Genomic DNA, 72,089 nt, shown 5'->3' on the forward strand with positions numbered 1-72,089 from the left:
TCAAATATTATTTAATTAAGCCCCCATGCAATGTACGTGATAAAGTGCACAATGGAAAACGAAGTGGACGCCCGTCTTTGGTTACTGATGAACTGGTTCACACAAATGAAGAGAAAATTAAGCACAACCGTTAGTTTACACTTAGTGCTCTTTCAATGGAAGTTCCGCAAATCTCACGATCACTAGTTCATGAACTTGTTACTGAAAAACCACGTGGTTGAATACACAGGCAGAAACCTTCTGCCACGCTATGACAAGTGCCTACAAAATTTCGGAAGTTATGTAGAAAAGCAGTTTAACAGTTGTAGATTTTTGTACAACAAATATTTTTTTATGTATCTGTACAGTTTGTTTTATATAACCAAACGGGACTTACTTTGTGGACAACCCTCGTATTTGCAGAACACTTAGAGGCTGTAACAGGTCTACTAAAGAGAAAGCTTACACTAAACTTGTTCCACACTGTTCTGAAGTATTGCTGTACAGTGTAGGATCCTCATCAGATAGGACTGGTGGAGGATATCGAGAAATTTCAATGAAGGGCAGCTCGTTTTTTACAAGGTGTTTCAAAAAGACCATATGTGTGGACATGTAACTTTAAGTCATGGGGCACATGTTGATTATTGATGAATCTCTCCAGTTTAGAATACAAATGTTAAATATACCTTACATCAGGGACACGAACTGTGTCACATCGACAGTCGAAGTCCTGCCATGATCAGATTAGCATGACCATTACCACTGATATTGCGGCAGAATGGGCCGGTTCTTCTATGCTCTGAGGTAGTGTTGGTGCATAAAAGCGGTCTTTAATGAAATCACACTGGAAGAAGTCACACGGTATCAAATCTGGTGACCATGGAGGCCAGCTGAGAAGTGCTAAGCTGCCGGGTGTTTGACGCCCAGTTCAACGGTGTGGTAGAGTTTCTTTCAGATATTCACACACGTGGCGACTCCAGTGGGGAGGCGCTCCGTCTTGTTAAAAATGAACTTGTCCTCGTCCAGCCTCGGAAACAACCAAATATAGCAAGATACTGTGTTAATCGTGTTCCTCATAAAAAAGATGAGCCGTATGCAGACGAGTGGGATATACTACAAAATACGCTGACTTTGGGTGAATCTCAGACATATTCACTGTGAGTGTGTGAGTCCTATCGGCCACAAATTCGGACGTTTTGTTTGTTTACTTTCCCACCACGGTGGAAAGTCGCTTCATCAATCAACAAAGTGCGTAGTGCGGAAATATCATCATTCTAATTCCATTCCGAAAAGTGTCTATTTATGGGAACAGTTTGAGAGCTGCCTAGCGCATGGCAGGAAGACCGTCAACACAGCCAGCAACGAGACGGAATATTAGCTTTTTTTTTCTTTATTGTTATTTTGAAACCTGTTTACAGGCAGGCCTGCAGCAGCATACTACGCCGCTATTTGGCCTCAGAGAAACACAAAGATACAAATTCAGACAATTAGAGAAAAAAAAGATGGTGGACATATAAACGGAGACAAACACTTTTTAAAATACAAGGTGCCGTTCATGGGCGTAGAGTCCAAGATAAAATTGTTCAAACACTTGGACACATACAGAGACGAAAATTGTCACACGTGAATGTAGGTGCACAAAACGAATAACACTGAACCACTTAAGCACAAAACGACGGCACACACAGAACACAAGGCATTGATCTCCGGCGCGCGTATGTTCACTAACCGTGTACGAGTCCGGGGACCTGCCAAGAGAGGAGGAGGGGGGTGGGAGAGGGAGAGGGGAGAGCAGATGCCATGGGCAGGGGAGATAGGGGGAAGGGAGGAAGGGGGAGGGGAATCCCAGGGGAAGAGGGGTGGAGGGAGGGGACGGGGGAAAGGGAAAGAGAAGGGAGGGAGGGTGCCTAAAGGAAAGGACACAGGAACGGGGGGGGAGGATCAAAGATGATAGGAGGGGTAGATGGAAGGGAGGAGGACATCATCAGGGAGGGGGAGCTGGCGGAAGCCACCTTGGGAGAGGGTAAGGAGGGTGGAGAGATGGAGACCGGGTGGGATGTGGGAATACAGACCTCTTGATAAGTATGGAGGTGTGATTACACATGTCAATCACATCGCGATTACGGGCAGCATGGGGTTCACGCCTGAGCCTCAGGACGTGCGCTAGCAGCGCATGTCGGGTGTTTCAAGCGTCAATTTCGCGTCTTAATATCTCGGGATGTAATGGGAATATTGCGATGCAATCAACGCCATTGTGTATGTGCTTTGTCATGCTATGGATTTCTGAAGAAAAAATATAGGAGGTCTATTTAAAAAAACATAAGTTTGTGTTAAAAAACACATATGCTTTCGTTTTAGAATGTTTCCAAATATGTACATTCATGGGCCCCAGCCCTACATTGATACCGGTGAAAGTCGTTTTCCAATAGCTGTTATTGTTCCAGAGATATTTTGGGTGGACAAGATGGCTGGGACACCCTGTATATAAACTTAGATGGGAAGTATTTGATTTTATTTTTTAAATATAATCTACACCAGTTGAAAATGTTAAAATCTTTACGTGCATTACTTCAAGATCCAATAAAATCGGTAATTTTTTTTATATAGAACGCTGTGGATTGCTGTGTTGTAAAGGTTAAATTACGTGTTTGTATTGGTAGCACTGTCAAAAACAGTATCCCATCGTTTGGTTCGAATGGCTCTGAGCAATATGCGACTTAACTTCTGAGGTCATCAGTCGCCTAGAACTTACAACTAATTAAACCTAACTAACCTAAGGACATCACACACATCCATGCCCGAGGCAGGATTCGAACCTGCGACCGCAGCGGTATCCCATCGTTTCATAGTCTGTCGAAGTGTTAACGTTTTTCCGAGGAAAAGTGACGAATAGATTGGTAAATCTCTCAAAAAGCAAAGTGTGACGCCAAAACGAAGTATTTTTGAGAAACGTGGGTTTCATGGTAATAGATTTTCCAATAAAGGGAAACATTGTGTTCAACATGTGGCTTGTGAAGTAACAGACAATGAAATGCAGGCAAACTCATCTAGAGAAACACCCGTTAGTGCTTCGAAGTTTAAAATAACAAGTTGTGATACACAGTTTTCTCAAAACGAAAGTGATGTAAATGGCAGTTTAGGTTATATTCTGATAGATTTACACATCCTAACAAGGGTGTTAGATGAATGTCTGTATTGTAGAATATGTGTAGGGTCAGTTGATTTTCACGAAGACAATGAGATATCAAATGGACTAGCCAGGGAACGTATCGTTAATTGTGCCAGTTGTAAACACACTCATTCATTTTGGAATTCTGAAAAGAGTAAAAATAATTATTTTGAAGTAAATGTTAGATAGTTTTATGGATTGAGAGTTATTGGGAAAGGACACACTCCAGCAGAAACAATGTGTGCCAGAATGAATATGCCACACCCACCTTGTAAATTCGAAAAGTAAGCAGGATTTATTGGAACTGTTGTGGAATCTGTTGCATGTGAGTCAATGAAGGGTGTTGCAAACGAAGCTGTTGAAATAAATGATGGTATGACTGACATACCAGTAGCTTTTGATGGTACTTGGCAGAAGTTCTAAGAATTCTGTTGCTACAGTGACCAGTGTGGATACTGGAAAGGTAATAGATTTCTAGATTTTAACGAAACATTGTTATAAGTGTAAATCAGAGAATGAAGAAGGGCATATCTGAGACAGAAATTATGAACAAGTGGTGTTATGGAGGCCTCTGCAGCTACTGAAATTTTTAGTCGATCTGTGAACGAAAGGGGAGTGTGTTATACAAAGTTCTTAGGTGATGGAGACTCAAAAACAAATAACAGTTTAGTAGCCGCTCAGCCTTATGGTGAGAAGATTATCACAAAACTGGAATGTGTTGGGCATATCCAGAAGAGGATGGGCACCAGCTTGAGGAAGTTGAAACAAAGTTTGAGAGACAAGAAACTTTCTGATCGTAGAACCATAAGAGACAGGCTGACACGCAAAATGATTGACAAACTGCAGCAGTATTATGGGATGGCCATTAGAAATAATACTGACGATTTGTTGAAAATGAAGCAGGCAGTATGGGCTACCTTCTTCCACAGACTGTCAACTGATGAAAAACCAGTACACCACCTTTGCGCTCTTGGACTCGATTCATAGTGCAATTACCGCAATGCCCAGCACTCAAACAGTTCATACAGCCATAAACATTCCACCCCAGCAGCAGTCATGGATATCATAAAACCTATTTACAGAGATCTGGAAAATTACTGGGATTACTGGAGAAGTGTCTGCATGGTCAGACTCAAAATCCCAATGAATCGTTCAATAATCTTATATGGACTCGCTTACCAAAAAATGTTTTTCTTGGAATGAAGACACTAAAGTGGGGGGTCGGTGATGCTGTTATTGCTTTTAATGATGGCAACATCGATAGGGTGAAAGTGTTACAGCTTATGGGAATTAATCCTGGAACCTGAATCAGAGAACTTGAAAGGATGGACAAGGTTCGCAATGATAAAGCAGAGTATGCAGCACAGTTGGCCACTAAGGAGTCTGGAAAGAGTAAAAGAAGAAAAAACTTGGAAAAAGATCAAGAGGATGATATACAGTATGGTGCAGGGTGCTTCTGAGTGACTAAAAATGAAAAAAAATAAGCATATGTTAAGTGAGTTACAGTCTTTAGAAACTTTAGAAGCCGTTCCCGAAAATTTACATTTTCTGTTGCATTTTTCCCTAAATCTCAGAAACCACTTCGAGTAGAGTATTCAAATTTTCAGGGAGTAATAACATACATATCCTGAGTCTACTGAACTAAAAGATCAACATAATGTTATGTATAATTAAAATTATTTAGGATAACGTACAAAAAAGTACACAAAATTTTAACTGTGTAATTAAAAAATTGTATTTCCGAAATCAGTGGCTAAAATGCAATTACTGTTGTTCAGTTGACTCAGGACATACAGTTTAATGTCCCGTAAAAGTTTCATGTCAATGGTTACAGTGGTTTCTGAAATACTGGGAAGCAAAGTGACTACATTTAATATTGTCGGGATAGAGCTTTCCAATTCCTCTTAAAGATGGTTCGATGAACCCTCCTCCAGGCACTTAATTGTGAATTGCAGAGTAGTCATGTAGATGCAGAGGAGACGATGAGCACATAATCGTTGGGTCCAACTGTGGTGTGGTGAGCCTGCCTCCATATAGTTCCATTACTTCTGGAAAGGAAGAAGTGTGACTGGTACGTGTTACACAACCACATGTAACAGACATATACATCGAACAATAATAATATTTTCTGATATTCACCCAGGCCAATAAGTGAGTTTAGCCAACCGTCATATCCATCATTTGGGATATTATATGTATATCCTCATCGTTTTCCTGTCAATAATAAAGCATTCCCATCTGTGTGTTGTCAAAGTGCATCTAAAAATAAGAAAAAGCAATACATAAGCACTCTATGCAAGTTTAAATTATTGTTATTATTATTATTATTGGTAGAAGAAGTGGTAATAGTAGTAATACGTATCTGTTCCTCAATGCCCAGAGTCATCCCCCAGACTAGAAAATGTTGTCATAGCCTATGACAGCTCGATGTTGGAACGGTCTATAGAAAAAAACAGGAACAGATTAAGTATTGCATTGAAGAGCGGCAAAAAATAAGGATACTTACATTTGCCCACCGACAAATCAAGCATCATTAAAGCCATAGCTTGACTGTCAAGGTGCAGGGACGTCAGGCTATTTTCCTCCCACATATATACATGAGATCATTCAGAACGGCTAGGAAAAAAAATCTTATAAGCCTTGTCCACGGTATTTTTTGAAAAAAGTTATACACAACGTGTAGATATGTGTACTTAGATACCTGCAAGTCATTCAGGAGGATAGTCAAAGAGCAATGTCAGTACGTCGTTATCACCTCATAAACGAGTACGCTTACCCGCACCACCACCACCACCACCACCATGAAGAGAAGCTGCTCGGACCGACTTATCGGAATTCATGTTTCAGCTTGCTCGTTCTGATGATGTAATCACCAACTTGTTCATATCGCAAATGTGTGTCTGCAAAACTTTTCCAGTTCCATATTTCATCATATCGACAACTCCTGACAGGATGAGTGCTCTAAGCAGTATGACTGCACGTGCTTTCACCACTTTTTCACGGTACGGAAGCAGTCAGCCAGTCACAGGACCGCACATGCATAATTTAGGGAAGTCAAATTACGCCACAGCGTTTACTCCACGGAGAGATTGCGTGTGAATGTCCACAGTGCATGCAGTACCACATGGAAGTGGGACTGCATGTACATTCGATATTTTTTCTTCCATGATACTGAGCAGGCAGCCATCGGCGTTCGTACTAAGTACACCGCATACACCCGCACATGCTGGTCTTGGGCATGGAGGCTGAGGTGTGTACCTCAGTTCATATTTTAAATGACTGGCATTGTACTATAAACAGAAAGGCCTGCAACGGCGTATGGCAGGAGGCTGCTGTGGACATTGTTGTAGGTTTAAAGTATATTTACGAATCTTCGACGTCTCCCGTTAGACAATATTCTATGTTATTAAGATATAGGAAAAGTACAAGTGAAGGTCATTATTGCCCAACTTACTGTGGTTGGATACTTTCTCCTTTACCGATTCAACAAAGACTTTGTAACATGTTTATTTGAGGCGGTACTCTTGCGACACTATATGTGGAAATAATCTTTACAATGCCTTCCTTGGTGACATTTGACTGCAGCTCATATTACTCTGAGGCTCACAAAGACAGTGGTATAGGTATGAGTATTCAAATACAGAGATATGTAAACAGGCAGAATACGGCGCTGTGGTCGGCAACGCCGATATAAGACAATAGGTGTCTGACGCAGTTGTTAGATCGATTATTGCTGCTACAATGGCAGGTAATCAAGATTTAAGTGGATCTGAACGTGATTTTACTGTCGGCGCACAAAAAATGGGATACAGCATCTCTGAGGTAGCAATAAAGAGGGGACTTCCCCGTACGACTATTTCACGAGTGTACCATCAGGAATCCGGTAAAATATCAGATCTCCGACGTCGCTGCGGCTGGAAAAAGATTCTGCAAGAACGGGACCAACGACGACTGAATAGAATCTTTCAAAGTGACAGAAGTGCGACCCTTCCTCAAATTGCTTCAGACTTCAATGTCGGCCCATCAACAAGTGTCATTGTGCGGACCATTCAACGAAACATCATCGATAGGGGCTTTCGGAGCCGAAGGCTCCCTCGTGCACCCTTTAGGACTGCACGACACAAAGCTTTACGCCTCCCCTAAGACCATCGACATTGACATGTTAGTCGGCCGCGGTGGCCGAGCGATTCTAGGCGCTCAGTCCGGAACCGCGCGACTGCTACGGTCGCAGGTTCGAATCCTGCCCCGGGCATGGATGTGTGTGATGTCCCTACGTTAGTTAGGTTTATGTAGTTTTAAGTTCTAGGGGACTGATGACCACAGATGTTAAGTCCCATAGTGCTCAGATCCATTTGAACCATTTTGACATGTTACTGTTGATGATTGGAAACATGTTGCCTCGTCGGACGAGTCTCGTTTCAAATTGTATCGAGCGGATGGAAGTGTACAGGTATGGAGACAACCTCACGAATCCATGGACTCTGCATGTTAGCAGGGGACTGTTCAAGCCGGTGGATGCTTTGTAATGGTGTGGGAAGTGTGCAGTTGGAGTGATAAGGGACCCCTGGTACGTCTAGATACGACTCTGACAGGTGACACGTACGTAAGCATCCTGTCTGATCACTTGCATCCATTCGTGTTCATTGTGCATTCCGACGGACTTCGGCATTCCGGCAGAACAATGCGACACCGTGTACGTCTAGAATTGCTACAGAGTGAGTCCAGGAACACTCTTCTCAGTTTAAACACTTCCGCTGACCACCAAACTCCGCAGATATGAGCATTATTGAGTGCATCTGGGATGCCCTGCAACGTGATGTTTAGAAGAGATCTCTACCCCCTCGTACTGTTGCCGATTTATAGACAGTCATGCAGGATTCATGGTGTCAGTTCCCTCCAGCACTACTTCAGACATTAGTTGAGTCCATGCCACGTCGTATTGCGACAGTTCTGTGTGCTCGCGGAGGCCCTACACCATATTAGGCAGGTGTTCCAGTTTATTTGACACTTCAACGTATTTTTGTATATGGAATCGCTTAAGATTGTAATGCTGGATTGCTTAATGCATTTTGAAGGTATGTTGAGAAGCTGTCTGTGGTTGTTCGCTGTCGTGCAGCAGTCAAAGGGACGTTCCCTAAAACTTTCTGATCAGTTATCAGGGCAGAGTTAAAGACAAGAAAGGTAGTAATGAGAAGAAAACTCCATGCCACATTAAAACACTAAGACTTACACGAGACGACGTAAGTTCCAAATGCCAGGCACTTTTATTTTTCATCAGTCAGCTTACTGGCATCAAATCTTTGCTACTCAGCTGATTGATACAATACGTTAGTTTGAAGTGGTTCGTTGCCGGCTGTCATAGATATGGATTCGACAAGCCTAGCACCTTACATTCTTGCAGCAATAACCACAGCATGAAATTATCTTATTTTCTGAAAGCGATGTAAATGTTACAGGTGAGCGTCAACCCTGCCATTGTCTAAAGGCCTCTGCTTGTTCCTCGAAGTTTCTTGCCCTCTGGCTACTTGATTACGTGCATCTTGTGCTGTCTGGCAGTAGCGCGTGGCACTTAAGTTTTGAAATGTTTTTCTGGTGTACTTGTGGAACCATGCATTGCGAGCCGTTGTGTGTCTTTATTGCTCTTGGTGTGTTGTTCTGTTGTTTAACGTCCGTCAGTAGAAATCTAATTGACAGATGCCATTTCCTGTTTGAGGGGCGTCACCAAACTGCCACTTGCACGACTTCCGCACAGGACGTACACTAACGGGATAAAGAATCACAGCACCAAACATAATTAATGTAGAGTAATGAAATTTCGGAATACATTAGTGTACGTAACATACTTAAGTGATTAACATTACAAGATCATAGGCTAATGTAAGCGCGAGATAAGCCATTGCAAATGGGAAATGCTGGCTCGTTAATAACTGGTGTAACCGCCAGAATATTGAATGCAAGCATGCAAACGTGCATGCATTATGTTGTACAGGTGCCGGGGAGCTACATGCATACTGCGCTTGGTCGTTCAGTACAGAGACTGTTAATGCAGTTTGTGGATGACGCTGGAGTTATTGTCCAATGATGTCCCATACGTGCTACATTGGAGACTGATCTGGTGATTGAGCAGGTCAAGGCAGCATGTCGACACTCTGTAGAGCTTGTTGTGTTACAAGAGCGGTCTGTGGACGAGCGTGTTCCTGTTGGAAAATACCCTCTGGAATGCTGCTTATGAGTGGCAGAACAAGTCGAGACACTAGACTGACGCAGAACTTTGGAGTTAGGGTGCGTGGGATAACGACGAGGGTGCTTCCGCCGTCATACGAAAACGCCCCCAGACCACAATTCCAGGTGTAGTTCCAGTGTGTCTAGCACACAGACAGATTGGTTGCAGGCCTCGACTGGCTTCCCCCTAAACAACACACGGTGGTCTTCCATCTCTTCCAGCGACCATACTTTTCCGAGGCTACCGCTGCCAGCAGTCACTCTACAGTGGCTACATTCCTGCCAAGTCTTTCAGCAATATCGCGGAAGGAACATGCAGCTTCTCGTAGCCCTATTAAAAGATCTCGTCCAAACCCTCTGAGGTGCTGATAATGGTGTCTTTGTTGTTTAAAAGGCATTCTTGACTAATATCAACTCACCATGTCCAATATCAAAGGTAACTAACTCTCAGGTCCGTTAGAGCGTGTATTTAAAGCAAACCTGATTTGCATCCTCACAGTGGCACTACTAACGCCACTCGTACGCGACTGCTGCGAAATTTGAATAGAGATCAGCCTTCTGATGTAGAAACACTCCTTCCAAATATATGTTATGTCTCACAACTCCATCCTTGTGATTTTTTTTCCGTCAGTGTATTTATGTTGTAATGCCTGTTGGGCGTACCCTACTGCGTGGCTGTCAGTTCCTATTTTAGGTGCCCCGTCACCTTGGTGCTAGTGCGGTTTACGGTCGGACGTGTTTAGTTTGTAATGTCCGTTTAGTAGTACCTACTGCGCAGGTGTTATTTCCCAGTAGGCGTGTCGCCAAGTTGATACTCGCGCGCTTGCGCATAGGAAGTAGCTTTGCTCTTCCTGCTTTGTGTTTGTATTCACTTAATCTGCTTAATGCTTCTATAGAGCAACTGTTACGACGTGCGTCGGGTGCGTCGATCGCTGGTGCTTATTTACCAAAATGTCACTAGCAAAGTCTGCTTAATTTGTGTTTCGCCATGTTTTACAGGCTCTTTTAAGTCAAGTGATATGACAATGTACATGAATGGCAAGCATATTAATGAAGTTTATTATGTTGCGGACAATATTTAGAATCATTATCATGGGTGGACTGTACATGTATGATATCATCTCCTGCCTGTTCTCAGTTAGTCCTGTTCATCTCCACAAAACATTTTTACGGAATGAGTTTTTGTAGCTGGCCAGCTGAATAAAATGATATGCCCCATCATAATTTGGTGAGTGGTTGTTTTACTTTATCCGTTTCGATTAAGATGGTACTTGTTCTGTTTATTGGCCAAGTATGTGTCTTCTGGATTTTTTGTATGGTTTTAGACGTTCCCATTTATAATATTTTAAACTTGCTCCTCGTTAAACATGTAGCTTTAAAATTTTACTTTTCGATTGACTACAATATCTTAGGGGCGAATACCATGTAATTATTTTATTAAATTATTACGAAATTTTTCGTCTTCCCTTGTGTGATTCTGTTATCTGGATTTCGCAAATTTTATTATCCATGAGCGGCTTTATAATTCTGCAGCACTGGATTTTATCATTAAAATTTTGCGTTGCAGTTGATCTCTATTGCTGTAAAGATTTTGTATTTTTATTTCGTCCTGGTTAATTGTGGTAACTTTAACTGATTCTTCTAATGGCGATTAAACTGTAAATTATGCAAATGTGTAACCTTAGGAACTGTAGGTAATACGTAGATCCAAGTTACCTATGTTGGAAGCTACGCATTTTAATCTCGTACTTTATTTCTGGTGCCTTGTACTCTACAACTCAAGTTAAAACTACAAAACAGAAAAAAATATTAATAACTTTTGTCATTTGGCACAAATAGTTCTTAAACGTTGGGTGCCTCACCTGACTAGTTTAAGCTATGCATTTGAAGGTTAATAAGCTGGTCGAACTGTAATATCATATTCTGGATTGCCACTCAGGTTAACACGCAATGATTAAAAGTACGCTAACATTTTTTTTTCTCAATAATTTACTTTCAATAATTATTATTAGCGCTACCGACCTGTTGTTGGAGGTCTTACTCGTTACCTGTATTGTATTTGTATTTCTTACAACTTACTGGATCGTGTTGCAGTAAAGTTTGTGTGGTGTCACCGCCAGACACCATACGTTAGTGTACGTCGGACCCGCGTGTCGCCACTATCAGTGTTTGCAGACCGAGCGCCGCCACATGGCAGGTCTAGTCTAAGACTCCCTAGCACTCGCCCCAGTTGTACAGCCGACTTTGCTAGCGATGGTTCACTGACTACATACGCTCTCAATTGCCGAGACGACAGTTTAGCATAGCCTTCAGCTACGTCATTTACTACGTCCTAGCAAGGCGCCTTATTCAGTTACTATTCTGAACAGATAATATTATGAATCATGTACCGTCAAGAGCGACCTTCATCATTAATGGATTAAAGTTAAGTATCAACTAATTTCGTCCGCTTTCTGAATTCTAATTCCTTGTCATGTTCCAGATCTCACGTCAGTATAGTCCTTCCCTCCTCACGCCAGCCTGCGTGAGCTAAAACGCGTGCATTTCGGCCTCCTCTGGTAACACAGTGTTGGCTCTTCAGCCAACACAACAGTTTGTCTTGTTAAAACTGTTTATAATCTCTGGTCCCAATAACTTAACACTTCCCGAACCAGCTCCTGCCTTTTCAGTTTCGTTTTTTCTGTGGTAATGTTACGAAGCACCTACTTCATGCAGTTTATCCCTATGACTAGAATAGTTATCGATTTGTGTTAGTCTTAAAGGACACTTTCGTCGGCAAGACGTTGTTGGAGCTCTTATTGCTCTAACAATGCCTGAGAAAACGGGAAAGGAGGATTCACAGTAATTCTCGATATCCAGCCTGTAAGACATCTTTATAGTGGTGGTGCAGCATAGGATTTTACAATTGGACTTGAAATACAGTCAATAGATCACGTTCTAGACATGTGAATAGCGTATTTATAGACTTGAAATAGTATTGGGGAGAGTGGGTTACTTGTAAAAATTAGCTGGTGGAATGTTCGTGTTTCGACACAGCGATGTGGGCTACCACCTGCAGGATGATGTTGGAAGGTGGGGTGCAGGATACTTTGCCTGAGTGGTTTACTGTGTTCGAATGTTACATGTGGATAACACGCTAGAGACTTATTCTGCATTGCATAGTATAACACCTAATTGGTGCACTACGCAATACTAGTATCGTAGCGGTTGGCGGGACGTCTTTGGACCACCTCTTCTGACAGATATTTTGGGTCTTCCAAAGGCTACAGATGAGTTAGAGATAACGACAGTTTACAAATCGTGTCAAGTTATAGCATGATCATGTGAAAAGATGGTTCTGTAATGGGTATAAAGGTTCTGTAGTGGGTATAAGTTCTTCTTTCTAAGAAGTGTTTTAGTGCAGAGCCCGCCTCCTTTTCTGAATACAGAAAATGTTCGACTGCTGCCCTGGCCAGCACATTCTCCATATCTCTCACCAATTGAAAACGTCTGGTCAATGGTGGCCGAGCAACTGGCTCGTCACAATACGCCAGTCACTACTCTTGATGAACTGTGGTATCGTGTTGAAGCTGCATGGTCAGCTGTACCTGTAAACGCCATCCAAGCTCTGTTTGACTCAATGCCCAGGCGTATCAAGGCCGTTATTACGGCCAGAGGTGGTTTTTCTGGGTTCTTATTTCTCAGGATCTGTGCACCCAAACTGCGTGAAAGTGTAATCATATGTCAGTTCTAGTATAATATATTTGTTCAATGAATACCCGTTTATCATCTGCATTTCTTCTTGGTGTAGCAATTTTAATGGCCAGCAGTGTAGTTTAAAAGCACACTTAACAGCTAAAAAAGAAAGAAAATGGGCTGCTGCAGACGAAAAGGCAGAAAAATCGAACCATTTGGCAGTAACAGGAGAGAAACCGGACTAGGGAGTGACGTCGAACAAACGGAGCAGGTCATAAATGCGAGATACCTGACGCTCATTCTGTATACACCTAGGCCCCGCGTGCTAAGGATTTCTTATTTTACAAGACATATTATAGACCTGATTGAATGTTCAAATCGCAAAGACAGCACGTAGACGCTAACAAATATAAAGTACGGAGGCTACAAAAGCTTTTAAGATTGCGCTTGTAATGTCTCACTATCTACTATTCAGGCTTAAATAAGAATGGAAGACTAATTTCAACAGTATTTTTTTTAATCGCTTATCTTCGTCTTTTGCAACCTGAACAGGTAATTCACTCGTTTTGCAATCAAGGTTAAAGCCACAGAATTATCTTCCACAAGCTTTTGGACTCACGTGTTCAAGGAGACAAATATTACGGATGTTTTTCGTAGCTTAATGGTTAGAAGACTGGAGTGATAGATAATCTGAAGGTGCGGATTTCAAAGATGCATTTTTTCCACAGTGTAGCTAAAAACTACATATTTATTAGTATTCGAGAATATACTTGCTTTGTGTTTGTTAAATTACTGATTGGAGAAAGAATGATGGGATTTGGATGTAGATTTAAATTAAAAATTAAGAGTTAATCGGAATGTTATTAAGAGAACTCAGTCACATTCTCAGTTCGAATATAATAAATTTCCTCGAGGCAGAACACCTTGTGTCCACAAGTCAGCATGGTTTTGGAAAGCACTACTCGTTCGAAGCTCAGCTGTCGCATTTTTTACGTGATATCCTGAGAGTCATGGGTGAGGGGCAACAGGCAGATTCCATATTCCTAGATTTCCGAAAATCATCTGACAGTGCCCCTTTACAGAGTGATAACAATGGTATGAGCATGTGGAATAGATTCCCAGATATGTGAGTGACTCGAAGACTTCCTAGTTAATAGAACCCAATACACTGTTCTCCACAACGAGTGTTTGTCAGAGACAAGGGTGTTCTCAGGAATGCCCTAGGAACGAGTGACAGGACTGTTATTGTTCTCTGTATACATAAATGACATTATAGATAGATTGAGCAGCAGTCAGCAACTATTTGTTGATGGATGCTGTGGTGTCCAGGACGGTAGAAAAATTTAAGTTAATTCAGGTGAATACGAAAAAAAAATCCTGTAATGTTTGGGTACAGTATCAGTACGGTGCTGCTTGACATAGCTACATATAACACAGAAAAGCAATGTGAACAGAAGCGTTTAAGGAGTCTGGTAGGAAGGAAAATGGTCGACGTCGGTTTGATGGATGTTTTTTAGGACAGTTTGGCTCTCCCTTAAAGGATTCCGTGTATAAGACACTTGTGTGACCCTCCGCCACGCACCATATGATGGCTTGCGGCGTATGTGTGTGTAGATATAGGATAACACACTACTATTTACGATTGCTTCTTGTTCATTAGTTCTGTCGTGTGCACGCAACAGCTGTTTCAAATACTAAATATTACAGTGCTTACGTCAATAGCAGTTACGAAAGTTTTTTTCTGTTCTTGAAGGAGTATCTGCTCTAGTAATATGACACATTTTGCCTCGTTAACGTAATTGGTTTTCTGTTGGTGTGTATCAAATAATCAAGAAGAGAAGGAAGTGATGTGAAAAGCGTAATGTATTTGTATCGACTGCAAATGAAACTGGAACTCCGAAACGAATGTTTGTTTGCTTACTGTTAATACTGCTTTTTGTTCGTTACATTTTCAGCTTTCAGCTGGCATGCACAACATTTTTAATGGACGCGTTTGCAAAAAACTTACCTACGTATTCTTTGCTGGCCCATAAACGTGTGCAACGAGGAAAGAAGCAAGGGATGTTATCGTATCTTGCGCTTATCAACAAAGTGAAAGACTGTTGAAATGTCAAAGTAACAGAAATACATGGTGGTATACCACTATGAAGAATAGAGTTGTTTTATTAGACTCTCAGCGCATTTGTTTCATTGTAGTTTATAGATTTTATCACTTTGAAATCTTACCTATTATGCGTCAGTGTGTGACTAATAGTAGCAATTTACAGGGTGTAAAACGATCTAATTTTATAAACATGTTCCACCATTGTGCAACACGGTCAATGTCATTCAAAGAACGGTCTCAAACGCTTAGGCCCCGTAAAAGGATATTTTTCTTTAACATGCATGTAAGTCACTTTTTACTAATGACAGCCTAACCTATATAACATGGAGGTGTACCTTTCCAACAGTAGTCTATTTGTTTCTTTCCCTAGAGTACTTCTGCCAGTAGCTCTGTCAGTTTTTCAGGAATAAGCAAACATATAACTATTGGAATTGATGTCTACTTTGATCATCTGCTTCATTTTAATTTTGAATTTCATTTTGAGGATTTTAAAGTATGTCTTTACCATGCTTTGTGATATACCAATAGTTAATTTCATTTTCCATGTATCATTTACACGATAAATCTTAATGATGTGGAACGAATCATTTAATATTAACATCAGTTTTTTATAACTATGCCTCCACACTGATCATTTATTAGTTTTTTGTTTTCAATTAAAGACAGATATTAGTCAGTAATTCCTACCACCACCATTTACACATCACAATAATAGATAACCTTTCGCGGAACGGGAGTAGTTATCAAAGAGACACGTTTTCAGTTTATTTTCGGATTTTACTTTGGTGTCTGTCAGGCATTTTATATCACTGGGTAAGTGATAAAAACTCTTGATCGAAGCATTGTAAACCCCTGTTTATGCTTCAGACAACCTTAATGTGGCCTAATGAATATCATTTTTTTCTTATGGTATTGTAATTATGTAAATAATTTTCCCTGTTGAATGCAGTGCAGGCAGTGGTGGCCGAGCGGTTCTAGGCTCTTCAGTCTGGAACCGCGCTACTACTACGGTCGTAGGTTCGAATTCTGCCTCGGGCATGGATATGTGTGATGTCCTTAGGTTAATTAGGTTTAAGTAGTTCTAAGTTCTAGGGGGTGCTCAGAGCCGTTTTTGAATTTGAATGCAGTGGATTGTTTACTACAAACTTCATGAGGGAATAACACCTAAAAAAAGTATTCACTTAAATTTTCCGCCAAAGCCTTCTTCAGAAAGGAAGCAGAGTGCACACACACACACACACACACACACACACACACACACACACATGACCGCTGTCTCCAGTTCTATCCAGGATATGTTTTAATGTGGAAAGAAATTTGAACAATGAATAATTATCGACGGGAGGAATTTAGGGCATGCTATGGAGCACCAACAACCAGCGTGATCACTTACCATATGTTGTGGGTGGACGAGACTATTTAATTTTTACGTATAATTCTTGTATGTTGGTAAGAAAATAACCCGCATTTTCTAGCACTTTGTTTGCAGTGGAAAGGAACGTGCTGTGTGGCTGTTTCTTGGCCAAATGCAGCAATTGCACATGTGTGCCTGTATGCTGCAAACACGATCTGATTACGCCCTTGCCTTGTAGCGTGAGACGCTGACAATTCAGTAACGGCAGGCTGTGCTAAAGGTACAATAAGGTGACTATTACTCTGATCGATAAAGCCACAAATGACGCGATTGTTCTAGTTTCAGAGTTTGTTTTGTAGGTTCCCTTAACAAAATAAAGTTTTTGCTTTGGGGGCACACTGGGTTTGATATCGCCCAATATTTTTGTACATCTTTAGTTCTTTATTTCGGGTACAAATTTACAAAGCAAATATCCTGAACAATGTGTTTTATTTTTTTATTTCATTGCTTCCCAACTGTCGGAGGGTGTCTTACGTTCCGCAGTAGATCGGTTTCCGACGGGGGGGGGGGGGGGGGGGTGTATTATATCTGTAGTGGGTGTTGTGTGCTAATAAGTGGTTATTGATTTATGAACTTTGTGGAGCGCACATATTCTATAATAGAGATTCCTTCCATGGTCAGTCTTTACAGACAACACCCTTCCAGGTGAAGCTACGCAGATACTGAAAAAGCTTACATAAATACATTAAAAAAATTTCGCGCAAATCCCTCCCATACATCTAATACTTGGGCTTATAACTTTTTAATATTTTACTGCTGAGTCACATTTGACTACTAGTCATGTATGTATTCGAAACGGTAAACACAACACTGTCTAAATACAAGATGAACTTGAAGTTCCTTGGTGCCTGAGTGCTCTATATCTGGTTTTTCTTCTAAGTGCTTCGTCATTTCTGTGTAGTGATATTTCAGACGTATGTACTGTAAAATTCTCATTGGGTTAGAGTTCTACGTTCCTATCAATAAACAGATAAAGCTCACATGGACAGCACGATGGAGAAAATCGGCGTCATTGTTGTTTGGGGGAAGCAACAATACAACGGCATGAAACGAGTAAGAGAATCCATGGAAAATGTAACTCGCAGTTGCAGGGCCATGTTCTATCCTCGCTCGTCTCAAAACGAGTCGAGTATCATCCGCTGCTTTGTCTCCAATGGTAAGGACAGTTTCCCTACAGCGCGAAGGAAAAAAATGTCATATCTTGAGACCCTGCGCGTCGTCTAGAGAATAGCAGTTCATTTTACTGTTTGTATTAATTCATAAAAAATATTCTTTTCGCCTTCACCTTTCAAGAGAAACTCGTTGATGTTCTGATTTTATAGGCACATATCTAAATCAAAGAAATGCTTTATCTGTAGGTTGATAGAGATAGGAACTTCTAGTGTGGAATTAAGAGATTCTACATATCATCTCATTGATAAAAGGAAAATAGTGTACGGGTCCTTGCTTCTGAATTTTCCAAACATTCTTGTAAATTACGTCTCTGACTAACGTCAGTCCCTGCTTACTTGTATGAAGCGCAAAAGCTGTGGTCCTTACATCCTACAAATATTCGCAATGGTGCTCTAGCAACAAACATACCGTACGTGGTTTTGTTTCAGACAGCAGTACGTAGAGACGGCACGTAAGTAAGTACACTAGGGTAAAAGTGAGGATACGTATTCGACACCTCTAAAGGGCATACAAAGACAACACAAAGCAAGTGAACAAGAGACATTAAAATGCATACATTTTTATGGTTTGGTAAAAAAAAAACTGTTCAACTTAACAATGATATCCGTCTTAATGGACACTACACGACAGAAGAAATAGTATAAATTGGCATCTTGTAACATCTCAGTGTAACGAATGAAATGACATTACTTTTCCGTCACGACACAGGGTTATTTGTGGGATCCGGTTCTCAAGGGATGCGAGTGGATGGTGTGCAGACAGTCTTCCTGAGCTTTCCAACGTTGCTTTAGCTTCAATTTCATCCTCATCTTCAGCACGCAGCCATTCGACGACGTTCCACCCTCAGGTCGATTCCGCCAATTGGTGTCAACAAGATGTTGTTTGGAGCCATGCGTAGCTTCGACTGCTTGTCTCCGACGGGCAGAAAGTCAAATTTCGACAGCAGATGTACCAGCGCCACCTTCACCTGCATCAACCCAAAACGCATCCCTGCAACAAAATAAAAGTACCATCAGTTCGTTGCACATATAATTGATAATGTTACTTTTCTTCAGTCTTGAATTGTCGGTATGAGTGAAAAACTGAATTTCATTCGTTCCGCGTAAGACTGCAATGAAATTCAAAATACTTCGTTATAATGAACTAGTGCTGAGTCAAACCAATCATAGAGAGAAATTAAGTGTACAAAAACGGAGAAATCCAGTAGTAAAACTGGTGTAATGAATACAGTCCACACAACAAATCACCCCATTCTTTTCTAGGTTCAGTTCAGTATTGCAAACTGAAATAAAATTTGACACAATCACCTTGTGGGTAAGAACTACCTACCTATCAAAGTTGTGGGGGTTGGAATCGGAGTTAAAAAGCTTTCTACGCGACACGTGAATTCCCAGACTTTATTTCAGAACGAGAGCACTTGGCGACTTGCAACAGACATCACACGGCGACTTGCAACAGACATCACACGGCGACTTGCAACAGACATCACACGATTTCAGACCTTCATGAAATTTTTTCTCGCTGACATCTCCTACAAAATGATGAAAGGAAAAACGTTTACGCTTACTGTAGTGTCGGCGGAAGAGCCAACACCGTGTTACTGCAGGAGGCTGAAATGCACGCGTTTTAGCTCACGCAGGCTGGCATGAGGAGGGAAGAACTATACTGACGTGAGGTCTGGAACATAACAAGGAATTAGAATTCAGAAATCGGACGGAATTAGTTTCATACTTAACTTTAATACATTAATGATGAACGTCGCTCTTGGCGGTACATGATTCACAATATTATCAGTTCAGAATACATTCTTGAAGAATATGGCGCCTTGCTAGGTCGTAGTAAATGACGTAGCTGAAGGCTATGCTAAACTGTCGTCTCGGCAAATGAGATCGTATGTAGACAGTGAACCATCGCTAGCAAAGTCGGCTGTACCACTGGGCGGGTGCTAGGGAGTCTCTCTAGACTAGACCTGCCGTGTGGTGGCGCTCGGTCTGCAATCTCTGATAGTGGCGATACGCGGGTCCGACGTATACTAACGGACCGCGGCCGATTTAAAGGCTACCACCTAGCAACTGTTGTGTCTGGCGGTGACCCCACACCACACTGCTTTTCAGTTGTTCACGCATTAAAAGTACCGCTTAAAGCATAACGTCATAATTTATTACTTCTTTACTACCAACTGTACTCGCGACACATTTTACAGACAGTACCCACATATGCCGCTGAATGTAGCTACAATATTATATCATTGTACGACACGTGGTTCAGGAAATGTACAAATATACCACTGGATACAAGTGCAAAATTATTCAGTGTACGATACATAGTTCGGAACTTATGGCGCCATAAATAATGAGATGCGTGACAAGTCGCTGCATCTTGCATGATGTTTAAATTTATTACTTCTTTGCCACTAACGCTATTCGAAATAAATATCGCAGACAGTATTGACATATGCTGCTGAACTACCTACGTTATTATTTCATTGTACAACACATAGTTCGGGAGATATGACGTGATAAACATTGAGATGCATGAGAATCTACCTCATCGTGCATGGCGTTTAAATTTATTTCTTCATTACTACTAACTCCATTCGCAAAACATGGTGGAGACAGTACCCACATATGCCGCTGAGTGTACCTACAAAATTATAAATGTAACTTCATCCTATGTCTGGAGTGCTGGTCGATTTCCAATAATAAAATACCAACAGTCATTATTTTGGTTTTATTTGTTACGCAACCAGTTTCGGCGTTGCATTATGCCATCTTCAGGCTTGCATATAACGAGTAGGCCTAAACCTCGTATTAGAAACCAATGCAGCACTGTCAACTGGTATCGTAAAGATTTTTTCCCACCTGCATGTGCGCTCCTTGGAGATGCTGACAGCTTTCAAAGGAGTGCACATGTCCGTGGGGGGGGGGGGGGGGAACTTCACAATACTAGTTGACAGTGCTGCATCGGTTTCTAACACGAGGGTTACTCGATATTGCAGGCCTGAAGATGGCATAATGTAATGCCGAAATTGGTTGCCTAACAAATAAAACCAAAATAACGACTGTATACCCTCTGCTTTATATTGTTTAGGTTCGCAACAACACACTGATCACAGTTTTACTTTTATTTTTATCCCGCTCTTTTAAACATTTATAGCTTTCATATTTAGTTTGCAGCCTTGTGTTTTCTGGGTTTTTAGTTCTAATGATGACTAATTAGAAGCACAACCTGTGAAAAGTCGTGAGTCAACCAAATGCAAACAAGGCATTTACGAATATCATAGAGTATTTCAAATAGATCGCATGCTCCATCTTGACAATTTTAAATTTCATTACAGTAGTACTGAGAGCTTGAAATAATTTATTTCACAACCAAGAACCGTCATATATAAGTTGCTGTCGTGGATGAATTGCAGAGGGTTGTTTGACCCTCCAAAACGAAATGCACACAATGCTACACAGATAAGAAATGCATCGAAAGTGAATGGAGAGATAGTAGGTATTGTAGATCCACCTAACAGAAATTTTGTGTTTGATCTCCGTCAGCTCTAGTATATTTATTACCAGCTGACTTAGCAATGATCTGATTTTGCCTTACTATATAAGCACAATTTTTTTAAAAAAACTTAAGTCTATGAAACGGGATGTATGTGACAGTCCAGTAAATAAGTTCACAATTTAAACGTCACAACGACAAGTTTAAGAAAAGGGGTCAGTAAATAAAAAATTTTAGAACATCTCTACCAAATAAAAGAGAGCAGGTTAACAAAACTAATAGTCCTGTAGTCCTGAAGAAAGAGGACAACGATAATCTGCCCCATAAAAATTAGAAAAGAATAGAAAAAAACATTAAGTTATCATCAGAAACTACAGATAGGATCACTTTTAAGTACTGAAGGCTCACGAGAAAAAAAATAAATAAAAACATAGGCATGAGAAATTAAATGGCAACATGCTGAAAAAAGGAAACAAAGAAAATATTGAGTCTTCTTCCTTACCGAATCATCTTTATATTCTTACATGCCGGGATTCAAGCATGTCATATAATCATGTTCACATCAACACGCTGCACTGTGGTCTCAGACTGAGCGTGGGCCATATACGAGAAGTGTAATGCAAGTTCCTGAAAGAGCTACGTGTCACATGTTCGTATAAATGCCTAAACGTCAAAAAATACATAGTAGCGCCAGGAAAAAAACTTTGAAAAGCAAAATATAAAAATTAGTGTTATATCAAATGAAGAAGTGCCATTAACAACGCTGTTCATTCCAGTTTTCCGGAATAAATGTGGAGCCGTATTTCAAGATATACCGATTTGGCAGATTTTTAGTTATCAAGACACATTCATTACATTACAGGTCCACAGTTCGTGTGATTCCATTTCAGCTACTGTATCACTATTGATTCCACCCATTTTATTTCAGTGAGTTTCATTTACTTAATCAGGCGCTTCGATTTTAGTTCATACAAGTGATTTAGATGTAAAGTTTCGTGCACAAAACAGCACGAACTGTGAGAGCTTTTGGTAGATGACTTGTAGCGGGTTTATTTTTTTACACAGTATAAAACTGAAAATTACGTGGATGAAGTACAGGGAGCGTAAGATTGACTAGTCGAGTTAAATCTGGCGATGCTGAGGGAATTATATTAGGAAATAAGAGGCTAAAATAACAGCTGAGTTTGGCTATTTAGTCAGAAAAATAACTGAAGACTGGGAATATTAAGCAAAAACTTCTCTGAACAAGATAATTCTTTCAACATTGAAAACATATCTAAATCCTAGAAACGCATTTCTGAAGGTATTTGGCTCGAGCTCAGCCTTGTACGGGAGTGAAACATGGACAGTAAACAGTCTATGCGAGAAGGGAATAATAGAATGCTGAAGATCAGACTGGTGGATCGAATAACAAATGAGGAAGTACTGAACGATGTTGAGAAAAAAAGAAATTGTGATATAGCTTGACTAATGAAAGGGATCGGATTATACACAAATGTAAGGTATCAAGTCTTTCTCGAAGTGTGGGGGTAACAACTGTAGAGAGAGGCCATGACTGAAATGGGTATAAGTAGCTCTGGTTATTCAGAGATGACGAGTCTCGAACAGGATAGACTAAGGTGAGAGTTGCACCGATCGAATCTGTGGCCTCACGACCACAGCGACAACCATAGTAGTGATCGAACATTGAGCACGATTTATTATTTTGGTGTTTCACATTAACTAAATATATTTACCTAAGGTACTCACGTTTCGTGATATATTGGCCAAATCGTAATTGACACCAGATGTGAGTTGGTTAGGAACTGCATTAAACATGGATATCCTTCAACGTGTCACATATGTTAATAATCAATGTTGTTGTGATACTTTTTCATCGTGTGCACTAGGCGTGAAAATATTTTCATATGAGTTATGTAAAAAAACCGAACAGCTGAAAATGAGACTTGCACTGTGTGGGTTCTGTACAAATTTGACAGTGTATATAGATAGTTCATCTTGCATTATAGGTTTTGATGAGTGAGTTTCCAAGTATCTAAATATGTGGCATAAAATGGTCACATCTTTTCATTCCATTGACTTACAAATATTAGCACCACTAAAGGACTGTAGACTGTAATAACTGACATTAACTTCAGATTCTCTGTCCTCCGCTCCTGAGGAAAAGGGCAACAGTGCGATCCTATAAGGGTTCTGTTGTTACCGACTGAGGAACGGAAAACTAAAACAACGAACAGTAAAGGTGAAAGGAGGAGTGACTCACCAATGCAGATGCGTGGCCCTTCGCCAAAGGGTAGATAGCAGTAGGGATGCCTGGATGCTTTCTGCTCCTCAGAGAAGTGCTCCGGGTCGAATTTCTCGGGGGTTCGGAAGAACTTCCTGTCATAATGGAGTCCCATGACTGGAATGAGCACCTTGGTTCCTTTCTCCAAGACACAGTCGTATCCTGGAAGCTTGTAGTCCTGCACCACCTCGCGATTCAAAACTGGAACGGGTGGATACATACGAAGGGTTTCTGAAAGAAAAAAGGGAACGATGTAAACGGAGGTGTTTTAATAAATATTCCACACTGGTCCTCGATGTGGTGTTTTATCTCCCTTAGCGATTGCAGTCAAAGGATGTACAAGCGTGGTATTTACAATAGAGAAAGAGAAGATGTGTTAATCTTTATGTCCTAAACCGTTTGGTCAATTAACTGTTTTCTGAAGGACTTTGCCAACTGCTAAGTATTTTACGAAACGCACTAAGGCAGGTATCAATATGTGCTGTTTTGTCACTGTCGGTTTGTTAATAACCATCATCCCACATAAAAATACATCTATCATTTATGTACCATGTCATGTTTTTTTATGGCCTGCTTTCTGATGTACCTGTTATTTTCATCATTAAGTGTAGCAAAGTGTGTATTAGGAGTGGACAGCATGAGCAGTACATATTCCGAATTATTCTCGGAGGAGTGAAAGACACCGAACATCATTGTGCAGGTTTTCATGCCCACTTCACATGCTGATTAGGAGTAAAAAAAGAGAGTAGCATACAGAACAATTAACAAAATGCCTGAAGGCGATGGAATTTTAATTCTTCTGGGTGCCTGTATTGCTGTTAGATTGAAGGGAGTGGAAGGTAGGGTTGCTACAAAATAGGATACTCATTAACAGCAGTCAGCGTATATTCAAGTGAAAACGCTTAAACTTGGGAGACGAAGTATAAGTTCTTCTTTCTATATCAACCGTATCCATTTGTGGAACCATGCAATTATAAAACTAAATTGTTAGTCAAAACACTAACTTAAACTTGACTAAGCCAGTCATACACAGTAACAATTCACTGCTCCTGGACCGTTGACAATAACTTCGAATTAAAATTCATCATAAATCTTATAGGAATTGTAACAAATAACTGGCAAAAATGATCCATAATTATTGCTTTTTGTGGTCTGAGGCATGGTGTATGGGTGATGCCACAAATCCATTAATAAATTTGAAAATACGGTTTAAGATGTAGTTACAGCATTCTGTGGCTGATAACAGTGAGTGCAGAGGGTTCTTTGTGCGAAACAGTTAAGAATATAAAGTGCTAAATAAACGAACAACACAGGAAGGCGTTAAATACTCTCGCTCTTTCTGATGAATAAATGAAGAAATAAATGCGGCATTAAATAGTCTCTCTCTCTTCCTCCCTCTCCCTCTCTCCATCCTTCTTCTCTCTCTCTCTCTCTCTCTCTTGTGTGTGTGTGTGTGTGTGTGTGTGTGTGTGTGACTGTGTGTGCGTGCGTGTGCGCACGCGCGCACGTGTACGTAGGACATAGGATGTAGGTTGTACCTGGTTGCAGAGTAGAAGTGCGCTACCCTGTTAGAGCACTTTTCAGTGTTCCGCGTCTAGACAGCCGTGCAAGAGAAGGTAAATGTATTCAATTACTCTGTCTTTAAATGATAGCATTCACTTGTTCAAATGGCTCTGAGCACTACGGGACTTCACATCTGAGGTCATCAGTCCCCTAGACTTAAACTACTTAAACCTAACTAACTTAATGTTGCGGCCACATCACACGCATCCATGCTCGAGGCAGGATTCGAACCTGACACCGTAGCAGCCGCGTGCTTCCGGACTGTAGCGCCTAGAACCTCTCGACCACAGCGGCCGGCTTCACTTGTAATGTGGTGACTCTTTTTCTAAAATTACAAAAATTTATTCGCAAAAATCTTTTCCCAAACATGTACCTAGGAACAAATATATCGAACTGTTCCAACTGGGCCGGCCGGTGTGGCTGAGCGGTTCTAGGCGCTACAGTCTGGAACCGTACGATCGCAGGTTTGAATCCTGCCTCGGGCATGGATGTGTGTCATATCCTTAGGTTAGTTAGGTTTAAGTAATTCTAAGTTCTAGGGGACTGATGACCTCAGAAGTTAAGTCCCATAGTGCTCAGAGCCATTTGAACCATTTTATTCCAACTGGGAAAATCTTGTCAGTATTGTATTTAACACTATATTTGTTACATTGTTACCCTATTACACACCAATAATCATTAAGGGAAAGCAGACTAAAGGGAAACATTATAAAAAACCAGTTTAAAGTCAGAAACATTTTGAAATACAAACTATTGAAAACAGGTAAAATTTCAATTTTCAAGACAGGTCCAGTTGTTAAGACGGTAAAGAAACTCTGTCCACTCGCAGATATCACATGTTCCATGGTAGAAGACCTTGTCTCCGTTGTTAGGTACAACATGGTGCACGGCCGAAGGAATATGGCTTAATAACCCACATACGTAGAAGTTTGCTCATCACGAAATTGTATAACTGCAGAACTAATAAAATCTTACAAATAGCGTTAGTATATTATAAGGCACTTACTTGTGTAGATCTAAAAATGCTGACAAATGCTGCACAAAACGTAACCTCAAATCTCACAAGAACGAAACAAGCAGAAAATGCCAGAAACTGTTAATGGCTGTCTTTGGTGGCCTTGCCTTCGTGTGATGCTAAAATGAGTCATTAGATTGAAACATCGGCCAAGAAACATGTGTTCCTAGGTATATTATCCTAACGGTACAGCACTCTAAACAGCAAATAACAGAATTAGGTAATGCTATGCAGCGATGAAGTGGGAGTCTTCTTGCACACATAGACAAGTTTTAAGGTAGGGACGGGATGCTGGAGAAGAAACGATTCGTGGACTGTTAATTCGATTCGTGCTTTTGCTTGATGTAATGGTTTTATTGCACTTGCAAAGTGCGTGAATTCAGCTTGCAGTGCCCATACGATGGCGTTCAAATGTGTGTGAATTCCTAAGGGACCAAAATGCTTAGGTCACCGTTCCCTAGACTTACACACTACTTAAACTAACTTATGCTAAGAACAACACATACATCCAAGTCCGAGGGAGGGCTCGAACCTCGGGCGAGAGGGACCGCGCAGTCCGTGACATGACGCGTACGATGGCGTTCAATGAGTAATACAACAGATATATTTTCTCTGCCATAATGTTGTGTTTGTTGTGGGGCATCGTGGAATATTCCCGCTTCAACTCCTATAGTTCCATGACGTTCAGATACGTGACGTTGCTGTACGTAGGTGCGTTTCGAGCGGAGAGCTATCGTTGAGTTTCTTTTTGCTGAAAACCAGAGTATCGCAGATATTCATATGCGCTTCAAAATGTCTTCGGAGACATGGCAGTGAACAAAAGCACGGGGAGTTGTTGGGTGAGGCGTCTGTCATCATCGTAACAAGATCGCGCAAACATGTCCGATCTCTCACGTGACTGCCGGCTGCACACAGCCGTGACTCCTGCAATGTTGGAACGTGTGGACACACTTGTTCGAGGTTATTCACGGGTCTTAATAAAACAACTAGCTACACAACTGGATATGTCTGTCGGCAGTCCTGACACACTCGTTCAGCAGTTGGGTACTCATGGGTGTGCGTCGGCAGGGTTCCTCGCCGCCTAAGAGAAGACCATAAAGATTAACGAAGGACCTTCTGTGGAACTGCTGGCACGTTACATAGGTGATCGTGACTTTTTTTTAACATCGTCACAGGCGATGAAACATGGGCTCATCTCTTCGACCCGGAAACAAATTGGCAATGCGTGGAGTGGCGCCAAGTTAAAGCCACACCCTCAGCCGGTAAATTAATGGCGACGGTCTTCTGGGACTATGAAGTGGTTATTCTGTTTGATGTCCTCCCTCATGGTCAACGTTCAACTCTGAACTGTATTGTGCCACCCTCAGGAAACTGTAGAATTGACATCAGCGTTTTCTTCGCCACAAAAATGCAAACGAACTTCTCCTTCTCCATGACAACCACAGGCCGAACACAAGTCTGCGCATCAAAGAGGAGAACAAATCTTCACTGGATTGTTTTCCTTCATCCGCCCTACAGCCAGCACCTCGCATCTTCTGATTTCCATTTGTCTGGCCCAATGAAGGATGCACTCCGCAGGAAGTACTGCTTGGACGCTGGGGAGGTTATTGACGCAGCAAGACTTTCGTTCCGACGTCAACCAGTAAGAGTGGTAGCATCCGGGCATACAGGCCATCGCAGTATGGCGGTGCAAGGCCATCGCATTAAACAGAGATTACGTTGAAAAATAGGATTGTATTGTAGTGTATGTTAACCGGAGGCCTAGAAACGACGGAGACGCTCCGTCCCCGCCGCAGTCGCAGTGGTCCACAACCCCACGACGAGTACCGCAGTCCACTTCACCCCTCCGGCGCCCCACTCCGAACCCAGGGTTACTGTGCGTTTCGGCCCCTGGTGGAACTCCCCCCCCCCCCCCCCCCCGGGAACGTCTCACACCAGACGAGTGTAACCCCTATGTTTGAGTGGTAGAATAATGGTGGTGTACGCCTACGTGGAGAACTTGTTTGCGCCTCAACCGCCGGCATAGTGTAGCTGAGGCGAAATAAGGGGAACCAGGCCACATTCGCCGTGGCGGATGGAAAACCGCCTAAAATCCATCAATAGACTGGCCGGCTCGCCGGACCTCGACCCAAGTCCGCCAGGCGGATTCGTGCCGGGGACCAGCCGCTCCTTCCCTCCCGGAAAGCCGTGCATTAGACCGCACGGCTAACCGGAGGGCTAAAAATAGGATTATTAGCCAAAAGAGTGAGCAATAATAAAGTGTATCGGAAGCCTGAATAAAATCCAACTGCTTTCTGAAAAAAATTCGTTGCATTACTTATTCAACGCCTCTCGTACATTAGTGATTGGCCCATATTGTAAAGATATGAGCATAAATCTTCATAGCAATACTGTTGTGTATGGACGTCAGTGAGTGATCATTTTGTAGAAGTGAACTGTGTCATAATACGTGAAAAAGTAGTATATGGAGCAAGTTACGTAATTACGTCGTTTGTTTCGACTGATGTTCACAACGATAGACATAATGTTTTAATTATCATCCCAAAGATTTGAAATTTCTTTGCGGCTACATGTCTCAGTCCAGGTACACACTGAAATCCCCAGCTTACAGCAGAAGACCACTAGTGGAGCCGAAAGAAAATAACGCAGCCACTGTCAAACAGAGATGGGCTGCATCACTCTGGTTTGGTCCCAATAGCCGATTCCTATGACATTGCGGCGTGGCGATTTCATTGTGTACCTGCAGATATATACCTGCATACAAAAACAAACAAAAAATTCCGTAGTTTAATTTTTTCGATGTGATAATTGTAACTTTTTTATACCACTTGTAATAATTAAGATCTCCTTCACTAATGGCCATTAATGTGTTCAGAATCCTACTTTAATTATAATAACGTATGATCAAAGTAATGAAAAACACAACGTACCGTTCACCACCTTTTCCAAGTACGGCATCTGGGTCATTATAATGTCGTACGTCACATCGCCGTTGTTCTTTTTCAGTACGTCGTCAATTTCTTCTTGCACATTCTTCTGGATATCCGGATGTCTGGCGAGCTCATACAGGCAGAAGCTTACGGTGGTGGAGGATGTTTCGAACCCTGCGAGGAAGAACACCCACGCCTGTGCTGCCACCTCCTTGGTCGTCAGCCTCTTACTTGTCTCTGTCAGGTACAAAATATGTTCGTAAACAGACTGTTACTTGTGCCATAAAACAAATCAGCTTAAAGATACGAACCACCATCTCACATTGAATCGTTAGAAGCCACTTCCTGAAAATTGGTTTCAGAATGTTCTAACGTCACAACGAACTGTAATACCAACAGTAATGATTGCAGAAAACATAGCTCTAACCCATATTATCTCTAAATTCGTAATATGGAGAAAATAATTCGTAGTCTTAAATATGATACATAATAATTTATACACGATGTTTGAAGCAATTAGTCCCATCCTCTTATGAGGCAGTGTTGGTGAAACTAAAAATAGGCGGTATAAAGGTATGTCCGTAAAGAAATATGGCTATGTTAAGATATGGGCTATTTTACTTGTTTCAAGGACGACGCTCATTGCTTATTTCTTACGGCTGACAGTCTTTGTACTTCTCCCACTAATGCTAATGTCAGTTACAACCAGTTTCTGACAATGACCGAGTCCTGAAGCGGAATGCTGAAGACGTGTAATTCGTAGCTTGCACTGTATTTACATATATGTTGAGTTCCACATGGAATTATTTAATAAATTGACATAACGACTTATGGTCAGGGTGAAATACTCGATCGATCACGGAATCAAATAATCTGTTTCGATTTAGTGTAATTGTTTCAGTATGTAGAATGAGTGACTGGAATCACGAGGCCACACATTTCACCAGAGTAATTAACAAGTGTTGTTTGCAAATTTACTCATGCTATTGGAGAACGTTACCCTTGTAGAAGACCGTATGGAAGCCACCCAATTTTTCTTGATCTCGTAGGACAGTATGTTAAAGAAATATTTATTTTGCGGAGTTTCAGTAACAAGGCCTCCCCACTCACCTGACTTTAATCACTGATATTAATAATTTCATTTCATCTTCACCGAAGCGCAAGTCTCTGAAGGGACGTCAAACAGAAAGATTTGCGCCATTCGAATAACACCGGATGTAGTCAGCCGGCCATACGATCTGGTGTAACGCGCGCCAATCAGCAATGAACACAGCTTAGAAGAGCTTGTGTGCTATGCATGGGACAAAATCTGATGGCAATCAGATGTATTCTCACAAATACGCGAATCTTTGTGTAAGTGAGCTGAAAGGTGGCTAAGAATAACTGGTAAACATGTCAAGGGTCAGTTTAAGATAGGGTGATTGTACAAAGTACTGAACTTGCTGGGTTCACTGCTTCCATTCTCACCGTAATTAGTAACAAAAACACAAAAGTGTGTGCCTCATGCTCTCGTTACTGTCATATTCACTAACATAATTTTACTTAAGGCGTTTGATGCAAAGGCCACGGAAATGTCGTCGATTACCTGGGCTTAGTCCGCACCTTGGGACACAAAAAGGAATTGAAATGATTGCTATATGAGCCACGTCATTATTTCACGACTTCTGATCTCTATATGCATTCAGTGTTTGGATCACTTTTTAAAAATATCGTTGTATAGTGCAGTAGACACCAACTACCTACCTAAATCTTCAAGGTATGCAGTCACATGTTGTCTTTTAACATGGATACAACTGGATGAGTGCTAGTAATGGCAGAAATATCTATTACCGTTCATTCAGAACAAGACTAAGAGATTCTTGAGTTTCTCCCGGAGTATTTGATAATCAAAATATCCACGGGTGTGCTGCCAGTCTATAGTGTCCAACGGGCACAATATTTCGGCGATCATACATGTCGCCATCATCAGGTAAACTGACGGACTGATCTCCTGTGAACGTGCCGGCACGGAGATTCATACGCTATGGCTGCTCAGAGGGAACTGGGTTCGGTCGCAGCGGCGGCCGATTTAAATACCCTCCGCCCGCGGCGCGCTCCCTCCGCCGTCCGCGCTCACGCGGTGGAACAGATTGCGACGGCGTCTGAGATGACGTCGGTGTGATGGCTCTGTCCGCCGTGGTCGTCACAACTATACGTTTGCTCGATTTACTCTTGATTAACCCAATCGCTGGTTCCCAAGCCTTGCTAAGATTATAGCCACAGTCACGGTTTATGAGGTCGTCATTGGTGCGAATTTCGATGGCCTCTCTAACAACGCTGTCCCAGTATCTCGACGTCTGTACCAAAATCCTCGTGCGGTCACACTCCATGGCGTGATTTTCCGACAAGCAATGTTCAGCGACCGCCGACTTGCTCGGATACATCAGTCACGTGTGCCTCTGGTGTTCACAGCATCGATCCTCAACGGTATGCATCGTCTGACCAATATACGACTTGCCACATTGACACGGAATCTGGTACACGCCGGCCTTCCTCAAACCGAAGTCATCTTCGGCGCTCCCCACCAGTGCACGAGTTTTATTTGGAGGACAAAACACAGTTCCGACCCGGTGTTTCTTCAGAATGCGGGCGATTTTCCCCGAGATTGCGCCTGTGTATGGAATAAATGCAGTGCCTACCTCCTCCCTCGTCACTTCATCCACCTCAACAGGTTGCGCTGCAGTGGTTGGGCGGAGAGCACGTTGAATCTGCCACTCTGAGTACCCATTTTTTCGAAATACAGTTCTCAGATGTTCCAATTCCTGGGGTAGACTCTCTGCGTCAGAGATAGTGCGCGCCCTATGTACTAGAGTTTTAAGTACCCCATTCCTCTGTGAAGGGTGGTGGCAGCTGTCTGCGTGCAAATACAGAACAGTGTGCGTTGTCTTCCGATACACCCCATGACCTAGGGTGCCGTCAGCCCTTCTCTTGACCAAGACGTCAAGGAAAGGTAATTTACCCTCCGTTTCAGTCTCCATAGTGAATTTGATGTTGGGGTGTATGGAGTTTAGATGTGTAAGGAAGTCAAGGAGTTTATCCATACCATGTGGCCAGATGACGAACGTGTCGTCCACGTAACGGAAAAAGCAAGTAGGTTTCCATACGGATGACGACAGGGCTTCCTCCTCGAAGTTCTCCATGTACAAGGACGCAGATTTACCGGAGGGTGACGCTAAGAAATTGTTACCCCAAGGTCCGGTACCGCCTAGACTATATGGACTCCCAAAGGTTCACAAAGATGGGGTACCATTACGCCCCATTGTCAGCAACATCAGGGCACTGTAACGGAACTGAAATGATGGTGGACTACCAGTAATTTGGAGCCCGCGCGTCGGAAACGGGAGTGCACTCTGATGCCATCTATTGGCGAAACTGGGAATTAGCGCTGCCTCTCAGACAATGCACTAAGCTCTCGGAGTCAAATGTATTCTTTTTCTTGGTAATTATAAGTTATTACTGTATGATTTAATGTTATAAAGCGCTAGTAGTAAATTATTATGACTGGTATGAACTCCAGGGTAATAAATATAAATATTCTTAAATACTAAATGATTTTTCACAGAAATTGAGAGAGTATTTGCTTTGTAGAATCACCTAGAATGATCAGAAATAGTAATATTCAGAATTAAGTTTAAATTCAACTCAAGCCGTTTCACTTTGAAACGAGCCAAAAAATTGATTTATTCTTTTGCTCCTTCAGAGCTGGCGACCGTAGTTATAAGTATTTTCAGGAGGATTCGATGGTAAGTCTGCCGCTCTCGTCGTGCTGATAGGATTATCCACTGCTGCTAGCAGTGGTGATTGGATACATAAGCTCACTACCAAGTTTATAGGACTTTGTTCCTTTTATCATAAGTATGTGGATGATTAGGTGTTCAATAGCCCACATCTGAACAACCTACTTAAGAAGAACAGTGTGTATATATGGACTGAGGAATGTGAAACAGCATTCAACTGGCTAAAAGACAATTTGGCTAAAAACATAAAGTTATGGCACCCTGACCTGTGTGAACCATTCCACATGGCAACAGATAGTTCAGATTATGGATTGGGAGTATCCATATTTCAGGAGGTAATGATAGATGGGGAAAAAACTCATAGACAAATAGCATTTGCGAGTAGAACCATGTCTAAGTATAAAAGAAACTATACGGTTTCAGAGAAGGAGGCTTTAGCTATAGTATGGGGTTTTAGGAAATTTCAACTTTTCTTATGGGGACATAAGACTGTGGTCCATACAGACCACAAAGCTTTAATATTTTTGAAGGACTGCAGATTGTTACATAACAGGTTGACCAGATGGGCGCTGTTTTTACAACAATTTGATATAGAGATCAAGTATGTTAAAGGGAAAGAACATGCAGTACCGGATGCTTTGTCGAGATTACCGGAAGGATGTGAGACACTAGAAAGTGTAAAGAATAGGGAAGATGTTTTTGAGGTGAATTACTTCAAAAAAGCGGAAGGAAGAGAAAAAATTAGGAAAATATGTCGGAATATGCGAAGATATCAAAGTGATGATGATGCACTAAAGTCAGTAAAGGTCAAGTTTGACAATCCGGACGCAACTAACATAAGGGCTTCATATAAAATACATAAAGGTGTACTGTATCTTCAAAGATTAAGTAATCCAGGGAAGTGGAGAGTATGTTGGCCGGAACAACACACTGAAGTGCTGATAGATTATGTTCACTTGGCATATGGCCATTGTGGTGCACGGAAGTGTACCGATAAGTTAGATGAATGCATTACCTTTAACAACATGGCACGAAGGGTAGCACAGAGGATAAGATCTTGTGATCTATGCCAAAAGGCGAAAGTAACAAATGCAACTAATCAAGGGCCCATGCAATCAATAAAACCTGATGAAGTATTAGAAATAGTAGCAGTAGATATCTTTGGACCATTACCGAAAACCGTGGGGGGTTTTGTGTACATATTTGTAGCAGTTGAACTTTTCTCAAAGTATATAAAGCTATATCCCTTGAGAAAAGCTACTGCCAGAGCTGTGTATGATAAAATGGTGTGTGATTATTTTGTGAAAGTAGGGAAGCCAAAGAGAATACTATCAGATAATGGTGTTCAGTTTTGCTCAAAAATGTGGAAGGATGGGATAACTGAGAAACAGGTAGAAGTGGTACATATCTCAGCTTATCACCCATCAAGCAATCCGGCAGAAAGATATATGCGTAAGATAGGTCAGTTATTTAGGACGTACTGCCATAGCAACCACAAGAAGTGGGGCATGTATGTGAGTGAATTCGAAGAAATCATGAATTCATTAACAAACGAGAGCACTGGATTTACTCCAGAAGAAATCCTAAAAAAGACGAGAAGTAAAAGTCTAGCAGAAGACCTACTAGAATATCCAGATAGAGTTGAATTAGATTATGATAGTAAAAAGAACTTAGTAAAAGACAAGATGAGAAAACAAGCAGATGCGAGAATTCGTAGTCATGACAAAAAAGTAAGGAATCCTAAATTCAAAATAGGTGATCTCGTTCTTGTAAAAACACATGAAAAGTCAAGTGAAATTAACAACGAGATCAGCAAATTTAAATATATATATATTGGACCATTTAAAATAGTGTCCATACCCAATGTGAATGCTTATTATTTAGAGTACCCATTAACAGGCAAACGCCTGGGAGTAAGAAACATAGTGGATCTCAAAAGGTATGAACTACGAATTCTACCAGATTGAAAATAAATATATAAATAAATATTAAAGTAAACCAATATGTAAATAGTTTTGTTTCTTTTGTTCTATGTGAAAGGCAAATGTTCACTAAAATATGTTGCAGTATTCTAATGAAACTTCTAGTTTAAGTAGAGACTAAACAGACTGGGAAAGACTGAGCTTCTAAGAAAGCCTTAATAGATGTGTAAATAAGTGTTGTGGAAGAGGTAGAAAAGTGAGGAGGTAAAGTGAAAAGGACGGGCTCTAAAGTAATAGGCGCATAACGTGTGTTTTACTTGCCTGAGATAAAAGAAGTGTATTTAAAATTTTTGTAAAAGAGATGTTTAAAGTGTACTGTGTTTAGAAGTAAGAAAATTGGAAAGAATATATGTAAATCATTTATGTAATATTTAGCAGGAAAGATAGAAAGAATTGGTGTTTAATTTTAAATAAGAAATATAAGTACCGAGGTGTATCAGTAAGAAAGGGAAAACCCTTGGTAAAAAGCTTAACAAAAATTTCAGATTCATTATAGGAGAGACTTCTTATTGAATTATCACTGTTAGATACTTCAATAAGAAGTGGGGCATGTGTAACGGAACTGAAATGATGGTGGACTGACAGTAATTTGGAGCTTGCGCGTCGGAAACGGGCGCGCTGGTGTGAGACTGCCAGGGAGTGCACCCTGATGCCATCTATTGGCGAAACTGGGAATTAGCGCTGCCTCTCAGACAATGCACTAAGCTCTCGGAGTCAAATGTATTCTTTTTCTTGGTAATTATAAGTTACTACTGTATGATTTAATGTTATAATGCGCTAGTAGTAAATTATTATGACTGGTATGAACTCCGGGGTAATAAATATAAATATTCTTAAATACTAAATGATTTCGGTGAAAAGGTGGTAGGGGAACGCCCCCACTCTTGGTGATACGAGCGTAGCTAGAGGTAGCTGGAGACACAGGGACTGAACAAGGGAATGGCCTGGGGAGCGTTGACGCGATCGGACGTGCATAACTGTGCTCACGCAAAAGTGATTGTGCAACAGCGAAGAGGAGAACATCGTCGCCGTTTGTGGAGTAGAACGCGACGAATGGTTGTCGAAGCCGTCTCTATGCCACTGGGGCTGATTGTAAGAGTTCCTGCACCCAGATTTTATGGCGGACGTGCAGTAACTTATACGAGTGCTACAGCTCGTAGTTCCAGCCGCCATTGAGGGCATGAGGCGTGAAGAGCTGCGTTAGCCACATGCATCTCACCACCAGCACCGATACGTCTACCCAAGGCAAGACTGCTTGCAATTGTTAAGTCGAACTTTGTATACATGTAAAAGGAGAATACCAGTTTTCTTTTATGCAAGTGCAGAGGACAGAATATAGTAATGAGTAAAAATACGACGCATGTTGTTCATTGTAAAGTGTAGTAACCTGAAACATAGTGTAGCGAAATCAGACTGAGGCCACCATCGCCTCTTTCGTTTACAATTCTTTTGGGTGAAGAATACTTTAGCGTATAAGAATGTTGAAAAGAGCAATGGTCACAGCAGAATGAGTCGCCTATTTATAGTTACTTAAATTTTTCTGAGTAACCTTTCAAGTAAAGTCACTTAACTAATTCTATATCAATTGTCCAAAGAGTAATATCCAAAATCATTAAATAAGTTGAAGGATAGAATTTTGTTAACCTAAGTTGCATAAGTTGTCTTGGTGGTAATTACCAAGCCAACTCACAGAAATTGAGAGAGTATTTGCTTTGTAGAATCATCTAGAATGATCAGAAATAGTAATATTCAGAATTAAGTTTAAATTCAACTCAAGCCGTTTCACTTTGAAACGAGCCAAAAAATTGATTTATTCTTTTGCTCCTTCAGAGCTGGCGACCGTAGTTATAAGTATTTTCAGGAGGATTCGATGGTAAGTCTGCCGCTCTCGTCGTGCTGATAGGATTATCCACTGCTGCTAGCAGTGGTGATTGGATACATAAGCTCACTACCAAGTTAAGTGGGTCAGGTAGGCAGTGTTACCGTGTGAACTGTAGGGCACTGTAGGCCGTGGATCGAACCCGTTCAATCATCACAGCTCTTTGGGAAATAGTCCGGTTAGGAGTGTACTAATCATTAGGTAAATACTGGCGAGTAACGGTCAAAAATGTATACGCAAGTGAATTTAGCAAGGTCCATGTAGCACCTAGTTAATGTGGTGCAATGGCGAGGGTAGGAGTGGAGTAAAAGTGAGCTGAGTTTGTGGCAGCTGTGCTGTCTCCAAAGATTAATAACGTGAATTCACCACTACCTCTTACCATTAGGGCTGAGCTATTTACGGTTAAAATACGTAGCAGTAAGCGCTAAGGCATGACAGCTACAAGTCCGTATTGGCTTTATACATACGGAAGTAGGAAGCGGGTCATTCCGTCAGTGGAGGGGTTAAAACAACCGAGTCAGTTGAGAACATACCCCATTTACTGATGGAAAGATTCGGCGGTTCGGTCGCATGTGGCGACCGTGACAGGACTTACCAAGTTTGTAGAATAATGGCTGCAATAAAAGTGTTTTATATAAACTTGTAGTTTCAAGAAAATTTTAAATTTAAAATTCTGTTGTAGACAAATATACCATAATTGGTAAGTTCAAGACGACAACCTGCAAAGCAGCAAAAGAAAGTCCAATAGTAGGAGTTAAACAAGTAATACTTGGTTTAATAAACATTTCTATTAGGCACGAAATACAGCAGCTTAAGATGGAGTCGAATAGTAACAAGCAAGACGAAAACATTACAAGGTCAGACCCAGAGTTAGGGACCATAGATACTGTTGTAGGGTTGGAAAATCCTATAGATGAATCCTCACCCACAAAACAGGAGGAACGGAAAATCGCCCGCATTCTGAAGATACACCGGGTCGGAACTGTATTTTGTCCTCCAAATAAAACTCGTGCACTGGTGGGGAGCGCCAAAGATGACCTCGGTTTGAGGAAGGCCGGCGTGTACCTGATTCCGTGTCAATGTGGCAAGTCGTATATTGGTCAGACGATGCATACCGTCGAGGATCGATGCCGTGAACACCAGAGGCACACTCGACTGATGTATCCGAGCAAGTCGGCGGTCGCTGAACATTGTTTGTCGGAAAATCACACCATGGAGTATGACCGCACGAGGATTCTGGTACAGACGTCGAGATACTGGGACAGCGTTGTTAGAGAGGCCATCGAAATTCGCACCAATGACGACCTCATAAACCGTGACTGTGGCTATAATCTTAGCAAGGCTTGCTAACCAGCGATTGGGTTAATCAAGAGTAAATCGAGCAAACGTATAGTTGTGACGACCACGGCGGACAGAGCCATCACACCGACGTCATCTCAGACGCCGTCGCAATCTGTTCCACCGCGCGACCGTGGCGCGGGGCGCGGACGGCGGAGGGAGCGCGCCGCGGGCGGAGGGTATTTAAATCGGCCGCCGCTGCGACCGAACCCAGTTCCCTCTGAGCAGCCATAGCGTATGCATCTCCGCGCCGGCACGTTCACAGGAGCTCAGTCCGTCAGTTCACCTGATGATGGCGACATGTACGATCGCCGAAATATTGTGCCCGTTGGACACCATAGACTGGCAGCACACCCGTGGATATTTTGAAGACGAAGGGCGTTCGTAGCACTAATTTCCTTATCATAGTGCCAATATCCTGCGTTGTATCTCAAAACCTCCCCACAATATGGCATGGAATGAGAGCAAGAGACACTGTAGATGGCGAAACCAAAACAACTAAAGTTGTGTATTGATAAATATTTTTCCAAGCACAACATCTTTAGGGAATTAAGATGCCAGTTATTGATCACTGGAATGAATTGCGGTATGATGAGAGACTGCTCACACAGTTGCTATCAATGAAGAAAGATTCTGTTAGGAGATTAAGAAAGGGGATTTTTTTGTCCTACTACATATTCCTAGTGACACCTCTAGAGACGATGGAGCTGATAACATGAAAGCAATTTAATGGTATTAATATCATTCTTAAAGAATGAATTGCCGTTGTGAGAGTACATTCTAGATAAAAATATTCACCAAAATTGTTATTACGACTGCGAGAGTGATACATGAATAATTTGTTTGACAAGTCTAAAGTAGTAGGGCTGACCATTGAGGACTTAGAATAAAAATGCAGCAACCAATGATGTCTTAGTAATCTACAACATTAAATCTCATGTCATTAAATGAGATCTTTGTTGTCTATAATATGAATGAAAGCAGAGCAACAGTACGGTTTATTGACACAAAAATGTTTTAAGCTGACACTTATAAATGTAAGATTTCTGAAGGTACCAGGATAAGGAGTAATGTGGTTTCAGAGGAGCCAGATTATGTACAAAGGTGGCACCTAAAGGCTGAATCAGAAGGCTTACTTCATGGATAAACAGGCCTTACAAGCCACGTGAAGGCAACCTGCCTAGGGATGAGACCCTAAAATAAACACCTCTGATCCTCCAGGTTTCGGGTCCTGCTTTGGGGTGGTACCTAACACTGGTAAGTTTCATAGAAAACAGACAGACAGATCCAATAGACGCAACCAAGGCTAGGAAAAAGGCAAACGATTTGGCAGAGCCGATATATTGACGACTGCTGCATAGAATGTGAGAAGTCTCAACGTGAAGGAGCTTGAGTTATAAAGAAAGTAAAAACAAAGAAACGTAAATATGACAATGATTAATGGAACTAAGAAAAAATGTAAACGGCACCGAAGGTGGCTTGAGTACATACTGATGTGTAGTGGCATAGAACACCAAAACAGGGTAAGTGGTGGAATTGAACTATTACAAGACAAAAAATGGTAAAAGACCCTCACATCCTCAAGATACGTAAATGAGAAAATAATTATTGCTCCACATTAAGACTGAAAGAGGTTATCTCACCCTGCTGGACTATATGCATCATGTGAATGAAGGGTAGACTATACAGAGTAGTTCTGTCTTACACTGCAGGAGGAAATAGAAGAAAAGAAGAAGATTATATAACTCTGACAAGAGATTTAAACGCAAGAGTGGGGAATATGGAAACAGAAAATGTGGTAGGAAAACATGGAGAAGCACACCTTAACAAAAATGGAGTAAAATTTAGAGCATTCAGTAGCTACAACAAACTAAAAATTACAAACAAATTTTTCCAAAAAAGAAAGACACGAATATATTTGGAGTTCCATATAACTGAGATCACTAATAAACTATGTATTAGTCAGTGAAAAAATGAAGGGAATGGTACAGGATGCATGAGTCTACAGGGGAAGTGACAATTTAAAGATCATTTTCTACTCGTTAGTAAAATGATTCTGTGGCCAAAGTGGAAGAGAAGCAGTATAAAGGAGACAGGATTTTAGAATAAGAGATCTTTATCAAAGACGGCTGACTAAGTACATGTTAGAAATACCAACAATAGAAGACATAGGCGTAGCATGGAACAACATCAGACAATAATTTATAAGAACGATATGGAATACAGAAAGAGACATTTAGAGAAAAACAAAATGCTTTTTGAATTTAATATAAAATGACTCAGAAGAATCAAGAGAAAAATAAAAATAACAATGACAGAAACCAAAAGCGGTAATAAGGATTGATAGAATAGTTTTGTCACCCAAACAGAAAATGCTGTGCTTGGGTGTACAGACTTTTGTTATAAATTGTTGTTGAGTAACCTGAATAAGATGGTGAGAGATACTGTGAAGACAATTATAGCAGAAAGTCAGGGTTCGGTGGAAAATCATAAAAACCTTTAGTGCAATGATAATCAGTTGATGGAAGAAGAGCAGATGATGGAAACAAACAGCTTGATCCAATTCCAGAAATACTACTGCAGTATCGATTTATGCACTTGACAAATATGTGCTGGCTTGGAAACAGGATACTAGAGCAGTGGAGGGGAACAAATCTAGTATAAGTCTTCAAGACAGGACTTACATCCAGCACAAAAGTAATGGAGGAAAATAACTGTCGTGAACACAGGATACAAAATATATGCTAAGATACTTAATGCTCATTTGCAACCCATAGCAAAGGCCAAGTTATCGGAAGTTCAGTGTGGGTTGAGGACAGAAAGATCTTGCTTAAATAATGTACACACAACAAAGACAATAATGCAGAAGTGTAGAGAATATAAGCTTCTGATATACACATCACAATCATCGATTTTAGAGACAGGAATATACTATGGAAAATTTTCCAAAAACATGGGCACTGTAAACATTTTACATCAGCAATGAAGAGCCTGTATTTGAACATACAGATAGTGCTGCAGTAAGGAAGAGAGCATCAGACATTAATTATAAATTGAACAGTAAGATTTAACTATGCCCTTTCTCTGATCTTTGTAACACTATTATCAATTTCACTTTACTTATATAATATCTTTGTCCGCTCGGGTTTAATTTAATCTCTGTAGCACCATATTCTTTGATGAAACATCTATGAAACTGTATTGTTAATAATTTTTGTGACTATAGATAATGCATATATGTAATTTCGGAAGCAATGCTCTGCAAAAGTTCTGAAATATTAAAATTATTCTTGTAGAACTGGTTCGTGCATAAGGAAAGTTTCTTTGTAATCATGTAAAACCTGGACATAAGTCCCTCCACAAAGAAACTGGCTTGGCAGGAACGGAAAAGGTGGATTCCGCAAGGCTCCTTCCTGGAGCAAGTGAGTTGGTGGTTAGCCTGCAAACTGTTTACAACTTTTGTGCTGAATGAGGCAAGAGGAGCGATAAGAGTAATGAATATTACTCCGGATGTGGAACACTTTTGGCTCATTTTTCACGGCATGCATTGATTAGCTCTGAACTATGAATATCCGGCACTAAGAAGAGAAATTCCAGAGCATTTTATACAAAAGGAGGTGTGACGACTTGTCTGCCTTTTTTAGTTGACACAGAAGATCGCCATAGCTATCACCTTCGTCTCAAAATGAACGCTGTAAAATTGAATTGATCAGTTATTTAGTTTCTTACTAAAATAGTAACAGTGTTTTGTTCGAACTTCATGTTGAGACCTATATTTTAACCTTAAGTCATTTACCGAGACAGGGTCTTTTACCAAGTGCCGCAAATGTTTCCAACTATACTACTTAACTTAACTGAAAAGTAATTGCCTTAATGAATAACTTTTGATAACTTTTGTTGAACAGGAGATTTCTTTAACATTCAGTGATTCTTTTTTCGGAAGTACACTAGGTGATTTTTATGGAACAATAGTTAAAGTTATACCGAAATGTAATTACAAAGGAAGATCAAAAGTATTTTCTTTAGATGTCATTCTTAGTACAGTATTAAAGTTATTTGCATAAAACTCTGATTCTTGAAGGTAGTTACTGACTAATAAATTGGAAATTCTAGCACATGGAAATCAATGTGCAGCTTTGTAACAGTGTTTACATTTTCACGTATCTGTAGTTAAAAGTGTTTCCTCATGTTGAAGTTAGTTGTGCCCCACCATCAATAATCAATTGCATGTAATGGTCATTAACTTACAAGCATTAAAGTATAAACGGTAAGTATTATTGAGACCCAGTTCTTGCCAAACGATTTCATGTTACTTCTGCCTAGTTCATATCAAATCACTGTTAAAATGCTTGCTAAGTTGTGCTACTGTCTGACATCCCATTTCAATATCAACTAAAGTCAATCCCTATAGTTAATTTTCTTCATGAACAGTGTAAGTACTTGGCACAAGTTTGGCTAATTAGGGTGACGAGCATTTTCTTTTAAATAATTTGAGTTTACTTCATAACTAATAGAACTGTGGTGTGAAAGCCGTTTGTTCTGCTACTGCTAGTCTTTCATGAAACAAAATTGGTCTAATACCTTTAGATTTCACAAAATCACTGTCAAACCAAATTCCTTTCGAAGGAGTAACATTATCCTTGTATTGCCAATTTAATATTAGTGTTATATGGTGTTTAATATACATTTATATGGCACCATTCATATGCGGCAATTTCAATTCCATCACAATGTGTTGACCCAGGAGAAACCAAACTTGTTAATATGCTGCTATCCGATGATGATCTGCTGCTTATAGACAAAAGAGAAGATGGATTTCAAAGAACGTTACATAAGTTGCACCTGTGCTCAACTCAATATAATCTGAATACTTCCACAAGCAAAATAAATACGATGGCGTTCATAGTAAGAAACCCCTTAAAAGCCCAAATAAAGTATAAATAACCAGCTAATTGAACAAGACCCTAGCTGCTGTGGCTAAAATATATCATTTGACGACAATACGAACATAAATATTAAATTAAATAAGTTCTAAATGATATGCAGCACTATAAGGAGAACATTACAGAACAAAATCTGTAAAGATGTCCAGCTCAAATTCTGTAATGTAATGGCTGTCCCTAGGCTGCTTAATGGAATGAGTCATGGATAATAGAGAGAAAGACAGAGAGAGAGAGAGAGAGAGAGAGAGAGAGAGAGAGAGTTAAAAGCAGCGGAAATAAAATTTCTAAGATCTGTGAAAAGATGTTCTAAAGAAGACCGATTTATAAATAAAGAGACCAGAGAAGTGTCGGAAATATGCAACCTAAATGATAAAATACAGCTTCATAAAAAGTGGAAAGATTATCTGGACCATAATGAGTGAAAGAAGACTGCCAAAAATTGCAAGTAGGTATAAGCCAGTCGGAGAAAGGAGCGTGGGAAGCCCAAGGAAAGATAATAAATTATGTGAAACCAGGATAGGTTACGAAGGCCTGATCCTTGTTGAGAAGAAGAAGAGAAGAAGAAAACGCTGAGAAAGGAGACTTACGTTCAGTACTCTTCTGCCCAGTGATTGAGAAGCTGTCATCAACATATCCAATATTCTTCAACTGAACCATCAACTGCATGAAGTCCTTCCTAATGACGCCAGTCTTCTCTCGATGTTTGACTGTGTCATCAACGACGCGTGTAAAGTACTCTGTGATGTCCTTTGGTGTGAAGGGTATTGGCAGCAGGTTGCGCAGTTTGGGATTAGAGAATCCCAGAGCCTGAGTCAGGTAAGAACGGACAGATGGCTTGAAGAAGCGCCGTCCCCACTGGCGGAACTCCGCCTCGGGGTTGTGCTGGCTGTCAACGTCGATGCCGAAGGCGCAGGAAGCAATGACGTCGGTGGAGTAGCGGGCAATCAGCTCGCGGACTTCCACAACACTGCCCGCAGGTGTGACGTCAGCCAGAACCCGCGCGCATTCGAGCACTATGCCGAACATGGCGCGCATTTTTCCCGATGTGAACGTGGGCGTCAGCTTCTGGCGCAGACCCTTCCACTTGGTTCCTCCGAGGAAGAAGAGGTGCGCCGTCAAGTGATCTGTCTCCTCGTCTACGTAGATGCCCCGGTCGGGAAAGTAGTTGAAATCCTTTACTATGATCGTTTTGATCAGCTCTGGATCCCTCACAACAAGAAGAGGGTTGTTTAATGAGTAAATACCCACGACGTCCTTTCCTTCTGTTTCAAAATAAACGTCTTTCATATCTTCACCCGGACATTTCCTCATTAGTGTCGTGTTCCAGCCATTTCCTAATGGAAAAGACGGCTCCAAGTATGGCAGACCCTTCTTCTTCCAGTAGGTGTAATTGATTTTGAAGGTAATGTACAGTACTGCAAAAACTGTTGACAGTACAGCCAACATTTCAGTCACCCATGAATCGAAGAAGATAGCCATTTTGGTTCCTATGGAGAAGAAAAAATGGATTAGAACATTAATATGATTGGATTATATGCATTACAATGTTCACTATTTACATGACTTTCTGTGCTGCTCAAGCAACTGACCGCCACAACTATGTAAAATAGTAAAGCTGACTGTTAACTGTATTTCAGTGACTGTATTAGTTTATTGGTTTACATTCAGAATCTATATAAATAAAAATGTAAATGTTTGTTATTCCAGAATAGTGTATCCACAAAAGTTCTAGACCGATTGCAAAGAAATTTTGACACAACGTTGCTTTCAAATACAGAAGTGTTTCTGGGTACCTATTTCTTTAATATATGACATACAATAATGGTGTACCTTTGTGAGACTTTTTGTAAAAATGCATTCCTGTTATTAAATTTACATACGTTTACATACATTTAAAAATAGATAAAAAAAGCACATGCATATTCCAATGGAACTTTGTGTCAAAATTTCAAAGCAATCGGTTAAAAATAGTGGTAGATTTGTGATTAGGAACATCTACATTTTATATACAAATACAAATGCAGATGTTCGTTTCTTCAAAATCGCAAATCTTAGAAAACACTTTATGGATTGCTTTGCAATTTAGACACAACGTTGCGTTCGAATACTTAAGTGTTTTTATGGACCTGCTTGAACGCCATCTGGTACATAGGTAATATATATGTAACAAAAGAGGAAACGTTATAAAAATGTACATGTTGGATTGTTCAAAGTCATTAATCTCGGACATTTGTTGGCCTACTGCTCTCTGCCACATTGCTTTCTGTTTCAGAGCTGTAGATTATTTGTGATTACACTACAGATGTTATGGAACAAACATCAAAAACAAATTTGAAACTGGTACCTTACAATTTCTCCTCTCTTTAGCACCAGACTTTTTTGTGAAAAGAAAACTACTATAAATGTATAAATGCCATACTATGAAATTATTTCCGTACTCACGTGAGAATGTCTCAAGTAATGGCTTGTAAATGAACAACTATGTTCTAAACTAATCATCATTAACTCAAACGTAAACGAAACTAAGAAAGAAAACTATGGAAATAGCTCTTAGCAAGAAATGATTACCGTAATTTAAGTAAACAGAATTTTCTTACAGTGTGAAGAACGTATAAATCTCCTAGCTGGGTAGAACAGGTCACCACCATTCTAAGGGGTGACATCAAGCAGATGTTCATGCAGAATTTGTGGTCGATAGTAAAAATATGAACTGATGAAACATGAATTAATGATGGATGAAAGGAATATCTAAAAAATTTCGTTGAGTAAAAGACAACTGCCTAAGTTGGAGAAAGCAGTGTTACTGACAAAATGATGGCAGGTGCAACCACGTCGGATTTCCTCACATTTTCCTCCAAATATTTTGCGACAGTGAAAACTGAAAATATTGCAGTGGATCTCAAACTCTTCTTGCACAGTCTGATGGGCATAATTTTTCTAAAAGTAGTATCGAAAATCCATCATTCAATGAGCGTTGGAACAGCTTAGTTTTCTACATTCATATACGCGCATATATATATACATGTATAAATATTATCTTATGAAATTATTTCGTTAATCACAGTATAAACTCTCGGGTAATGACTTGGAAATGAACACATCCGTTCGAACTAGTCACAGTTAACTTACACGTTAATGTGTCTAAGCAAGTTAGGGAAATGGTAAGACTAAATAAATGTTGCTAATTCTTCTGCCAACGCAGTGTTGGAATTCCATATTAGTAGCGTTCTCTTGTTAAAGAGAGCCACATGTACCAGCACTACTCTGTTACAGAGAGATTTTCTTTTCGGCCATCTTACATAATAAATTTCCTATTCAGGATATTTCTTTTAACTTTACCGTTTTGCATTTACTTATTATTATATTTGTCGAGTCAACATTCTTTTTCTGATACATTTTTACCTCCTTTATGCTATTCTTTGTCACGTAGGCAGCCCATTGTGTTAAAACGTTCTGAATCATCCTTTTTTATTACTTCAAGGTTTATGTAATTTGTAAACTTAAGCACTGCCATTTTTTTACGTAGCACTGTTATTCCTGGTCTGAAATATTACTTTTACTGTCTCAATTATTTCTTCAAATAAGAATATTCCTCCTTTATTACCTTCCTTTTTATATTCTTTATTTAGCGTAGCGTTTTCCCATGGATCTGTTACTCCACCCTGTCCTTCTTAGAATTTAGAAGATATTACAATGCCTGATACCTTTTCTGGATCGACAGTTACAAAGAAGTTCTTTTATTTTTCTTCATTACATTTTCCATTAAGAAGCGCAACATTAGATTGTTTCCGCGGTGCCACTACCTTTTTGCAAAGCAAAAACGTATCAGAATTTTGCGTGTGGAAAACCCTCCAAGTTCCGTACATAAACTTGCTACAAGTTTTCTCGCAAATGCCTCTGGCATCTGCATTAAAACAGCATAGAAAAACCTCTGCTCTGCACTTTGGATAACTGCGTTATGACGTAAATACACTGCTCGGGGTTGCCGCCGGATCGTACTGTGTAAAACGCACAACATTTCATTGATGCAACAGCTCGACATATTCAGGTCGTAGTTGTTGCTGCAACTACCACCGTCTGAAGATGTCGAGCTGTTGCATCGACGAAATATTGTGCGATTTACTTAATGCGATCGTGCGGGAAACCCGAGCAGTGTATTTGCAACAGATTCGTCTGGAAAGAACGAAAAGTCACATCTGTATTGTGATCTTCGTGATAGCGGGTACTTACGTAGTTTCACTAATTTCCTTAACTTCCGTACATCTATGCCTGCATTTTATTTCTGCTCAAAGAGAGATTGTACATTGCTCTGTTAAAGACTGTTAAACTGTTATTATTATTATTATTATTATTATTGTGTATATTATTAAGTTTACATTACGTATTCAAGTTTACAGCGAGAAAGTAGTGTAACACTCATTTTCTCTTGGTACGTTAATCTTCTCATCAATTCCGTAGCTATTGCTGCCATTCTCTTTTATAGCGTACTATCTGTTTACGCCTCACATCACACTTGAAGTAGTCTCAGATCTTCGTGTACGCTTTTTAGTGGCGACTGAGACAATGTCTGAGTCAGTGCCAAAGAGGGCTGCACCAACTCCATTGAAAGCGGCACGTGACTGTGCAGAACGTTTGCATCTAGATCTACATCTACATCTGCGCTCCTTAAGCCACCTTATGATGTGTGTTGAAGTGTACCTCTATTATTTTACCCCTTGCCTGATGTGCTTAGGAAGAAGGACTGTCGATAAAGTTCTGTGTGAGTTCTGATTTTACTGACTTTTTTCATCTTCGCCATTACGCCAGACATATATGGGAGGAAGTAGTATGTTGTCCATCTCTTCTCCGAATGTTCGCTCTCTGAATATCCACCATAGCCTACACCGTGATACAGAACGCCTCTATTGTAGTGACTGCCACTGGAGATTGTCGAGGATCTGCTAAACGACTTCACGCTTGCTAATCGATTACATGACGAAAGGCGGCACTCTTCATTGGATCTACTATGGTTCTTCTGTTAAGTCTCTTTGGCAAGAAGGACGCCAAACTGATGAAAAATACCCAGTACCGAAAGAGCATTTCTTTCACGTCGCGTATCTCTTCTCTTGCATCTATGCTTTTATGAGTCACAAATAATAACAGCATATACGTGTACAGGTTTTTCCATAATAATCGTTCAGTTAAATTCTGTTTGAGAAAGCACAAGCTCTTACACATATGTGTTACTTGATGGTACTGTTTTCAGCTGAAATGCAATGAATTGAGCGTATGGCATTGTTGGCCGGGAGGCCCCATTCGGGGGAGTTCGGCCATCGTATTGCAAGTCCTCTTCAGTTGACGCCACATCGGCGACTTGCGACTCAATGATGATGAAGTACACACAACACCCAGTCTCCTGCCGGGAATCGAACCCGGGCCCCCTGTGTGGTAGGTGGTAACGCTACCGCTACGCTACGGATGCGGACTGTTTTCAGCTAGTCAAAGTTCGTCGGCCAGATAATTTTGGCCGATACGCTTCATTTATAATGTTTATTACAGAAAAGGGCCAAAAAAGCGATTTGAAGCCCTACAAAAATACAAAAAAAATATTTTTGTAAAAAAAGTGTATACAATCCACTAATCAGTAAGATAATCAGTGACAGAAAAAAGAATACAACTTTCCGAGTCTAGGGTTACATCTGAACAAAGTCTACTGCTTCCATTTCAGCAAAAATATTCCAACAAACGAGGCGGAAGTAAAATACCTGAATGTGAATGCTGTTCTGCCTCACATGAATTTCTATTCAGAGGCTTCGTGGAAGGGATCACAACATATTTGTGACGTTCCTACTGATTGCTTACTACACGCACTGTGGCTCATGCTCATGTCATTCGTCATAAAGAGAAACAGCGAAAGTACTGCTGTGGTGACCTGGACTTGCACGGGAACAAATGTGCGGGATGAAGCGCCAAGTTTGTGCAAGTGTTTTTTGAGCCACAGAGAAGTATGACACCACCACATAAGTTTTCCCAGTCACTTGAGTGCTAACATAAGGCGAAACCTCCCTCGAAATGCGCGCTGACGTATTTTGTTTCACTGAAAAAATACTTGATACTGTCCACACAATAATATCACGACGTTGCTCATGCGCGCGCTTGCGTGTGTGTGTGTGTGTGTGTCTGTGTGTGTGTTTGAATTTTTGCGGACAGTATTAACTTGGGAGAAAATTTGGCTGTCTCTTTTTGACGTGAAACTGCGCCACTAAAATTTAAACAACGAAATTAAACATATTTACATCATAAAACACATAAAAACTTTTATCATATATACTCAGTGACTCACAATCAAGAATTAATTATCAAACAAACAGAAAGGTCTGTAATAGGAAAAGCTATAGCTGTTAAAAATAATAAAAAATATTAGTCTAGTTAGACAAAAGACTACGCAAACTGGATTGCAGTTTTATGACGTCCGCTTTTGCTTAACCAGCTGGGTGGTGACAAAGTTATTCTACAACAAATATACTTCAAAGACGTATAAGTATCAGTTTAGTGGAGCTTGATGTATGAGAAATCCTATGGCAGTTGACTCAAAGTAAAAAAAGAATTACCATTCTAACCCACTGCTGCTACATATGACACCTGAGCTGAATTTTGAAAAGTTTATAGTCTGTTTTTACAAATCAGACACGAGCAAACGATTAACGACATTATTTTCCGCGAGAATTTAACTACAATTTATTAATTAAACTTAAGAATAACGAACGTAATCTACAGAACTTGGTACTGGCCAATATGAACTGCGTCTCTTGGTTTAATGTCTGCACCACAAACCACCCAAGACGTTTCCCGGGAAGTGTAACCACCACATTATATATGTGAATACTCATAATCACACAGCACTCAACATTCTCCGGCTGGCTATAGGTCTGTTAGCAGTAAATAAACAATTTAGGTGCTTATTCCTGCTGAATCAATACTCTGCGACCGTAAATGTCATACAACTTCCAAAACATTTGATTGAATAGGCCCTATACGCCGCACAGTGCTTAATTATTTCACATTTTTATGAAGCTGATGAAGAATAATACGTAAACAATTGCATAGCGAACGTGATTGACGCATATCTTTAGCGCAGCTAAAAACTGGAATGTTGTTGTTGTTGTTGTTGTTGTGATCTTCAGTCCTAAGACAGGTTTGATGCAGCTCCCCATGCTACTCTATCCTGTGCAAGCTTCTTCATCTCTCAGTACATACTGCAACCTACATCCTTCTGAATCTGCTTAGTGTATTCATCTCTTGGTCTCCCTCTACGATTTTTACACTCCACGCTGCCCTCCAATGCTAAATTTGTGATCCCTTGATGTTTCAGAACATGTCCTACCAACCGATCCCTTCTTCTAGTCAAGTTGTGCCACAAGCTCCTCTTCTCCCCAATTCTATTCAATACCGCCTCATTAGTTATGTGATATACCCATCTAATCTTCAGCATTCTTCTCTAGCATCACATTTCGAATGCTTCTATTCTCTTCTTGTCCAAACTATTTATCGTCCATGTTTCACTTCCATACATGGCTACACTCCATACAAATCCTTTCAGAAATGACTTCCTGACACTTAAATCTATACTCGATGTTAACAAATTTCTCTTCTTCAGAAAAGCTTTCCTTGCCATTGCCAGTCTACATTTTATATCCTCTCTACTTCGACCGTCATCAGTTATTTTGCTCCCCAAATAGCAAAACTCCTTTACTACTTTAAGTGTCTCATTTCCTAATCTAATTCCCTCAGCATCACCCGATTTGTTTCGACTACATTCCATTATCCTCATTTTGCTTTTGTTGATGTTCATCTCATATCCTCCTTTCAAGACACTGTCCATTCCATTCAACTGCTCTTCCAAGTCCTTTGCTGTCTCTGACAGAATTACAATGTCATCAGCGAACCTCAAAGTTTTTATTTCTTCTCCATGGATTTTAATACCTACTCCGAATTTTTCTTTTGTTTCCTTTACTGCTTGCTCAATATACAGATTGAATAACATCGAGGATAGGCTACAACCCTGCCTCACTCCCTTCCCAACCACTGCTCCCCTTTCATGCCACTCGACTCTTATAACTGCCATCCAGTTTCTGTACAAATTGTAAATAGCCTTTCGCTCCCTGTATTTTATCCCTGCCACCTTCAGAATTTGAAAGAGAGTATTCCCGTCAACATTGTCTAAAGCTTTCTCTAAGTCTACAAATGCTAGAAACATAGGTTTGCCTTTCCTTAATCTTTCTCCTAAGATAAGTCGTAGGGTCAGTATTGCCTCACGTGTACCAACATTTCTATGGAATTCAAACTGATCTTCCCCGAGGTCGCTTCTACCAGTTTTTCCATTCGTCTGTAAAGAATTCGCGTTAGTATTTTGCAGCTGTGACTCATTAAACTGATAGTTCGGTAATTTTCATATCTGTCAACACCTGCTTTCTTTGGGATTGGAATTATTATATTCTTCTTGAAGTCTGAGGGTATTTCGCCTGTCTCATACATCTGGCTCACCAGATGGTAGAGTTTTGTCAGGACTGGAATAAGTAGATAAATTTTTAAAAAATAACGTAAATCAGTAACTTGTAGTGACTTACACGCGGAGCCATTCATTTGGAAACACTGTCACACGGTTAATAACCGATATTCTTCGCAGTAACAAGTTGGCAGGTGGGGCAGTATAGGAACCACTTATGAAATGCATTTCAGCAGTGTAAGCAAATAAATTTGAGCGCATTCAGAAAACAACAAGCGAGTTTGCATACACTAGACGGTGAACAGCAAGCGCTGGGCAAAGCCTAGTGTCGACGTCCACAAAGACGTAACGTTCCAACACTGAAGCAAAATTTCTCTAGTTAATTCGGAAGTACAACGGTGCCCATAAGCTACGAACGAAAACACAGAGAGCGGGCAATAGATTCGGAGTTCCACGTAACTACGATTAATATTATCCCGTGCCCAGTGCCAGTAAAATGTTATAGGCACTAGGTAGCTGTATAATGAACACAGGAACGCATGATAGGACAGTTAGTACCTGTCTTGTCAGTTCGTAAAGCATTTGTTATGCGGAAGAGAAACGTGGTTTTATACTAGACCCACACTTGGAGATTTTAAATAAAATAAAAATTAAATAACTTTCAGAATATATGCCGTAAATATCACCATACCACCAGAACTGAATTGCCTCCTGCGTATTGGTATTTCATCACTTGAATATGAGTGCGGTAATTCTCACTAACAGCAAAGATAAATATTTTCATCCCATTAATATAGTCCAATCTGATGAAACGCTACATTTTATGACAAATTTTAAAGTATGTATGATGGAATACCGTAGCTTCGAATTTTATTCACTAACTGACAGCTTGATTAAATTGTTTAAGCAATGCTCCGATTCCAATTTTATGTAATAGTAATAGAAGTACATGCATACGTATGTTTAGTAGAAGCGAAAGAAAACGGGCGAGAGCGCAAACGAGTGGCCCGCAGAACGAAAGATGCTGTGATACCAGGATAGGCCAGTACTTGCCTGTTGCCGACGCAGTTGCTGTTGGGGACCACTGTGCGATGGATTCTGCACGCAGCTTATATACGCGGCTCAAGGTTCATCTTTCGCGAGTCTCGTATCTCCACGTGACTAAGTACGAGATGTGGAGACGCCCGTGCCTCAGCAGCACTTAAAGCCTTACATCTGGGCGCAGTTCACGTCCTGCGCACGTGACTGACAGCGAATGCAAACACCTGTGCTGGCGATTCGCCACGGTTACACCCGCTATTGAACTGCTTTGCGAGGTCCGTTTGGGTGCCTCCTGTGATGTCGCACTTCCACATCTGAACTCCTCAAGCCGCCGTACGGTGTATTGGGAGGGTACGTGGTTTACTAGCACCATCTTACCCTCTCCTGTTGTGTTTGTAGATGAAGAGCGAGAATACAAAAGAATCTCGTGTGCTACTATGAATTCGCTCGATTTTACTTAAACTCTCCATCACAAAACGAGACTGCGACTTAATTACACTACTGGCCATTAAAATTGCTACACCAAGAAGAAATGCAGATGATAAACGGGTATTCATTGGACAAATATATTATACTAGAAGTGACATGTGATTACATTTTCACGCAATTTGGGTGCATAGATCCTGAGAAATCAGTACCCAGAACAACCATCTCTGGCCATAATAACGACCTTGATACGCCTGGGCATTGAGTCAAACAGAGCTTGGATGGCGTGTACAGGTACAGCTGCCCATGCAGCTTCAACACGATACCACAGTTCATCAAGAGTGACTGGCCAGGGCAGCAGTCGAACATTTACTGTATCCAGAAAGGCCCGTACAGGACCTGCTGAAATGTAGGGTCTCGCTGTGATCGAATGAAGGGTAGAGCCACGGGTCGTAACACATCTGAAATATAACGTCCACTGTTCAAAGTGCCGTCAGTGCGAACAAGAGGTGCCCGAGACGTGTAACCAATGGCACCCAACGCCATCACGCCGGGTGATACGCCAATATGGCGATGACGAATACACGCTTCCAATGTGCGTTCACCGCGATGTCGCCAAACATGGATGTGACCATCATGATGCTGTAAACAGAGCCTGGATTCATCAGAAAAAATATTGTTTTGCAATTCGTGCAACCAGGTTCGTCGCTGAGTACACCATCGCAGGCGATCCTGTCTGTGATGCAGCGTCAAGGGTAACCGCAGCCATTGTCTCCGAGCTGATAGTCCACGCTGCTGCAAACGTCGTCGAACTGTTCAAATGGTTCAAATGGCTCTGAGCACTATGGGACTTAACATCTGTGGTCGTCAGTCCCCTAGAACGTAGAACTACTTAAACCTAACTAACCTAAGGACATCACATACATCCATGCCCGAGGCAGGGTTCGAACCTGCGACCGTAGCAGTCGCGCGGTCCCGGACTGAGCGCCTAGAAGAACTGTTCGTGCAGATGGTTGTTGTCTTGCAAACGTCCCCGTCTGTTGACTCAGGGATCGAGACGTGGCTGCACGATCCGTTACAGCCATACGGATAAGATGCCTGTCATCACTGCTACTGATACGAGGCCATTCGGATCCAGCACGGCGTCTCGTATTACCATCCTGAACCCACCGATTCCATATTCTGCTAACAGTCATTGGATCTCGAACAACGCGATACGATAAACCGCAATCGCGATAGGCTACAATCCGACCTTTATCAAAGTCGGAAACGTGATGGTACGCATTTTTCCTCCTTACATGAGGCATCACAACAACGTTTCACCAGGCAACGCCGGTCAACTGCTGTTTGTGTATGAGAAATCGGTCAGCACGTTGTAGGTGTCGCCACCGACGCCATCGTTGTGTGAATGCTCTGAAAAGCTAATCATTTGCATATCACAGCATCTTCTTCCTGTCCGTTAAATTTCGCGTCTGTAGCACGTCATTTTCCTGATGTAGAAATTTTAATGGCCAGTAGTGTATAAGACCTGGGTGGGCTTTTGTAGAACTTCGTTAGAAAAGTTAAATGCTGGAAAGGGGTGTTTCGGACATTCGCCAGGTGAGTAGAGGAAACGAATCGAAAATCTTTGCCAGAATCACGGACTGGCCTTTGAAAATAGTTTTTTTTTCTTTTTTTTTTACTCTTCTCATTCTCCAGTCCTAGAGGTGGAGTGGGCTGTTCGATATTAAAGAATCGCCATTATATTCAACCAGTTATCATCAAATAAGCTGATAGTGCGACAAATAGGGAATCCCAATTGAGAATAAATGGGAGGGCGCTTGCCAGTTCCGGCATGCTCCTTACAACCAAGCGAAACCTCACGAAGACCTTGGTCGGAACCGGGGGGTCGGAACTTCCCGATGAGGCAGAGACCTGAAGCTTTCATCATAGATCAGAAGAGGGCGACAGTGTAAGATTAATTCGCTTTTTTTTGTCTGGTGTAGGGCGGAGGGCGCTTTGTTCTCCTGTCCGGTCTGATGTTCAGTACACATCAATTTTAAACTAGCTATCGGTTTAGCTACAGACTTAAAACTTTCAACATGGCTTGGAAGCGGATGCAAAGCTATATTAATTCGATTTCTTGTCTGGTGTGTAGCGGAAGGTGCTTTATTTTCAGCAAATCAAATTCAAAACCTTCTGCTGCATTCTGTCAGTTTCAGTAAAGTATTGAGCAAGTAAAGGAGACATCTTTTCTGCCTTGTGTTTCGATGCGTCAGTGCCTACGCTGTTAAACGAAACTTCTTTCAATTGCTTTACGCATTCCGACATGGAGTGTGGCGCGAGAATATTTTTAACGATCCCTGTAGCATTGGTCCTGGCTGCAGACTGGTTTGTGGTGACTTTGGAGTCAGGATACATTGCATAATTCATTTTCACGGTACAGTCAAGAGAAATGAAGTACTGGTGGTTCAAATGGCTCTGAGCACTATGGCACTCAACTTCTGAGGTCATTAGTCCCCTAGAACTTAGAACTAGTTAAACCTAACTAACCTAAGGACATCACACACATCCATGCCCGAGGCAGGATTCGAACCTGCGACCGTAGCGGTCTCGCAGTTCCAGACTGCAGCGCCTAAAACCGCACGGCCACTTCGGCGGAGGAAGGACTGATGATGCTTGACAACTTTATAAGCTGATGTTAGTTCTGCAACAGCAATGAACAATTCTTCGTGGGTATCAAGAATGTAGAAATAGGCTTTGATGTCTACGCTATCGCCCGTATATTGGTATGATTCTTAATAGAAATGTGATGCCTCACATTTGGCTTACCTCAGCGAGTTTCTGAGATGAAACTGCTACAAATCTCACACAACATTCCCCGTTTCCGTAAGGCCTTTCTTGACGAAAGGTCATTTTTGTGAATCATCCGAGAAGTGACATTTTCTCTTTCCATCCTCAAAGGTTTCCGTAAGGTATGATAAGTTTATTGGTCGGTGAACAGTAGATAGTAACACTTTAGTAATCGAAGTACACATCGCTATACAATTCACGTCCAATATACCCGCAGCAAACACTTCAGACATTACTTACCAACTTGCAGACGTTGTTCGTATTACATTTTTAAAAAAGCCGACTTATCAAATCGCTATTCAAATGGGAACTGCCAGACTTTTACGCGCGGCGCTGCTACTAGCGAAGTCCGATATTTTCTCGAATGATTGCCCTAGATCTAGAGGGTGCTTGCATCGTCGACACAGGGTACGCAACAACCAAGACCATCTATGAGACGACCATGTCAGCGTAAACTTATTGACAAATAAAACTAGCTGAGGCAGCAGTTACAGCCGTCCACGGTGGCCGAGCGGTTCTAGGCGCTTCAGTCCGGAACCGCGCGACTGCTACGGTCGCAGGTTTGAATCCTGGCTCGGGTATGGATGTGTGTGATGTCCTTAGGTTAGTTAGGTTTAAGTAGTTCTAAGTTCTAGGGGACTGATGACCTCAGCTGTTAAGTCATGTAGTGCTCAGAGCCATTTGAGCGCATTTACATGTTTCACTAACATAAGGCATTGCTTCGGTACTTGAGCCAATCTCTTAACAGTATTTTGCAAAATCGGGACAAAACTTAGTCTTGTCGGAATGTTGGAACAAGAAGGTCCATAACGCTGACGGTTCCAATTTATCGGGACGGGTGGCAACTCCAATGCGGCATAATCGTCTTTCGTTAATGTCGTTGTCCCAGTGTGCATATATCTTGTGTGAGTGTGTGTGTTTTATTGAAAGAGTGCAGTGTTGTCGACGAAATTTCAATTCATACTGTAGTCAATAAGTAGCGCTTTTGCATATTAATTCAACTGCGAACAATAACAGTAACCACTGAGCAAAACACATGCAGCATGCTCGTAGATAAAAGAAGAAGTTAACTGTTTCTTGATTTATATTGGAACATGATCTTGAGGAATTTTAAGTATAAGGTTTTACGCTGGAAACAGAGCCTTTCTAACATCGTCTTCTAACACGTAAGATGGCACAGTGGTTAGCACACTCGACTCGCATTCTGTGCGACGCCGCTTCAAATCCGCCTCAAGTCACCCCGATTAAATTTTTGCGTGATGTCCCGAAATCGTACCAGTCAAATGCCGAGATGGCTCCGTCGAAAAGGGCACGGCTGATTTTCTTCCCCATCCTTCCGTAATCCTAACTTGTGCTCCGTCTCTAATGAAAGCACTGTAGACAGGATGTTAATCTATGATTTTCCATTTTTTTAAGTAGCATCTCCCAGTGGAGTACGTTGGACAATTATGTGTCGGCCTCTGCGACTAAACAAACTCGTCATAACATAAGTTTGGAAGGTGGAAGACGAGCTACTGGCAGAATTGAAGCTTTGGGGACGGGTCGTGGGTCGTGCTTCGGTAGCTCGGAAGGTAGAGCACTTGCCCGTGAAAGGTAAAGGTCCCGAGTTCGAGACTCGGTCCTGCACACAGTTTTAATCTGCCAGGAAGTTTCATATCAGCACACACTCCGCTGCAGAATGAAAATCTCATTCTGGAAACATCCCCCAGGCTGTGGCTAAGCCCTGTCTCCACAATATCCTTCCTTATAGGAGTGCAAGTCCTTCAAGGTTCGCAGAAGAGCTCCTGTGAAGTTTGGAAGGTAGGAGACGAGGTAGTGGCAGAATTGAAGCTGTAGGCATGGGTTGTGAGTGGTGCTTGGGTAGCTCAGATGGTAGAGCACTTGCCCACGAAAGGCGAGTTCAAGTCTCGGTCCGGCAAACAATTTTAATCTGCCAGGAAGTTTCATATCAGTGTGCACTCCGCTGCAGCGTGAAACATCTCATTCTCTTCATAATATAGCTCGCAGCAGGCCTTTGAATTACGTCTTCCGATAATCCTACCTGGTATGAGCCCCACTGAATAACATTCGCAAATCAGAAGAACGAAGGATTTTTAATCGACCCTCTTCGTGGATAAATTTACTTCCATAGGACTCTTCCGATGAATTATAGCCCCGTGTGTGTTTTCTCCACCACTTGATTTAAGTGACCTGTCTACAAGTCTGATCTTCTCATGTTATTACGGGGATATTCAGTCTTCTTCAGCCAGAATCCACAAGCGAATGCATAACGCGATAAAAGGAGGATGAATGTTTAATGTACAGAATTTGCCGTCCGCGGTGGCCGAGCGGTTCTAGGCGCTTCAGTCCGGAACCGCGCAACTGCTACGGTCGGAGCTTCGAATCCTCGTTCGGGCATGGATGTGTGTGATGTCCTTAGGTTAGTTAGGTTTAAGTAGTTCTAAGTTCTAGGGGACTGATGACCTCAAAAATTAAGTCCCATAGTGCTCAGAGCCATTTGAACCATTTTTGTACAGATTTAACCTTGTACGTGCACCGTTTGTTACGGTCCTGTGATATCTGTATTTCATTCTCTATTGAAACGTTAATTTAAAATGTGAAACAAGATTAAGAATCGCAAATAGTTGCTAAGTAATGGGCGAACGGCAATAGGTGAAAAAAACCTGTTAATTAATTGTTTGTAGAATTCAGTTGTATATCTTCTGCAAGAAGAGTCCGAGGCGCCACGGGGCATTGAGTTCTGAACTCGAATACTGTGGTGTCACCGCCAGACACCACACTTGCTAGGTGGTAGATTTAATCGGCCGCGGTCCATTTAGTACATGTCGGACCCGCGTGTCGCCACTGTGTGATCGCAGACCTAGCGCCACCACAAGGCAGGTCTCGTGGTACGAACAAGCACTCGCCCCAGTTGTACGGACGACCTAGCTAGCGACTAGATGTACGAAGCCTTTCTCTCTCATTAGCCGAGAGACAGAATAGCCTTCAGCTAAGTTAATGGCTACGAACTAGCAAGGCGCCATTAGCCTTACAGTGATTGTAATTAAAGTCTCCTGTGTATAGTCAAGAGCGATGTACCACAATGATTGATTAAAGATAAGTATTAATCCAGCTACGTACTTTTCTTCATAGCATTAATTACGTAGCCTGTTCCAGTACTTCACGCCCGTCTGCGTTTGTCTAGCAAGCATCTTCAGCCATCTCGATCTACAAGGTGTTGACCCAGCAGCCGACACATCACATGGCGACGAGTCTACAAAGGATCTTGTGTTTTACTTTGCCCTAATTTATTTGTGTCATGGCTTCGCCACATTCGCCAGATGTACTGTCCGAATTTTATCGCTTGCAGAATCAGCAGACGCAGGCGTTATTGGATGCCCTTGGACAGCTCGTCCAGGGTCAACGTGCCATTCAAACCGATGCGGCCGCCGCCGCTTCACCGGTACCGCAGCCACAACCTGCCGTTGCACCACCATTTCGAAGTTTTGATGAAACCCACGAGACTTGGCGGGAATGGTCCCGCCAGTTTGCCTTCCACCTCGCCGCCTACAGAATTCAAGGTAATGAGCGGCAGCCGTTTTTGCTTTCTTGTGTCGGTGTGTCCACATACCGCGTGATAGTGAAATTGTTTCCCCGACGCGACGTAGCAACTCTGTCCTACGAGGAAATTTTGTCTGCTTTAGATGCCTATTTCAAAGAAACAGTTAATGTGGTTGCAAAAAGGTATACGTTCTTTCATACAAAACGTACGGCCGGTCAAACTAATAGGGAGTGGGTAGCAACATTGCAAGGACTTACTAGGGACTGTGCCTTTGACTGTGACTGTGGTCTTTCTTATTCAGATACGATGGTACGTGATGCAATTGCACAGAACGTTTCTGATGTTCGCATACGGGAGCACATATTGAAACTAGTTAATCCCTCCCTTCAACAAGTGATAGACATATTGGATAGACAAGACACACTTGACTGTGCTCAGGAATCTTTTGAAACTTCGCCAGCAATGTGTAACATTAACCGGCCCTCCGGGCGAGCTGCGAGGCCCGGTCAACTGCCATCGCGCAAACAAACGCAGCTGCCGCCGCGCTATAAGCCACGTGTGCCGCGCCAGCCCACAAATGCAGTGAAATCTTGCCCGCGGTGTGCTACTAGACATTCGCGTGAACATTGCCCGTCACGCCAGGCTATTTGCTTTTTCTGCAATAGGAAAGGACATGTTCAAAGTGTTTGCCAGAAAAGGCTCAGATCAGACAATTACAATCATTCCAGGCCCTTTGCTTCGCGCCGGAATCGAACCAAGGACACTCAGGATCGTGGACCTTCGCCCATGGACATTCATGTCGTTAATTCCACTTCGTCCAGTGACACTTTCTCTAACAGTGACTGTGTTCGTCCCACAAAAACTGTGCGTCGACGTCGCCGGAAATCACGTCCATTAGCAAGTGATTCTGTACCAGTGTCTATTCAAATTGCACAAAACAGTCGCTCTTGTCGTCAGCAGGACAATAAACTTTTTGTGGACTTAGACTTTGAAGGCAAAGTGATACCATTCCAGCTCGATACCGGAGCTGCAGTTTCGTTGCTCAATCACGACACGTACAAACAACTGGGCGCACCTCCGTTGCGTGCCGCAAATGTTCAGTTAAAAAGTTATTCCGGACAGAAAATTCCTGTGTTAGGACAGTGCAGCCTTTTGGCAACATTTAAAGGACAAACAAAACTTGTGTCGTTTTACGTTCTTCGTTCTTCTACTGCAGTGAACTTGTTTGGCTTAGATTTATTTCAGTTGTTTAACATGTCTATTGTAAATCAGGTGCTATCAGTGACTCAAACTGTGCCTTCAGACAGTGTTTCTCGCTTATGTGACGAATTTGCAGACATCTTTGCACCGGGCTTAGGTTGCGCTAAAAACTATGCAGCACATTTGGAACTGAAAGTCAACGCGCAACCGAAATTTTTCAGAGCGCGCAATGTTCCTCACGCATTGCGTGATGAGGTCGCAAGAACATTAAACGATCTAGAATCACAGGGTGTAATTGAACGTGTGCAAGCTTCTCTCTGGGCCTCAACCTTAGTAATTTTGCCAAAACCTTCCGGAAAATTGAGACTTTGCGTGGACTTCAAGGCCACAGTGAATCCACAACTAGTGACTGCTACTTTTCCTTTGCCCCGCCCGGAAGATCTTTTTGCTAAACTGTGCCCGGGAAAATATTTTTCGAAGTTGGATCTAGCCGATGCGTACTTGCAAATACCTGTGGACGACGAATCCCAGCGCGTATTGGTGGTTAACACGCATCTTGGATTGTACAGGTTCAAAAGACTGCCGTTCGGGTGTGCATCCGCCCCTGCATTGTTTCAGCAATATTTACAAACTATTTGTGCGTCGGTCCCTACTGCAGCAAACTATCTGGACGATATTGTGATCTCCGGACAGACAGAAGAAGATCATCTTGCGAACCTACGAACGTTATTTCAGGTCTTGCGACAAAATGGTCTTCGCTTGAGGAAGGACAAATGTGTGTTTTTTGCTCGTGACTTACCATACCTGGGCCATGTCATCAATGCCCAAGGCATACATCCGAGTCCAGAGCACCTCCGTGCCATACAAGATTTACCTTCCCCTCGCAATGTGAAACAGCTACAGAGTGTGTTGGGTAAAATTAACTATTATCACAAATATATGCGCAATGCCTCTTCCATTTCAGCTCCGCTTCATCGCTTACGCCGTAAAGGTGTTCCGTTCGTCTGGACGACGGAATGCGAACGCGCCTTTCGCCAGTTGAAATCGGCGTTGCTTTCTAATACTTGCCTCACGCCTTTCGATCCCCAGAAACCCCTTTTGTTGATGGTAGATGCATCGGATTTCGGGATCGGTGCTGTCCTTGCGCACAAAGTTGGCTCGCATGATCGCCCTATTGCCTTTGCGTCCAAATTGCTCTCGTCTGCGCAAAGAAATTACTCGCAGATAGAGAAAGAAGCTTTGGCTCTCGTGTTTGGTGTTACTAAGTTCCATGATTTCTTGTATGGTCGTCATTTTACCATCATCACAGACCACAAACCTTTGACATCGCTTTTTCATCCGAACAAGCCTGTGCCTCCGCGTACAGCGCAGAAATTCATTCGCTGGTCTATTTTCCTCTCGCAGTACCGCTACGATATCTTGTATCGGTCCACTGCTAAGCACGGCAACGCTGATGCGTTGTCCCGTTTGCCTGTTGCTGAGGATAAAGCATTCGATTCTTCCGAACTTGCTTGCATGTTCATTGATTCGGAAACGGATGAAGTGGTCGAATCGTTTCCGATCGATTTTCGTCGTGTAGCTACAGCCACAGCTGCTGACCCTGTCCTTGCTACTGTTTTACGTTTTGTTGCTACGCAATGGCCTTTGTCAAAGTCTCGGATCGAGGATCCGTTGGTTCGCCGATTTTTTGCTCACAAGGAGAGACTTTTTGTTCGACGTGGTGTTTTGTTGTTGCGTTCTGATAATGATCAGTCCTGAGTCGTGGTCCCACGTTCGTTACAGTCCTCTGTTTTACGGCTTCTTCATCAAGGACATTGGGGTATAGTGCGAACGAAACAACTTGCTCGTCAGCACTGTACTTGGTTTGGAATCGATGCTGCGATTACGAATATATGTTCTTCTTGCATGGCATGTGCCGAACAACAATCCGCACCGCCGCGGAAAGTCTTTGCATGGCCAACAGCCACTTCCCCTTGGCAACGCTTGCACATTGATTTTGCTGGTCCATTCTGGAATGCTCGATGGTTGGTTCTGGTCGACGCCTTCAGTAATTTTCCTTTTGTTGTCTGAATGTCTTCCACGACGTCCTCCGCCACCATCCAAGCGTTGTCTGCTATCTTTTGCATTGAAGGTCTTCCGCAGACTATTGTTTCCGACAATGGCCCACAATTCATGTCCGCAGAATTTCAGTCATTCTGCCAGGCCAATGGTATTCAACATCTGACATCCGCGCCGTTTTCGCCTCAGTCAAACGGTGCCGCTGAACGATTGGTCCGGACTTTCAAGTCACAGATGTTGAAATTGAAAGAGTCGCATTCTCGGGAGGACGCGTTGTTGCTCTTTTTGTCCTCGTATCGCTCTCAGCCCCGCGATGGTCGCTCGCCGGCTGAGTTGCTCCATGGTCGTCCTCATCGCACCTTGATGTCTTTGCTGCATCCGCCGCATCAGGTTCCTGTGCAGTGGCAGACTCCTGCTTTTGCTCCAGGCGACGTTGTATTTTATCGCAACTATCGAGGTTCACGGCGTTGGCTCGCAGGGCGCATTCTTCGCTGCCTCGGCCGCGCGATGTATTTGGTTTTGGGGGCCTCTGGTGAGGTGTGTCGGCATCTCAATCAGCTGCGCCTCTGTCGTCGCACGGGTTCTGCCGCTCCCCGCTGCTTTCAGCGACAGTGCCGTCCGGTCAGCGCCCTGGGGACCCATCTACTGGCTCGCCTCATCCCCAGGTGTTACCGACGATGCCTTCCATTTTGCCCCATGGCGACGCGCCGCCGCAGCAGCCGCCGCCGCCGCAGCCGCCGGTACTCAGGCCGGCGCCGCCCGCATTCGACGCTTCGCTGCAGCCGCCAAGCGCCTCCCAGGGTCACGCGCCGCCGATCGCTTCCCGTGACCAGCTGTCCTCCGCCATGGAACTCCCGCCCGCTCCGGACCACATGACGTCATCACGCGTCGGCTACCCCGACGCAATGGAGGTCGACCCTTCGGCCCCTCCTGTTTCCTTACGGGCGCATACACCGCATGTTGACGTGCACCCTGGACTAGGTTTTCAGGCGTTTCCTAGCTCCCCTCGGACCGAATGGCCGGGTGCGGGTGGCACAGCCTCGCCTGTTGTTAGGCTCCCCACCTCATCGCATACGTCAACATGGGGTCCTCCCCACGGCGGGCGGAAGCCTTATCTCACGACCGTTCGCCGATTTGCGGGGGAGGAATGTGGTGTCACCGCCAGACACCACACTTGCTAGGTGGTAGATTAAATCGGCCGCGGTCCATTTAGTACATGTCGGACCCGCGTGTCGCCACTGTGTGATCGCAGACCTAGCGCCACCACAAGGCAGGTCTCGTGATACGAACAAGCACTCGCCCCAGTTGTACGGACGACCTAGCTAGCGACTAGATGTACGAAGCCTTTCTCTCTCATTAGCCAAGAGACAGAATAGCCTTCAGCTAAGTTAATGGCTACGAACTAGCAAGGCGCCATTAGCCTTACAGTGATTGTAATTAAAGTCTCCTGTGTATAGTCAAGAGCGATGTACCACAATGATTGATTAAAGATAAGTATTAATCCAGCTACGTACTTTTCTTCATAGCATTAATTACGTAGCCTGTTCCAGTACTTCACGCCCGTCTGCGTTTGTCTAGCGTGCATTTTCAGCCATCTCGATCTACAAGGTGTTGGCCCAGCAGCCGACACATCAAATACCCAGGAAACCAACGTGGTTGTGATGGAGGCCTGGAGCAATAGATTTTTTATATAATAAATAATTGTGATTTGATTGTAAACCTGTCAATCTTTGTTTCGTATTAATTTTAAATTTAAGGATTGAAAATCTGCACCAGGCTAAGGCTATTCCAATTATTACTGTTTCAAGACATTAAGCTGCACCTACATTGGATCCGTAATTCTCCTGAACGATCCCATCCGATGTTGACCACCATCGCAAGGGAACAATCACTAAGGCCACAACGTAAAGCCGCGTACACAATGCCATTCGAAAGATATTTTCTGCGGTGTTTCGCAGTATGTTCCAACTTTATTTCTTGTCTCTGTCTACAATGTCGGTAAACATTTCTCGCTGTGCATTTGCATTGTCTACAACGCTTTTTGTCGCGTTGTTTTCGTATTTCCTGCTACATTGTGTCTAGATATTGAGGAAACAGTAATGGGAGCTACTAGATTATAAGTACTCGAAAGGTTTCTTTTTGGCTTTCGATTCGTATTCTTTCAGCCAGTCAGTAATGGAAAGACGATGTGATAGTGTATTGGAGACGAGTGTCTTGTTAGCCACGACGATACAAACGAAAGGACAACGGTAAATCCCCGAGCAGAGCAATCCTCGACCCGGCCGGGAATAGAACTCGGGCTTCCTTGGTCACTGATCTGCCGCGCTAACCCCGCAGCTACCGAGACGGACAAACTCGAAGATTAACGCAAACAAAATGATCGGCATAATCGTCGTTAGTGCACAAGAAATGGCGGGAATAACTTGCTATGGGAAATGGAAACGGAAGGCGGCACTGGTTTCTATAATTTCACTCGTATGTCGTCTACCGAATTTGAATTTCTGGCAAGTATCATTCGCTTCAAGAAAATTACAGGAAAGTAACTACAATCAACGAAAGACATGCTGTTACTCTTCTTGTCAACAGAAGGTTCGTTTCAGAATCTTGCGTTTTTATTTCACATTTCGAAGCAAGGTACAACAAGCGGCCCTGTTTTCCTTTTGAAGTAGTTTTTGTCAGTCCCAAACACAGCGGCAGTTCTCTGCAGAACATCTTGTTCTTGACTGCCGTTGTACTTCTGGATCCGTATACTCATAATCAGTCCTCAACCTGGTATGTACGGAGGCAACTCGACAGTCTGTTGTCTCGTCCACTCCATTTTCTTTCGGAAAAACTTATTACAGCGATCGAAAACACAACACTCAAAAACTCTTTCCAGCGGACGGCACAAAGTGAAATTTAAACATACACGCGTCGTATGGTAGCTGGCCTGAAAAAATGTTTCCCTTGATTTGTGTAAGTAGGCTGTTTATGTTTTCTCTATGTAAGTAGGCTGTTTATGTTTTCTTATTGGCAGTGTTACGTAGCGCTCAATATGAAAATCACTGGCTGTGCTGTGTGCAGTCTGTGGCTGCTTTGCATTGTTGTAATACTCGCCATTGTAGTGTTAGGCAGCTGGCTGTGAACAGCGCGTAGCGTTGCGCAGTTGGAGGTGAGCCGCCAGCAGTGGTGGATGTGGGGAGAGAGATGGCAGAGTTTTGAAATTTGTCATGAACTGCTATATTTGTATATGATGATATCAAGGTAAATACATTGTTTGTTCTCTATTAATATCTTTCATTTGCTAACTATCCCTATCAGTAGTTAGTGCCTTCAGTAGTTTGAATCTTTTATTTAGCTGGCAGTAGTGGCGCTCGCTGTATTGCAGTAGCTTGAGCAGCGAAGATTTTTGTGAGGTAAGTGATTTGTGAGAGGTATAGGTTAATGTTAGTCAGGGCCATTCTTTTGTACGAATTATTGAAAGTCAGATTGCGTTGCGCTAAAAATATTGTGTGTCAGGTTAAGCACAGTCGTGTATAATTGTTCTAAGGGGAAGTCTCGTGTATAAATTGTTCAAAGGGTACGTTTCATAGAATTTTTTTCTCTTCTAATACTAAGCTATATTCACTATGAGGAGGAATACTGTTATCCTCAAATATAAGTTGCATTAATAATATGTTATTTTCTTTGTAAAGTTGTTTACAATTCTGTTCTGTTTCAATGTTCATGTGTGAAATTAATGTTTCGAAAACTATTCTCATTATTTTATGTATGTACTTATGTCACTATTTTTGTAACACTCATGTATATGTTTATTTCTATTCTTTTGTAAAGCCTGTACTACAAATGTTATCTGTATTATTATGTTTTTAATGATGTATTTTGTACCTTTGTAATTGTATTCTTATGTTATAAAATTGTAATTGTCACCAGTTCATGACATTATTAACTTGTAAGAGAACTTATTTAAACAGAAATGACGAATGCATTGTTATAGTGAACAGACGTCACAGTGTTATTGTGTGTGTACATTCTTGCTTGTTTGTTGCACGATTACGTAACGACTATAAGGCTCACATACTTAGAACATTTACCAGTACTGCTAATGAGATTTTAATGCAACATTTTGGTTTATTTGAAAATACATTCTGAATTTAAAGTGCTTTCTGAGAGATACCAGATGACACAGAGGTTAGTTTATGTGACAGCTACACGATTTTATCACGACGCTACTAATGAGTGACAATTTACAATGTTGATTTTGCGGTGTTTCTGTTTTATATCTGCACAGTTTTCTGAATTCTTCTGGAAAGAAAAACATGTTTTAGTAGTAACTTTTGTGGTATAGCAACAATGAGACAGCCTTTTTCGTGGCACAACATTACGTTACTGTACAGTGCTTTCTTCATCACGCCAATAAGTATAATAACTACGATATCTATACGCAAAGCATTTCACTTTTATTTATCATGAGGTAAGTACATTGGCTTCTGCAGAACTTAGCTTTCGGAGGAAAATAACTACGACACTTCCACAGAGATTATCTTACAACAAGATGCACATTTAGCGCTACAGGACACGCATTTCAGTGATCAATTTTATACTTAAAACATTTATTTTTAAAGATTTTTGAATTACAAAGAAAGTTTTCCGTGATATATTTCATTCCATTGGTGTAATCTGTAACACCTGAGGGTATAATTACATTAATCCTCAGGGGGGTACACGCCTACTTTGTGTACCATGTGTGTGGCAACCACAAGGAACCCTAGCTAATATGGTATTTGCTTATACAACTTTACACATCGGTACCATATTTCTCTAACACACAAATTACACAGCTATCTGATCATTTAACTGAGAGATAAACATGTTTTTTACTACATCAGTGACAGATGTTTACGTAATTACACCGTTGGATAACTTCACACTTACGAAATTGTATTTTGTCTGTACTTTGTGCACTGTTCATATTTTTTCGGACCCATTGTGATATAATGAGAGCTTTGAATGATGTATTTGGTATGGATTCATGATTTTTAAAGTACGTTTGAGGCAGATGACACTTTTGACATGAGCAGAGAATTTTTTTTAATTATTGGAGGAAGCTACGACGATTTTGAGATTTGACTGAGGTGTTATGAGGTTATTTTTACGACGACGATGTGTATTATGCTGCTGAGGTATGTTTATGATTAATAGGCTGAGGCTATACGAGTTATTTGAATATGCTTCATATTTATAATGACGAAATATTGACGAGTGTCGATGGATACGTATATGTGTAATAAGGTAAGGAGTAATGAATAGTGGGTAGGGACTCTTGACTTGTGAAACAGGATGTTGGAAACCAAAGTGACCACCTGCACGTAATGCGTCGCGGGCACCCAGCTGTGTCAGACGCCTGGAGAAAAAGCCATTATTGCGAGCCCTTTTCAGCGGCACAGGTAGAAAAAAAAAGAAAGGGAAGGCCATTGTCCGCGCTACTGACATCTCCTTGTTGAAAGCATACTGTGGAGCTCGTAATTTATGATATTTACTGAAATGCCTAATGAAACGATGAGAAACATTTCACAGCTATTGTCTTGCTAGTTAAGAAAAATGCCATATGGCTTGCTTTATGTATTTATTTACACATTTTGTTTAATATCAAGTTTCTAGCTGCACTGCAGCATTGGTTAAAATAAAATTTAATATATGTACTAATATAAATATTTTATGCCTACAGATCCAGTAAATAATTTTATGATCTATCCAAAACAAATGAGGGAGCACAAAAAAAAAAAAAAAAAAAACATTTCCCTTCACAGGAATTGCATAAATAATTTTTTTACGATTTGGTAACTTATCTACTAGCGTAAGTTTTTGTGATGCATCACTCTAATGTTAAGATGTGACATAGGTATTAGACATGGCCATTTTAGTGTAATATTTTTTCTGCTTGCGCTATGTCATGTTTAGGTATAAGTTGCTGCTGTTTGCCAGGCATAGTGTTATTGAATTTGACTTTTGCTAATTTATACTGTAGCTTGCTTTGCAATTTTCCATTTTTTTATTGCTGTTTATAATAATTGTTTTACGTGCTGCTGCATTGCCTCGTCCCTTAGTTTAGCATCTGAGCTCAGTAGATTTAAGTTAGCTTAAGAGGGGGTAGCCTCTAAGAGAATGAGTTGCGATGAATTGGAAGAAATGCATTGAGAAAACAGGTTTAGGTAGGATTTTCTTGGAAATAAATGTTGAGGTAAGAAATGTGTGAACATATAAATACAGAAAGCATGCTTAGATAGAATTTTTTTTGGTGGAAACAAAGGATGAAATAAGAGGAAAGATATATGAAGTTTTGGGTTGGACTGCAGTACCAAATGTTACACTGAAAACGAACCCTGTCCTTTCCTATTGGTGTTGTCCCACTATGTGTTTGTGTACCCTTGAGTATTTGTTTTCTTCCTGTCTCTGTGTACTGTTTCATAGAATTTTTTTCTCTTCTAATACTAAGCTATATTCACTATGAGGAGGAATACTGTTATCCTCAAATATAAGTTGCATTAATAATATGTTATTTTCTTTGTAAAGTTGTTTACAATTCTGTTCTGTTTCAATGTTCATGTGTGAAATTAATGTTTCGAAAACTATTCTCATTATTTTATGTATGTACTTATGTCACTATTTTTGTAACACTCATGTATATGTTTATTTCTATTCTTTTGTAAAGCCTGTACTACAAATGTTATCTGTATTATTATGTTTTTAATGATGTATTTTGTACCTTTGTAATTGTATTCTTATGTTATAAAATTGTAATTGTCACCAGTTCATGACATTATTAACTTGTTAGTTACATTTCACTGCACACGTTTCTGTTGGTCACAGTATATGGACAATATGTGAGAAGTAGGGACTGATAGTGTTTGCACGTGTGTTGGTAATTCAGCAAGGGACTAGATAACAGCATTGCTGGTTCTAAGGACAATTCCAAAAACTTTGTGAGTGCACAAGTGGTGGTTTATGGACTTGCTATATTCTCCGCAAGACTCTTCGAGGGTGATTGTGCACCTGCACAGTCGCAACAGATGGCTGCTGGCCGTCTCTACAAGGACTCCAGTGGGTCTGGACCTCTGGTGGCCCACCAATACCATTATCTCTACAAGGACTACAGTGGGTCTGCATCTATAATGACCTACCAACGCCATTATTTCTACAAGGACTGCAGTGGGTCTGCACCTCTGGTGGCCCACCAATACCACAATCTCTACCAGGACTCCAGTGGGTCTGCTCTGTGATGACCTACCTACCAATACTCTTCAAAATTTCGACTGACTCTGCTGTGGGTTTGCTCTGTTGTGGCCCATTACCTGTCAGCATGTCGAGAGTCAGCACTGTCTTTCCATTGGAAGGACAACACTACTTCTTCAAGACAGCATGGAAATCCACTACTTCTGTGTGCATTTTCTTTTACTGCTCAGACTTTGAGAAAAACACTGCTATTCTCCTGTTATGTACGATTAGGACTGTCTTTATGGACTGTGAGACAATTTTAGCTTTTGACCAACATTGTATCAATAAGTGTGTGCATTTGATTTCTTTGTTATAGTAATTATGAAAAAAAATTTTTCAAATCTGTATTGGCCACTGCCCAATCCCATTTGTAAAATTTTTTGTGGGGAGCATGGGGGCTATGTAAGTAGGCTGTTTATGTTTTCTCTATGTAAGTAGGCTGTTTATGTTTTCTTATTGGCAGTGTTACGTAGCGCTCAATATGAAAATCACTGGCTGTGCTGTGTGCAGTCTGTGGCTGCTTTGCATTGTTGTAATACTCGCCATTGTAGTGTTAGGCAGCTGGCTGTGAACAGCGCGTAGCGTTGCGCAGTTGGAGGTGAGCCGCCAGCAGTGGTGGATGTGGGGAGAGAGATGGCAGAGTTTTGAAATTTGTCATGAACTGCTATATTTGTATATGATGATATCAAGGTAAATACATTGTTTGTTCTCTATTAATATCTTTCATTTGCTAACTATCCCTATCAGTAGTTAGTGCCTTCAGTAGTTTGAATCTTTTATTTAGCTGGCAGTAGTGGCGCTCGCTGTATTGCAGTAGCTTGAGCAGCGAAGATTTTTGTGAGGTAAGTGATTTGTGAGAGGTATAGGTTAATGTTAGTCAGGGCCATTCTTTTGTACGAATTATTGAAAGTCAGATTGCGTTGCGCTAAAAATATTGTGTGTCAGGTTAAGCACAGTCGTGTATAATTGTTCTAAGGGGAAGTCTCGTGTATAAATTGTTCAAAGGGTACGTTTCATTTGTACCGACGCTGCTACGGATAGCTGTTCCAGTGTTTCGAAACATGTACTGAAACATGTTTCCAAACCAACCGGAACCATGTTTTGGAAATACGTTTGAGGCTCAGTGCGTCAGGGCTACGTGGAAGCGGAAGCTCAATCAGGCAACAGCCGATGACGCTGGAATACGGATTGATGAGTTGACGTACCAAACATGTTTGTTTCCAGTCCGACATCGGAGCACGAAGGAACACAATGACTGCGAAAACTGACTATTTCTAGATGATATATAGGTAATCATTAACAGTTCTTTATTGATAATGGCAACATTTGTGTGAAAATGTTACTAAACAAAGTTATGTGAAGGTAGTATCTGTTCCCGAAAGAACAGATACCACTGATGACCGTGCTGCTTCTCTAGAATAAAATGATCATTAAATCGACACACTAGCTGCAAACAGGCGTGCAAGGGATAAGTCCGTGCATACGTACTATCTTCTTTGCCCTCGGTGGTTCAGATGGAGAGAGCGTCTGCCATGTAAGCAGGAGATCCTGGGTTCGAGTCCAGATCGGAGCACACATTTTCAACATGTTGAAAGGTGGCTACTCTGAGTCACAGCGGCAGAGATTGCGCCAAAGAGTATTATCCCACCGCCTCCACTGGAGCAGTAGTAGTCCGGAGGTTGCCGTGGGCAGTGCTTGTTGAGAGGATGTCGGTAGCAGTACTAGCTGAAGGTATGTCGTGTGCAGTTGTCCTGTTGGGCGAGACAGCAGATGCTGTATGATTGGGGATGTTGCAATGATCACAGTGTATTTTTCGTCAATATATATGAAGGTAAAAAAAAAATTTATTTCAAATTTCGTAAATAACAATGCCTCTTGGTCAAAGGTTCAGTCAACAAAGCATCTGGCTTGTGTTCATGTATTAGACTGTAATTCTTGTTTCTATGTGCAATTGTAGTATTTCCAGTTTTTTAATTACTTCATGGTAAATGGTGTTTAAAATACCTTGTCGTATTGAGGAAGAACCGTGCAAGATGTGTACGTTGAATCACACTTCCACACACAGAACAGTTACACTTGTGCTTTGTTGTTTCGTAGCTTTTATAGTTGCTGGGGACTTAATTAATCAGATGTGTTAATGGAAATTTCCTTTCATTCTTTATTGTTATTCTATGCAGTCAAATTGCGTACTAATACTACTCAGGGCATCTACATCTACATCTACATGACTACTCTGCAATTCACATTTAAGTGCTTGGCAGAGGGTTCGTCGAACCGCAATCATACTATCTCTCTACCATTCCACTCCCGA

General features: G+C 41.6%; 1 protein-coding gene across 1 annotated transcript; it reads right to left on the reverse strand.

Moving 5' to 3' along the window:
- Positions 1–18,537: 18,537 nt before the first annotated feature.
- On the reverse strand, positions 18,538–44,420 carry LOC124799012 (cytochrome P450 6k1-like). Its single transcript, XM_047262549.1, has 4 exons — positions 43,529–44,420; positions 29,024–29,260; positions 23,495–23,746; positions 18,538–18,726 (listed from the first exon to the last, which is right to left on the reverse strand). Exons 1-4 carry the CDS (start codon positions 44,418–44,420, stop codon positions 18,548–18,550), a joined length of 1,560 nt encoding a protein of 519 aa, XP_047118505.1. The 3' UTR covers positions 18,538–18,547.
- Between the last annotated feature and the right edge of the window lie 27,669 nt (positions 44,421–72,089).

Source organism: Schistocerca piceifrons, chromosome 5 (assembly GCF_021461385.2).
Source record: "Schistocerca piceifrons isolate TAMUIC-IGC-003096 chromosome 5, iqSchPice1.1, whole genome shotgun sequence".
Classification (NCBI taxonomy): domain Eukaryota; kingdom Metazoa; phylum Arthropoda; class Insecta; order Orthoptera; family Acrididae; genus Schistocerca; species Schistocerca piceifrons.

What these genes read in the sequence shown, in the direction of transcription:
- LOC124799012 (XM_047262549.1), bottom strand. Translation starts at nt 44,420, where the DNA reads ATGGCTATCTTCTTCGATTCATGGGTGACTGAAATGTTGGCTGTACTG. An exon ending in TGGGCAGAAGAGTACTGAAC is followed by an intron (nt 29,261 to 43,528) that starts GTAAGTCTCCTT and finishes TGTACCTGACAG; the next exon opens with AGACAAGTAAGAGGCTGACG. An exon ending in CTTGGAAAAGGTGGTGAACG is followed by an intron (nt 23,747 to 29,023) that starts GTACGTTGTGTT and finishes TTTTTCTTTCAG; the next exon opens with AAACCCTTCGTATGTATCCA.